The sequence below is a fragment of the Pteropus medius genome, unplaced genomic scaffold, assembly GCF_902729225.1.
Source record: "Pteropus medius unplaced genomic scaffold, Ma_sr-lr_union100, whole genome shotgun sequence".
NCBI classification, from domain to species: Eukaryota; Metazoa; Chordata; class Mammalia; order Chiroptera; family Pteropodidae; genus Pteropus; species Pteropus medius.
The window spans coordinates 35,969,291-36,041,379 of record NW_024340849.1 but is presented as its reverse complement, the minus strand read 5'-3'; the positions used below and the strand labels follow the sequence as shown (position 1 = coordinate 36,041,379).

At 34.1% G+C, this 72,089-nt stretch overlaps 2 protein-coding genes across 7 annotated transcripts in view; one reads left to right on the top strand and one right to left on the bottom strand.

Annotated features, from left to right (window-relative positions):
• Positions 1-28,268, bottom strand: part of SS18 (SS18 subunit of BAF chromatin remodeling complex) — a 68,428-nt gene extending 40,160 nt beyond the window's left edge. Inside the window, exons 1-3 of one of the 4 annotated variants that reach the window (XM_039844061.1) lie at positions 28,248-28,268; positions 25,004-25,080; positions 18,214-18,298 (exon numbers count right to left, since the gene is read on the bottom strand). In XM_039844061.1, the coding sequence (XP_039699995.1) occupies positions 18,214-18,298; positions 25,004-25,080 (162 nt within the window). In that variant the 5' untranslated portion in view covers positions 28,248-28,268. Of the gene's footprint in view, positions 1-18,213; positions 18,299-25,003; positions 25,081-27,649; positions 27,907-28,247 lie in introns of those variants that run through there. The other 3 variants (XM_039844053.1, XM_039844071.1, XM_039844063.1) reach the window with 3 other exon arrangements.
• A 10,260-nt stretch (positions 28,269-38,528) lies between these two features.
• Positions 38,529-71,698, top strand: PSMA8 (proteasome 20S subunit alpha 8). Of its 3 annotated transcripts, XM_039844028.1 has the most exons (8): positions 38,540-38,641; positions 46,112-46,238; positions 49,807-49,816; positions 51,493-51,625; positions 54,540-54,662; positions 68,939-69,058; positions 69,175-69,237; positions 71,302-71,455. In XM_039844028.1, exons 1-8 carry the CDS (start codon positions 38,540-38,542, stop codon positions 71,392-71,394), a joined length of 771 nt encoding a protein of 256 aa, XP_039699962.1. In that variant the 3' UTR covers positions 71,395-71,455. The 3 variants fall into 3 exon arrangements, with proteins under 3 accessions (XP_039699972.1, XP_039699962.1, XP_039699952.1); XM_039844038.1 differs by lacking the exon at positions 49,807-49,816 and having other exon boundaries at positions 38,529-38,641; positions 46,112-46,124; positions 51,501-51,625; positions 71,302-71,698; XM_039844018.1 differs by lacking the exon at positions 49,807-49,816 and having other exon boundaries at positions 51,501-51,625.
• Positions 71,699-72,089: the final 391 nt, after the last annotated feature.

The following is a 72,089-nucleotide window of genomic DNA, read 5'->3' as shown; positions in this document are numbered from 1 at the left end:
GAATTGTATGTATAAAAGGTTAAAAAGTATAAAGACATATATACATGGTGAAAAGGTCAACACATATCTAACTTGAGTTACAAAAGTACAGAAAATTAAACATATGTAATATTTGAAGAATACTGATAAAGAATTTTCCAAAGCTAACGAAAGACATGACTCTACCAAATGTCTTAAGTTCTACAAAATTCAGCATATGAAAAAAAAACATACCTAGACACATCAGAGTCAAAGTCCTAAAAACCACAGTCAAAGAGAAAATCTTAAAAGACACCAGTGAAAATTAACGCATTAACTTCAGGGTAATGGCAATAAGATTAATCACTAATTTTTTTTTATCAGAAATAATGGTAACAATACAATAAAATGACATTTAAAAAATGCTAAGACATAGATTTTGGATATGTGGTGGCATGAGAGCCATCCCCAGATCTCTATCCCCTTGAAACAACCATAAGCTGAACATCTAAACCTCAAGAAAAAATACCCAACTGCACACCAGCACGTCTGAGCATGGGATCTGTGCATATGAGCTACCACAAGTTAGAACCCTGGGTGTCGGCGGGTGGACTGAGAGAAATAAAGAATCTGCCTCTTGCAACAGCTGGAGCTCCCTGTAGAAGGGGGAGGGGAGAAGGTGCAGAGACTTCCCTGAATAGCCCTTCCTGGGAGAGTTGTGAATTCCACACAGCTGGCAGCAGGGCCCAGTCATCAGGGCAGAAAGCAGAGAAGCAGGACAAGACGGCAGGGAAACAACAGTTGATTTTTACCTACTGCAGTTGCAAAGCTGTGGCTGAGCCGTACCTCCCAACCCCAACCTAGAGGGCCCCTCCCCACATACATTCCAAGACCAATCACCACTGAGCCCCAGGGAAATCTGAGCAAATGCTACCGAAATTGTTGCTAACAAGGACTGAAACTGAGGGTAGCAAGCATAATTAAATATCTATCAGAAAATAAAAAGGTGTTATAAGGCTTTGTATAAAGCAGGGATCCAAGAGGCTTAGAAGCCACCTACTAGAAACCAAAAGAAAAGCGACTTCTTTGCAGCAGGCTAAAGAAAGACCTTTATATAATAATAAATTTTTCTTTCTGGGGGGGTGGGGAGGGGGGGAAGCAGAATACAATTCCATTAATGCCCAGGCAGAGAAATAGTCCATTAAACGCCATGAACAACCAAGGTGACGAGGCATCTCAGAAATAAAGAGAAAACTCTCCAGAAAATAAGCTTACAGACATAGAAATATGCAACTTAAATGAAAGAGAATTCAGGATGGTACTCCTGAAAAAACTCAGTGAATTCCAAAATGAGTCATATCAACAATTTCAGGAATTGAAAAAACTAGATGAGCAGAACAAGGAGATTGAAACCCTCAAAAAGAACCAAATAGACCTTCTTGAGATTAAAAAACAACAACAACAACAACACTGTAAAAATGAAATAGCAAGCTTGGGAAATAGAGTTGACCAAACGAGGGAAAGGATCAGTGATATTGAAGACAGAAATCTAGAAATAAATCAGAAGAAAAAAGAGAGAAACTAAAAAATGAAAAATAAGGAAAGAGAAATTCAAGAATTAGCGGATACCGTCAGGAGAGGAAACAAGAATAATGCGCATTATCGAAGTCGAGGAAAAGGAGCAGGGACTAGAAACCATTTTCAGACAAACAGTTGATGAAAATTTCCCAAATCTAAGGATTGAACTGGAGCTTGGAATTCAAGAAGTCAACAGAACACCCAATTATCTCAACCCAAAAAGGCCTTCACTAAGACACACTGAATTAAAATTATCAAAAGTCAGCAACAAAGACAGAATTATCAGAGCAGCCAGGGAGAAGAAAACGGTAACTTATAAAGGAAAACCCATTAGATTATCCTTGGACTTCTCAGCGCAAACCTTACAAGCCAGAAAGGAATGGAATCAAATATTTAAATTATTAAGTGAAAGGAACTATCAGCCTAGAATAATGTATCCAGCTAAAGCTCTCCTTTAGAGATGAAGGAGAAATTAAAATCTTTACAGACATATAAAAATTGAGGGAATTCTCCAGAATGAGGCCTGCACTACAGAAAATACTGAAAGGGTTCACCTAAAACAAAATGACCAAAAAAAATTCATAATTAGGAGTATAGTGACAATCAGGCAAATAGAAGCAGAGGAATGCAACACTTACTAAGAACACGACATTATAAGCTTAAATAATAAGAGAATTGCTATAGCAAGAAAGTAATGAACGTTTAGCAAACATAGGGACAAATTGAGATAACAATAACTGAAAAGAGGAGAATTCAAAGATCCAAATTCGCAAAAGGGAATGGAGATAAGGCACGCGTAGAAGAAAATGGATGAACAACCAAATGCTTCATCTGAAAAAACTAGAAAAGGAAGAACACATGAAGCCTAAAGTCAGCAGAAGGGAAGAAATAATCAAAATTAGAGCAGAAATAAATGAAATTGAAAACAAACAAACAAAAACAATAGAAAAATTAAATGCGACAAAGAGCTGGTTCTTTGAGAAGGTTAATAAAATTGACAAACTCTTGGCTAGACTCACTAAAGAAAAAAGAGAAAAGACACAAATAAAATCAAGGATGAAAGAGGGGAAATTACAACTGACACCGCAGAAATACAAAGGATCATGCAAGAATACTATGAAAAAGTATATAACAACAAATTTAATAACCTAGAAGAAATGGACCAGTACTTAGAAAACTACAATCTTCCTATACTGAATCAAGAAGATCTGGAAAATCTAGACTGATCAGCAGTATGGAAATTGAAACAATCGTCAAAAACCTAACAAAAAGTAAAAGTACAGGACCAGATGGCTTCACCAGTGAATTCTACCAAACATTCAAAGAAGATTGAATACCTATTCTCTCAAACTCTTCCAAAAATCAAAGAGGAGGCAACACTTCCCAACTCATTTTATGAGGCCCATATTACTCTGATACCGAAACCTGGAAAGGATAACACAAAAAAAAGAAAACTATAGACCAATATCTCTCATGAACACAGATGCAAAAATCCTAAATAAGATACTAGCGAACTGAATACAGCAACATAGTAAAAAGATTATACACCACGATCAAATGGGCTTCATCCTAGGGGCACAGAGATGGTCTGACATATGCAAATCAATGAATGTGATATACCACATAAACAAATTAAAAAATAAGAATCATATGATCATATCAATAGATGCAGAAAAAGCCTTCAACAAGATCCAGCATCCATTTATGGTCAAAACACTTAACAAAATCGGTATGGAATGAAAGAAAGTACCTTAACATAATAAAGGCCATTTATGACAAACCCTCAGCCAAATTATACTTAATGGTGAAAAACTAAAAACCTTCCCTCTAAGATCAGGAACAAGAGAAGGCTGTCCACTATCACCACTCTTATTCAATGTAACACTGGAGGTCCTAGCAAGTGCAGTCTGGCAAGAGAAATATATTAAAGGCATCCAAAAAGGAAACGAAGAAGTCAAACTGTCACTATTTGCGGATGACATGATTCTCTATATAGAAAACCATAAAGGCTCCACAAGAACATTACTAGAAACAATAAGCAAATACAGTAAAGTTTCTGGTTACAAAATCAATGTTCAAAAATCCATAGCATTCCTATACTCTAATAACGAAGTGTCAGAAAAAGAAATAGAAAAAATAATTCCTTTAGCAATTGCAACAAAAAGAATAAAATACCTAGGAATAAAATACCTAGGAACTCATACAACTCAATAACAACAAGAAACAAACAATCCAATCAAAATATGGGCAGAGGACCTGAACAGACACTTCTCCCTAGAGAATATACAAATGGTCAATAAATATTTGAAAGATGCTCAACATCGCTAGCTATTAGGGAAATGCAAATCAAAACCACAATGAGATACCATTTCACACCTGTTAGAATAGCTATAATCAAAAGGACAAGTAATAACAAATTTTGGAGGACATGCAGGGAAAAAGGAACTCTGACACTGCTGGTGAGACTGCCAATTGGTACAGCCACTATCGAAAGCGGTATGGAGGTTCCTCAAAAAACGAAGAATTGATCTACCATATGATCCAGTAATCCTTCTACTGGGTATTTACCCCAAAGTCTTGAAAACGCATATCCATAAAGATATTTGCACACCGATGTTCATAGCAGCATTATTCATAGTGGCCAGGACATGGAAGCAACCAAAGATCCTACGATAGATGATTGGCTGAAGAAGCTGTGGTACATGTATACAATGGAATATTACTCAGCCATAAGAAGTGATAAAATACTGCCATTTGCAACAATATGGATGGACTGCGAGATAATCATGCTAAGCGAAATAAGCCAGACAGAAAAAGTTGAAAATCATATGATATCACTAATATGTGGGATATAAACCTAAAAGCAACAAATGAACAGGACAAACAAACAGAGACTCATGGACATGGACTATAGACTAGTGGAAAGGGTCGGGGAGGAGGGGGAAGGCAGACAGGGTAAAGGGGGTTGAATATAACAAAGTAGGGGAAGGGTGAAGTGAGTAAAGGGGATCAAATATATGGTAGCCAAAAGAAACTGGACTTTGGGTGGTAAAGACACAATAGAATATACGGATGTCAAATTATAATGTACATCTGAAAATTATACAATTACATTAACCAATGTTACCATAATAAACTTAATTAAAAAAAAAAAAAGACCAAGTCACCCCAAAAAACTGAAAAAATAAATAAAAATAAAAATGCTAAGACAAAAAAAATAAAAACAACCAACCTGGAGTTCTATACTGAGAAAATATTCCCCAGATGAGCATGAAAAAATAGTTTCAGATGAAAAAAAGCTGAGAGAACTTATTACAAGTAAAGGGAATCCATCGAGCTAAAGAAAATTGACCACAGTTAAAGCACAGAACTAGAGGATTTAATAGAAAGGAATGGAATGGTAAATATGTAGATAAATATAAATTAGTACTGATATTTAAATAACAGTAACAATGACTTATATGATTTAAACATACATAGAAGTATAAAATATATAAGACGACTAACACAAAAGACAGGATAAATAGTTAAATTATTATAAGTTTCTTGCATTTTTCAGCAAGTGTTAAATTTGACCACTTCTACCACCGCTCCTGTGCCACCATTTTGTAACAAGCCACCACCACCAATACATCTCTCATGCTGATTACTATAATAGCTTCATAACTGATTCTCTGCTTGGATCCATGCACATCTATAGTAAATTTTCCACACAGTAACTAATCAGATAAGCTTGTTAAAATATATTGATCACTCTTCTGCTCAAAATCTTCCAAGAGCTTCCAATTTCAGAATAAAAACAAAAGCTCTTACAATAGCCTACAAGATCTGTCCATACAACTTCTGGACCTCATTCTGTTCCAGCCACAATCACTTTCATGTTGCACCTTAAACAAGCCGGCATGGCTATACTTCGGCACCTTCCCACCGCTTGTTTCCTCTGCCTCAAACACACTACAACTCGTCTTTGTTCAAATGTCACCTATCAATGAGATCGGCCCTGACCACTCTACTTTATGTTATAAATTCCATCCCCCACTTCCAACATTCTTAATACACCTTTTCCTGCTCTATTTTTTCTTTTTCCATAGCTCTTATCTTCTAATAAGCTATATGATTTAATTATTTATTATGCCTGCCTTGCTTGCTAGAATATAAAACCCAAGAGAGCAGGAATATTTGTCTGTTTTGTTCAGTGATGTTTCAAAATGTACTTAACTATTGCCTGTCACATATTAGGCACTTAATATTTAGTAAATAAATAAATGAACTCTCAAATTTAAATGATTTACTGTAAAATTAAAAATAATTCTGACAATAAAGTTATCTTCAATGCTTCTTTAAAATATAAAAATAACACTGTAAAATATAATTTTTAGTTTAATAATCCTTCATCTGTTTAACTGTGGTTAGTATAACTGTCATTAACACAGTTCTTCACAAGGAGGAACTAAAATGACCCACAGAAATATTTAGAAATAAGTTATTAGTAAAAATAGGAGAGAAATATACACACTACCAATGGCTGATAGAGATAACCTCTAGAAATTCAAATAAAAGACCCCTGATTGGTCAACCAAGAATAGCAATAGCTCCAAAAGCCCCATCAGTATTATATATTTGCATTCCCAGTCCTAAGTCAGTCTCTCAAAAGTGAGTTCTATACATATCCGAAACAGTTTAGGAAGATCATCTTGATTTCTCACTTATAACCATAAATTTCTGGATGGTTGCCTTGAATTTATGCAGGCTTTCGAACTTACCAACAGATTTCCTCAATTTAATAATCTCATCATTGTCATGTCTTCTAGTCCCCCAAAATGATAGCTAATACAGAATTCAGTCCTATTATAAAACCTGACAAGATGAAATTTCATAACTAATACTTCACACTTATTTTCGCAGCATGATCATTCTCCAAGTTTCCCAGGGGATCAGGCCTCAGAATGACTCTCCTACTAATAATACTCTCCCCAGTTTTAGTAATAGGATCTCATTAAATTCAATCTTTCTCTTTTACAAAACAGCAAACACTTCCACTATAATAAATCCAACAGACTACTTCAGCTCTGAAAAACTAAGTCTACCTGACCCTGATGATGTTAATCACAGTCTCTCCAGATCCACGTTAATCTTAAAAAACTAAAAGTAAATGCCTTCCGCCCAGACCAAGAAAATTCTCCGAAATGTACTCCCAAAACAAACAAACAAGTCCACTTCTTAAACACAGGGAGACAGAAGAACTCAAAGTCTTTCTTAATATTGTAGTAACACCACGCATTAAGATCAGGAATGTATAATGGTTAACCTTGAATTTATCATCTTATTTTTTACATCTGTACCAACGTGGCTAAATTGCAAAAGTAACATGTAATCATAAAAGAAAGAAAATATTTAGGAGCCATCAATGTACAAGTGGAACCTGAAGTCAAAAGTACAAAAAAACAGGCATATGGATGAAATCTCCCAGGAAGAATGTATATAGTAAAAAGATGGTCAAGAGCAGAACATCATTTGATGGGCATGTTAAAGATAAGGAGTGAATCAGCTAGGAAAAAGAAAATTATCACAGAAGTCAAAGAATAAAAGCTTCAAAGGAGAAAATATTTGACATAATCATATTCACCAAGCTGACATTATGTTTACCAAACATTTAAAACTTAAAAATTCTTAAAATGATGCCAATATTTGAGAAAAGTCCTTTTCATACTTCTAAATAAGAATGTAAACCCTTTCATTTAAAAAAAAATTGTAATAAAAAAGGTACAGAATAGTGTATGGCAAGGTTCTACTTGCACAGAAAAGGGGAAACTGTACTTATGTTGGGTTTTATTGGCATAAAAAGCAGAATATAGAGAAGGCAATAGGCTTTGTATGACTTTTTGTAGCTTTTGATGTTCTAACCATATCCAAGTATTACCTATGCTAAAAATTAAGTTAAAATGTATAAATGAAATATATTCTGCTAACCTTTAAATGTTCCACAGTGCTAAGCATATGTTCCTTCACTTCACTTAGATCACATCTGTAAACAGTTGATTCTATAATACCAAATTTTAGTCATTGAAGTACCTTAACATATGCTTTGCCAGCACAGTCACTGAACCTGAAGATAAAATTATCATTTTTACTGAAGCTTGTATACTGCAAAGCTAATCAAGTACTGCTCAAATGTTACTCAGCACATCGCGTATGGCATCACCAAAAAAATACAATTTAGAAAATGAAAAATACATAAAAACTACTTACTATAAACAATTTTTATCAATAGTCAAGACTTATCCTTTGTATACATCTGCTGAACAAAAATTATCTTTAATAAATTTAAAATTCAAGAAGTAAATCTAGTTAAATTAGGGATTTTTAAAAAAATTATTCTTACAATGAACTAAGTGAAAGAAAATAAGCAATTCTAGTCAGCTTTAAGTCTTCTTTTTAAATTGAGATATACAATACATTCAATCTCAGTGAATGGCATCACTATCAGTCAAATCTCCAAACTCTTTCTTTCCCTTACTCTTCATATGTGTTCAGTAATTGAATCCTGCTAGTCTTGCTTCAAATACTCCGGAATTTGATTTCTCTTTTCATTTATACTTTCTAATTGTGTACTACTTTCATCTTCATCGTCCTCAATATTTACAGAGCACCTCCTACATGCTAGACACTGTAAACTGTTTTATTTAATCCTCATAACATAATATTACCTTTCTCATACTGTAAAAATAGTTCATGGTACACAATATTTTCCTGAAGTTTTGCATATTCTCGGAACATTACTAGATAATTCATTTAAAAAAGCACAGAAATATAAGATCCTCAGTACCTAGCTGCACATTAGAATCACCTGAGAAGCTTTTAAAATGTGCAGCCAACGTAAAAAACCACTAGATATGTAATTATCCAGGTTCTTTCCAGCTCTAAAATTTTTAATTCTGTAGAAATATGTCCAGACTGTAAACCTTAAAATAAACTATTACAATAAAAGACTATTTCCTCCCCAAGTTTTTCCCCCCAAAATTAAATTAATGAATAAAAACTTTTCATGATTTAAATTGTTCTCTCATAATTCTTTCCTAAACCATTGGTGCATACCACTTCATATGTTAAAACTTAACAGAGAACAAAAATAAATGAACAATAACTGATATTAGGCTAAAACAGAATTGCAATTTCTTCAATGTTTGAGAAGACTTGCATAGTCCTCTCTTTGTACTAATAATTGTTCCTCGCTCATGATGAAAATAATTATGTCAATAGTTTGTTGTTTCAGAAAGTAAATATCAACTACAAGAAGCAATATTCAAATGATGCCTCCAAGGTTTACCAAGGAAAATAGCACCCTACAGATATATACTAAGGGAGCAATTCACGTTTTGAATTATATCAGCTTTTTATAAATATTCAGTCTCCTTTCACGTCACCTTTGCTGTCCGACGACATGCATATATGTATGCCTGCCTATTGAATACATTCTCTCACATTTCTAATTTACTGCTTCTCAGCTATGGGAATTAAAATTAAATAAATGTTACAATATGTACAAGTTTAAGAATAGTTTCTGTTACGAACTTAAAGAGGCATACCTCATTTTGTTGCACGTCAATTTACTGGGCTTCTCAGATATTGCATGTTTTACAAGACTCTCCAACAAGACTGAGCTGCTGAAGGCTCAGATGACGGTTAGCATTCTTTAGCAATAAAGTATTTTTTAATTAAGGTATGTACATTGTTTTTTAGACATATTGCTATTGCACACTTAGACTACAGTATAGTGTAAACATAACTTTTATAGACATTGGAAAACCAAAAGTATTTGTGTGACTTGCTTTTTTGCAATATTTGCTTGATTGTGATATTCGCTTGATTGCAATATTCCCTTTATTGCGGTAGTCTGCAATTAAACCCACATTATCTCCCAGGTATGCCTGTAATGCTTCTGTAATAATACACAGGGCCCAAACTAAGAAGTAAAATGTCTATGTATTAGTGTAATGGCTTTATAAGTTATTTTTCTCCCTATATGTCTTTTTCCATTTATTCCTGCTTTTGAATTCTTAACTTTCTTTCAAATAAGAGAAGATTCCTAGATCTAGCCTAGTTCCAAACACATGAAATACTACTATAGATATATAAATCTTTTTTAAGGATGTGAGAAAAAACTGAACACTAAACCTACATATAATTATGAGCACATTGCCAATTCCCACAACCGGTTAAATAAAGGGAAAAACTCCACTCTGGAAAACTTTAGTAAAATCATCCTAAAACATAGTTCTTTTTTCAGGGTCAAAATTTCTCAAACTACAGTTAGTAACTAGTATATTCTCCCTTTTGTGATTGATTGTATTCATTACATATTGTTAATCTAGTTTTATCAAATTCATCTTACTTCCTGTTTTACCTCCAATCCAATTGTTTTCTTTCTAGTTGATTTTTCCCACCTCTAACCCTTTTCTTTTTTGGTTCCTCTTACTATGAGAATATATTTCTATTCTTTCTAAAACTCCTCATTTGTTAACTCAGCTTCCCAAGCAACTTCACCCTCAAAATACCCATTTTTTAAAGGACATACATTTTTAAATTAAATATTAAGAGGCAAAAATTCTATTTCAAAATAAACAGATGTCAATATTTATATTCATTAGTAAAACATGATGTAAAATGGTGACTCAATGGTAAATGAGTGAAATAATGGTAAATTTGTAATGAAATGAGTCTCTCTCCTTTGTGATGGTTCTTAACCGGGTGATGGTAAAATAATACAATACATTTTCTCAATATAAATTATATAGTAATTTTTAGTGTCTCATTTGATCTATAGGGAAAAATATAAATTCTATAATAAACATACAAAAAATTCAGTAAGGTTTGTAACTTAAGAACAGGTGAGAATTGAATAGTAAATTCTGAATTTCTATGGTAAGCTCAATTTTACCACATTGGCATCTCTAGAATTACCACCTTCCTTAGAAAGGGCAAGAGAGATTAGTAACTAAATCTCAAGATACATGATCTAACCAAACATTTTTATGTCCTTTATAAAAGCTAAAGAGATTACGGAACATATTTGAGTAAGACATTTCTACATTTTATGGAGACATATTTCAAATCAAGACAAACTGACAAAATCCACAGTCTGCATAGTATCATAAATTAGAGAATTTCAATTGGCTGGGCAGAAGAGATGCAGAAGGGATGGAGAATCTCCTGAACACATTTTATAAACTACACCCCTTTCCCAACCACTCACGAGAATCTGATAAGAATCTCTAGAGAGAAATGTCCCCCTCTCTACATTTAATGTTCTGATTTGAGAATCCCTGACTAATGAGGTATTGTTACTAATGAGAACATGTTGAGAATATGTCATATCTTGCAGGTGTGCTAGAACAGAAAAAAAGGTTAAGAATCACTGAGTTACAGGTCACCATAGTGATATAAACTAAATTCTTAACCTGCCACTTAAACCTATAGCTTATTCCCCAAATTATAAGCAAACTCACTCATTTAATGTTTTTAACTTAACATGTAGGTACAGAAATAATCCTAAACAAGATTTTAAAAAATGATAAGGCATTCATTTCCAAAACAACACAATAAAACAAATCAAGACACTAGAGCATTCGTAAATTTTAGATTCAAGTTCTGTAAAGGCTAGCCAAGTTCCACCCTGATACACAAACTGAAAAGCAAATGAGTCAAGGCTTTTATTTCTATTCCATCCTAGGAGCCACACCACTTGATAGCATAATGAACAAACTGCTTTCAGTAAGGCCTGGGTTCAAATCCCATGCTACCACTTACCAACTACAAGCCCTTAGGCACACTAACCTGAGACTTGCTTTCCTCAAACACAAAAAGGAAGTAATATCTTAAAGGGTCATAAGTATAAAATAAAGTATTGAATGGACCCAATGAATAGCAGTCATTCTGTGTATGTTCTCTCTCCAAAGAAAGTCATATTTGAGAAGCCATAAAAGTAATATTCTATGGACAGCAAAACAGAATACTTAAAAGAATCCTAATTCTTAATACTTAAATTCTAATACTTAAAAGAATCACCTAGGATATTAGCAAAGTAGGACAAACAACCTTCCACTGAGGACAAGAAAAAAAGCTGGACGAAATATTTTTAAAATGTTTGAAGATATGAATGAGCAGACAAAGTAGTTAAAATTAAAATTATCAGGCCAAGATCCAGGAGAAGAAAAAAATCTGAAGAGATAGGCCCAAACGTGGCTGTGAGAATGTTAGCCAATCTGGAAAACCAGTAGAGAATTTCCCAAAACTGATCAAAGATATCAATCCACAAATTTCAGAAATCACAACAAGCATCAAGCAGGATAAAAAATAAATAAAAAAATAAAAAATCCAAACCTACAGATATCATAGTGAAACTGCAGATATCACAGTGAAACTTCACCTCTTTTTTAAAGCAGTCAAAGAAAATAGGTTACCTTCAAAATAGTAACACTCACACTGACAACTAAATTTTCAATATATAAATGCCAGAAAAACAACAGAATGATGAATTTAATGTGTTGACATACCAACCTAGAATCTGTCCCTGGCAAAAACATCCTTTAAGAATGATGGTGAGATAAAGGTATTTTCAAATCTCAAAAAAGAAAAAAAAGACCGAAAAAGAAAAACACAACAAATAAACCTAAAAGTACTTGTCACCGGCAAACCAGTGCCAAAAGGAAATATTAAAATATGTTCTTCAAAGAGGGAAAAAAAATGATCTCATAACAAAGGTTATAATGAAGGGAAAAATTAAAAAAATCAGAACGAGTAACAATGATGATAACTCTAATGAATACTAACTTAAAAAGGACAGTTGTGAGTCAACATCTAGAGATTTAAAATGTGTGACAACAACAGATACGTTATTGAGGAAATGAACGGAAATAAGTATCTGAAGATCCTTGAATTGTCTGGTGATGCATTTTGCAAACTGCACAGTAACCACCGAGAGAATAATAAGTATATAATTATAAGTATTTCTAAACTTGCAAAGAAAAAAATAAAAAGCAATTATAAAGACAAAAATAGAAAAAAGGAACATATAACATATGAGACAAAGTGCACTGTATGACAGTAAATTTAAACTCAGTGATTCATTATAAATGGATTTAACGTTCCAATTAAAAGATCAAGTTTGCTAGACTGCATTTTTTAAAAATCTACATGCTGTTCATAAGACTCATATCTCTAACACATGGAAATGAAAAGGTGGATATACCATACAAACACTAAAGAAAGCTGATTACACTAATATAAGTAGACATAGGGAAAAAAACATTATTAAAGATAAAAAGGGATTGTTTTATAATGACAAAAGTTACAAAAAACCAGAAAGCCATAACGTTTCTAAATATATGTGCATCTACTAACATGCCTCAAAATGTAGTAAGCAAAAACCTGAAAAAGTTACAAGGAAAAAGAGTCAATCCACAATTATACTAGGATGCTTTAAACATATATCTCTCAGTAACTGACAGGACAAACAAGACATCAGAAAGGTTGAAAAAAATATCAAACAAGATTAACACACTTGACCTAATAAACATATACAGGAGTCTGTACTCAGAAGCTAACTAATATACATTCTTTTTAAGTATACATGGAACATTTGTAAAGATTACCATATACTGTACCATAAAACAAATCTCAAAGAATTCCAAAGAAATGAAATCATGCAAAATGTTATCTAATGACATTGCAATTAAGAAAAAGAAAATGATACTTTCTACGTTTAGAAACAAAGAAATATATTTATCAACCCACGTATAAAGAAATAGCAATGGAAATTAGAAAATATTCAAAACTGAAAAAATATGAATATTCTACATACCTGAACTATGATTAAAGGGAAATGTCTACCCTTAAATGCATATATCAGTATGGAAGGATGATGTAGGCTTTCACCTCAAAACTCAGAAAAAGAACAGCAAAATACACCAAAAGAAAGTAAAAGGAAATAGTAACAAGATCAGAAATTAATCATAACCAAAAACATACAAAAGAGCAATGGTTCATAAAATGTGGTTCTCAAGACTCTTTTAAAGGGTCCAAAAGCTCAAAAATATTTCCATAACAATACTAAGATGATGTATGCCCTTTATGCTTTGTTGATTTTATAATGGTGGTGCAAAAGCAAAAAAGTAGATAACTGCTGGAACCTTAGCATGAGTCAAGGCACCAAACTCTACTATAAATTATATTATTGACTGCCACAGACTAGTAGTTAAAAAAAAGTCATTTCACTTAAGAATGTTTGTTGAAGCACTAAAATAAATTGTTGATTAAGTGCTCCATGTAAGTTAAATATTGTTTTACAAAATGAAAAAATTATAAGCATATGTTGCATATCAAAGTAAGATAAAACGCACACTGTGATTGAGTCGCTCGCTGAGCTAGGCACTGTTTTCATGGAATGCCCTTTTTACTTAAAAGAACGGTTGCTAGATAAACTATACTTACCCAGGTTTAGATATTTGGCAGACATTTTCTTAAAAATGAACACAGCGTGGAAAACAACTAACAGCATTTGATCATTTGTCAATGATCAAATTCAACTTTTCAAGCAAGAATTGAGAACTTGGAAAACTTACATCTACTGCCTTAAGTTTCACAGTATCCCAAAACTTAAAAGACTTTACTGATGAGACTGGTGGTGATTTCAACAAATGTGGTTTTGGGTATCATATAATGAAATATGTCAATATTTGGCAGATGTGCATAACTCAGTAAACTTATATTTTCTGAATGACCAAAACTTGATGTTACAAAAGTATGTATGAGTAAAAGACCCATCCGAAATGCAAGACAGACCAATGAACTTTATGTACCAGAGTAAGAAACATGTAATATGGTTTCAGATTTCCTACTGAAACTCACCTTTAAAAAAACACACTTGTTGAGATCCGCTGAACTATCAAGATTATCAAAAACAACCTGAAAAGGCTATTAAAACATTCTTCCCTTTCCCAACTTCATACCTATGTGACTGGATTTTACTCTACTTCAACTAAAATATATTATGCTGGATTGAATTCAGAAGTAGATATGAGAATACAGCTGTTTCCTATTAAGTAACACATTTAAAGGAAATTTGCAAAATTATTAATGTTATTTATATCCCACTAAATTTGTTCTAAAAGTTATATTTTTCTTTTAAAGAATGTTATTTATATTAACACGCAATGGGTTTATTATCGTTCATTTTAAATGAATAAATACCTTAAAATTTTTCTCAATTTTTAAATTAAAACGTTTAATTTAAAAACTAAGAAATTTACAAATAAATCAAATACATAGCCCATATAAAGCTATTTGGAGTCCTCAATAATTGTTAAGTGTAATGGGATTCTAAGAACAAAACTTTGAGAAATGCTGCAACTGAGAAAAAACAAAACCAAAAACTGATTCTTTGAAGACTTTTAAAAAATATGACAAACATGCAGAAAGAGTGAACAAAAAAAAAATTTTTAAAGAGAAGCACAAACTATGTTAAAAAGAGAAAAGTGTATCACCACAAATCCGGAAGACATTAGAAAAATAAGATTTCATGAACTTTATGCCAATAAATTTGAAAATTTAGATAAAATGCTAAAAAGCAAAATTTACCAAAATAGACAACTCATAAAACACAGAAATATATAAACTGTCACATAACTACTAAAGAAATTAAGTAAAAGCGTTCTCACAAAGGAAAATCCAGATCCAGATTGGCTTTTCGAAAGAATTATATCAATCATTTAAGAAAGAGCAGCTCTATTATGCAAATTCTTCCAGATAAAAAGTAGCAAAATTTCCAGCTCATTTTATGAAGCTAGCATAACCTCAAAATAAAAACCAGACACAGGCATTATAAGAAAGAAAAATTAAAGGTTAATTACTCATGAACAGAATAAAAATCTTAATCAAAATTTTAACAAACTGGTAAGTTTTTTTAAAAGATCATGACAAAAAAAATTTTAAAAAGGACCATGACCAAATAGGTCATGAAAAAGTAGGTTAATCATAAGAATGCAAGATTGATTGAGCATTAAAAAGTAAACTAATATAATTCACCACATTAACAGATTAAAAAAGAAAAATATGATCATGTCATTAGATGCCATAAAAGTATTTAATAAAATTTAACATCCATTCAAGATATAAACTCTTACTTAACACAAAAGAAACACAAGGGAACTTCCTTAATCTGATAAAAGATTACCTACAAAAAAACTACAGCAAACATCATACTTAATGGTCAAATAGTGAAAGCTTTCCCTTTGTGATCAGGAACAAGATAAGGATGTCCTCTATCACCACTTCTATTCAGGAATGTACTGGAGGTCCTAGCCAGAGAAGTAAGGCAAGAGAAAGAAATAAAAAGTGTAAGGATTGGCAAGAAAGAAACAAAACCTATTATCCACAAATGATATGTTCGTGAACACAGAAAACTGAAAGTATCTACAGAAAAAATTGTCAGAAATAAGAGCTGTGAAATAAGACTGTGAAATGCAAAATCAATTACATTTCCATATAAACAGCAATCACAGTTAGAAAACTTAAAAAAAACAAAGACTTCATTTAAAATTTCCTCAAAAAGTAAGAAGTACCTAGCAGTAAGTCCAATGAAAGATGCGCAAATCCTCTGCAGAGAAAATAAAATTTCACTGATGGATATTAAAGGACTAAATAAATTGAAATATAGGCAATGAACATAATTTGGAAGACTCAATATTATAAAAATGTCAATTCTCCCCAAATTGATAGAGTCAGGTAATCTCAATGAAAATTGTAGTAAGATTATGTTGGACATGTTGAAATTTAAGTGTATATGGAGAAGCAAAGCACCAATAGCCAAGATATTCTGGAAAAAAAAAAAAAAGGAATAAAGTTTTCTAATTTGCATCAAGATTATTTTATGACAACTGTGACAAGGCAGTGGAATTGATAAAAACAGACCAATGGAACAGAATAGAGAGATAAGACACAGACTCACACATATATGGACACCTGATATAGGATGTAAATGGCATGACAAAGTAAACATATTTTTGTTTTGTTTTTCCTATAGATAAAGTTGGGACAGAGAACTATCTATATGGAAATAAATGAAAGTGAACCTATGCCTCACGCTATTCACAAAAATAAATTCTACCTAGATGGTAACCAAGTTCATGGCAATAATCACATAAAGAATTATTTCAAATTAAAAACAAAATTTATTGATTATATATCTTTAGTGGGATATATCTTGAGGACAAGCATCTTATTAGTAGTAAACTTGGTATTGTTATATTGAAATTACTTTTTATACACAGTAGTATAGCAAATAAACAACTATAATAATGTCATTAAAGTACCAAGATTTTTAGAGTAAGACAGAAGAGATACTAATACATAAAATCAAAGCTATGTGAAAAACCTTTCCTGAAGGAAATATCACTAATCCAATATTTTATTGCTTTTTCTAAAAAATGCGTTTACTATTTCTGTCCACTGAAAATACCTAAGAAACAATGAAAACCCAGTAATAATGAATGCCCCAAACATCCAAATTATGGTCTCTAAATATCAGTTCTCACTGAAAAAGGACCGCTTGGAAAAATAGCTGGGGCAGAATCATTCTGAGGCAGAAAATATAATCGACCTGATATCTCCCCCAAATCCTGAAAGCAAGAAGCTATACAAGAATACTAGAATCATATCAGAAGGACACAGGAGCCAAATGAAGAGGCTCCCACTGACCAAAGATGAGATAATTCGTGTAGCAAAGAATAACCTCAATGGATTTAAACACATCAAAAATATAAAAATCTGTAAGTTTAGATTTTCCATTACTAAAAATGGAACAACCAAACATGTTCCTCCTGATGTGATTCAATAGGCAATACATAGCAACACCAATTAAATACTTTTATAAAACTAAATCTAACTCTAATCAAGTCTCTCCATCTAATTATCAGTTTAGAGGAAGTAAGAGATGAGATGGATAATCATGTTAAAGGACCATGAGGATACAATTAGCCAAACCCAGAATGTGAGAAATTCTGCAAAATATATGACCAAGTTTTTTCAACAAATAAATGGAGACTAGAAAAGATAAACTGATAAAGATTTAAAAAGAATCAAGATACATATCAACCAATGCAACATGTGGACCCTATTTGGCAAACATTCACTAAAACATTGGGGTTTTTTTAGATAATCAGTGAAAATTAGAAACAGCCAAGGTATTATAAGACATTAAGAAATTTTGGTTAAATTTGTTCCATGGGATAATGGTCTTTATCTGATAAAGATATATATTGAAGTATTTTTCTTTAAACTTATAAAATGTCTAGGATTTGTTTTGAACTACTACAGATTTATTCATAAATTATTTGTGTAATTACAGATTAAAATAAATAAATAGGTAGATTGAATGGGTATGTGGGTGAATGGATGAATGGATATAATTTCCTCAAGAAAGGAAAAAAATTCTAGATGAACTAATTCAAATTAAATATGAAAGCAAAACATTTAGATCATATAAGTGAACGAATACCTTCATGTTCTCAGAGGCGGTCAGGTTTTACTAAACAAATCTCAAAAATCACTAAACAAAAATGTATTACACCATATATAACTCTATAAAGATTGTCTACTTCACACTATTTTAAAAGTACTTACTGCTGGTAAAAGAGACTGCATATTTTGATTAGAGTCTGCTATTGTAGCAAGATAGACCAAGTTTGTATGCAACATCTGCTGATACCTATTAAAAAAAAACAAAGAACATTAAAAAATAATTTTCTTCCTGTTTAAATATGAATAGTATTCTAATCATTTCTCAAGTTTAATAAGATTTGTTACCTGAATATCAACAGCACTTCATTTTTTCCTAATTCTTCGCAAAATAATTCCAAATAATACATTCAAAGATAAACTCCGAGGTATGACCATGTGCTAGATATTGTTATAGTTAGGTTTATATACTTATATATTTCCTTTAATCCTCAAACCAACACTATTAGGTAAAACTTCTTGTTTTCTCCATTTTACAGATGAGGAAGCGGGTTTAGATAGGTTAGTAACTTGTACAGGATTACACAGCTTCATAAATGGAGTAACCGAGATATGTGCTGGTTCCCATATAGTACATATGCTTTTTAAAAAGAGTCTAGAATGAAGGAATTCAATGCAACCGATATGCTTATTACCTCCTCTCTGCCATTTTCATATTGCCAAAAACCTCAAACCCACGAACAGTCAACTTGCTCTGCTAAAATGTCAGAAAGGAGGTGGGAATCATTTTTTTCCTTCAAACTCTTGCAGTAGTGACCAACAATTTAAGCCTACTGTGCTTATACCTCTTGTCTATTAGGACTCAGCATATAGAGAGACGACAAATAGGTGTCTCCAATTACAACAAGAACAATAAACTATACATGTAAGTATGTCTATATATATACATGTATGTGTATGCATATATGCACACACACATATATATGTATACACATGCTAACACACAGAGATTCAGGAAATAATAGGATACCAACACCATGAAGGATTAACTTCAAAAAATAAAGCAGATTCTCATTATTGCAGTGAAGTGGTTAAACATGTTTATAGTGATCTTGCTTATGAATTAGTTTTGCTAAACCTCTCTTCATAATTTTAAAAATTAGCTAAGACAATACCAGATTAAAATTAGTAGTGGTCAAATTACTAGTGTATGTAAACCCTCAACACTTAAATCTTACATCAAACTGTTAGGCTATTTTAGAATTTCATTTACTAAGAAATATTAAATATAAATTAATAAAAATAAATCAAAAGAACTTTATTCAGCTAAATAAAGTCATCTAATATACATCCCAGATGAAGTAATTTTCTAAAACAAACACCATAAAAGGAACCCTAGTAAATTCTTTGCTGCATTGTTTTTCCTATTAGAAAAAGCTGGTTTTACTACTCTTTCTTTTTTTTTTTAAGGCACGGCAACCCTTGGTTGACCTCATAGATTGCAAGGACCTTGTCAGCTTACAATCTCTTATTTTTTATTTTTTACACCTACAGCACCAAGTACTAACCGGGCCAGACTCTGTTTAGCTTCTGAGATCAGACAGGATTGGACTTGTTATCTTTTCTTATCAGATAGAAACCTTAAAGTTTCCTCACTAATAAGCTTATGTTCTTTTGATTATGTTTTCCAGATTTTTTCAGGTATAACTGTTATACAAAGAACCATACATATTTACTGTGTACAATTTAATGAGTTTGGACATATATAAACACCCATGATAGCATTAGCACAAAGTAATAGACATCCAGCACTTTCCAGTTTCTGTTTTCTTTTGTTGTTGTTTTTTTAAAAAAAGTCTATGATCTTAATGCTCCTCCTCACATATCTACTATGTTGTTACTCAATCAGACTTGACATATTGTTTGTTACAGTGATCCTTTTATAAACAAGGACTAAGAATTATTATATTGTACTGAATTATACATAATGGTGTTGAAATTCTTCAAATAGCACTAACAGGAACCAGTAGCTAAAACTATTTCATTATTTCTATACAACAGCAGTCCCCAACCTTTGTGGCACCAGGGACAAACGCTCCTATGAGAATCTAATGCCTGATGATCTGAGGTGGAGCTGAGGCGGTGATGCTAGTAGCCCTGGGGAGCGGCTGCAGATACAGATGCAGCTTTGCTAGTTTGCCTGTCACTCACCTTCTGCTGTGCGGCCAGGTTCCTAACAGGCCATGGACCAGTACCAATCCACAGCCCAAGGATTCCTGCTATAGAGGTAGTGGAGAGAATTTAAGATACAGGGTTCTACGATCTTGCTGTTTTTTAAAACCAATCAGCCATTTTAACAAAAACATATAACCCATTTCAAAGTCTTCTAAGTTTTCCTTCTCTTCTTAGTATTAGTACGGTCGTACTATTCTATACTCAGATATAAGATTTGCCGACCACCCTATCAAAAATAAAAATACCAAACCTAATTAAGAGACTATGGCTTACTCATGACCCTTTAAGAAAAATTTTTAGTTATGCCAATTAATATTTAATAAGCCAATGTTAAAATATTATTAAATCTAATCTGCCCCACTCTTAAGGCCTAATTTGTAAAATAATGGGAGTCAGAGTGATGTCAAAGCCCTTTGCAGTTCTAAACATCTACAAATACAGCATTTTTTTGAGTACTTTAATTTTAAGCCATCTCCCCAAACATCTTAACTTTTTAAGTTTGAAACAATTTCAAACTTAGTTTCAAGAATATAAAAAAATGCCCAAATCTTTCTTCCACACTCCCCAATCATTAGCATTTTACCACATTTGTCTTATTCCATCATAAACACATATACTAACATACACATCCATGCAAGCACACACTTTTCTCCAAAATCATCTGAGTCGGTTACAGACATAATACCCCATTACTACTAATACTTCAATGTCAATATCCCCAAAATAAGGACATTCCCCTATATACCACCTGTACAACCATCAAAATGAAAAAATTAATATTGATATAGTATTACCACCTAGACCACAGAACCCATTCAAATTTCTCCAATTGTTCCAATAACCTCAAATCTCTTTACCTAATGTAAGGTAGTCAGTAAAAATAATCATTTTTAACTAGCCTTTTCTAACGTCAGTGGTTTTTATTTTGTGTAAAACGAAGTTATTTTTACAGCACAAGCTTATTCAAGGCTCAAAGATGAATATTCATGAAAATACTATATACCCATATTTTTATAAGTTTGTGTATATTGTATATGTCACCTAAAAATAAATAAGCAAATATTCTAGAAAAATCTGGCTTTAGCTGAGATTACTGAATTGATAATGAAAAGTAGATTCTTCTACAAATATTAAAGAAACATCTTCCTGAGAAACCTGTTTATTGTATAAATAGTATTACATTTGTCAATGAAAGTTAACTTTACTAATGTATTGATTTCTAAAATAGTCTACATTAATAAAATAAAATCAAGTCTATAAGCTAAGAGCAGATATAAAACAAATTCAACATTTTATGTTTGATGATTCCAAAACATCCATCATTATTAACCTATTAAATGAGAGGTAGTTCACTTCCCAAAGATTCCATTAAGAGCCACTATATCAACTACATTGAGTAATGTAAAATAACCACTATTAAATTTATTGATATAAATTAAAAAATGAATCCAGTCAGATTTCATTAAAAAAAAACTTTACCTAAAAGCTATAATGATTGTATTTATAAGACAAGAATACAATTTATAGAATAAAAGCTATCTCTTAACTAGGGATTTAAAACTATACTGCTTTATATTATGATGAATACAAACTTTTTGCTTGAGAACTGTTGAAAGCACACTCTGAAACAGTTGCATTCAACTTCAAATACAAAAAATAAAGGCTGATTTAAGCAAACATATAGATTTAGAAAATGCTCAAACCAAGAACCACAAAAGAGCATACATTTCCACATACATGTTACAATTTAAAGGGAAGTACATGTGAACTCCACAACTGATTCACTGACTTATATGAGTGTAATATATGAGGGTGTACATGCAGATAAGAACATAGAAAACAATATATACAAAGATGTCACCAGTGAAAAATGTTTGGATGGCGAGATTATAGTGTTCATTATCTCATTTTTACGTGTCTGTTTTCAAATTTTCTATATTCATATTCTGCTTCATAAAAAGAAACTAATTTTCAATTAAAAAAAGTTTCAGGCAAAGTGATCTCATCTTAAGGAATTAATTAAAATTGAACTATTAATTCTCAGATGGCTGTCATTTACTGACATTTCTCTTTATTTTCCTTTTACTTCTATGACATGAAAGAAAAACATTTATTAAGGCTGAGAGGAAAAATTGTCTCTTCAGTCACAAACTAATCCTGACAACTTGAGAAAAGAAAGAATAACTAAAGAATTCTAAGAATGAAGTGAAATCTATCAGAAAGCGCAGAATTTAAGATTCTATCTGAATCAATTTAAGCCCCATTTGTACCAAATATGTGAGAGAATGAAATCTATTTTAATATGCAGAAAATGGGGGAAATGATCATACATAGAAAAAAGTCTGAGAATATAAAGAATAAAACAGTATAAACTTCCGTTGACTCAAGTTGGAAAAGTTGCTTGTAGATCTGTGTATTTCCTACCTGTGCCAGGTACTGCTGGGTCCCTAATGAGCCAGTCCTATGCCACAAAACCACCTGGTTCTATCTAGGGGTTTAAAAGCTACAGGTGAAAATAATTTTAATCAGAACCTCTAAACTTTTACCATCATATAGGTGACTTGAGATAGTGATCTCTTTACCACTGATGAGTCTCTTTGGTCAAACTAACGAAGTTTTTTACAGTTAATTTAAACACTTAATTTTTTAAAAGAATATTTTCAAATATAAAGACTAAGATTCATCGAAGAAACAATATACATAAAAAAATGAAAATGGTCATATAAAATGAAAAATGTGCTATATGAAAATAAAATATCCTAGCACTCAGATCTGAGTTTCTAAATATCATTCTCCAAAAAAACAAAAAGAAAGAATGAACCAGGGCTTGAAGAAACAAGAGATTCCAAAATGAGGCAGGAAAAAGTGTAAGCCTAGAATGTTTTGTGGTGCAAGAAAATAAGAAAAGTCTCAAAAAATAATGGAGACATTACCAAAAAGCCAGCTTTAGGGGCTCCCAGTGGCCAACATCAGAGACAATTTGAGAAAGAAAATAACAGAGTAACAAATTATAACCTAGAGAATATAATAAGATCCCCTAAGTCCATTCAGATATAAATAAATGAATGAATAAATGGGGGCAAAGAATAGAAAATTTCTTTCCTATAGTAGGACTGCAAATAAATGTAGAAGGAATGGTGGATTTAGTTACCACTTGGCAACCACCATAGCAATAACTGTTTCAGTCAAGAACCATTTGGTGGATGCTAAAATCATATGTGAAGGTATAAGAAACAGCAAATGTGTATCTCGAGGCATCTCTCCAATAAGATACATAAGAATTATAAAGAAAAAAATAGTAACTTTACAGTAGAGAAATTGGCATGCACCATGTTAACTAAGTGACTGAAGTTATCAAATACTGGACAAATAGTGGGACAAATCATACGGCTACTTGATGATGCACTGAGAAAGACACAACATCACATCTGCAATACTTCTGCCAAAAGTGCATAATGGAAATCTAATTGAGGGGAAACACTAGTCAAGTACAAAATGAGAGACATTCCACAAAATAACCGCTCTGTACTCTTCAACAATGTCAACATCATGAAAGATAACAGAAAAAATGAAGATCAGTTCGAGATTAAATATACTCAACACACGACAACTAAATGCAATACCTGATATACTTGAGAACAGAGCAGTGAGATTAAAAGCAATTAAAAGACAGATGTGCCCCAAAATGATGGTGAGAATAAAATATTCTAAAACAGTGCTGTCCAAACAGTAACCACTAGACACAGTGAAATAAGACTAGTCCAAAACGATGTTATTATTAGAATAAGAGGCACGATGGATTTCAAAGACTTAGTATGAAACAAAAGAATGTAAACTATCTCATTAATATTTTATATCGATTACGTATTAAAGTGATATTACTTTGGAAATAAGTTAAAATATATTATTAAAATTAATTTCTCCTGTTTCTTTTTATTTGTTTAATGTATCTACTAGCAAATGTAAAACTATGTATGTGGCTCACAATATATTTCTACAGAATGATGCTGTCCTGATACAATATTCAACTTGTTCCACTCCATCAGATTCCACTAAGGGATCCTGTTTTCTTCAGACATATCATTTCAAATTAATAATTCTCTATTAGATATGAGCTTTGTTTTCTCAATCACATATATGGATGTAACTAAATTTCCTACGTATGTGAAGATCTAACTTTTCCGCAAATCAGACTATACAGAATTCAAAGTCATTATTTTATAATGCAGGATAGGAAGTATAAGGAAAAATTAATACACACTCCATCCCAGAGAATAAATTTTTCTTTTATAAAAATCAAGAAGTCATACAATAAAGTGCACACTAATGTACATAGTAGCATTATTCCTAATAGCAAAGAAGTGAAAACAACCCAAATGTCCATCACTGATGGATAAAGTGTGGCGTAGCTACAGAATGGAAGATTATTAGCAGTAAAAACAAAGTACTACTGATACATGCTTCAACATAGATAAATCTTGAAAATATGCAAAGTAAAAGAAGTCAGTCAAAAAAGACCACATTTTCTTTTGGGGATAATGAAAATGTTCTGAAATTGAAGTGATGGTAGTACAACTCTATGAATATCCCAAAATCCTTGAATTATACACTTTAAAATGGGTGAATTGTATAGTAGTGAATTATATCTAAATAAAGCTGTTATTAAAAAGTAAAAAGTTAACCGACACAAAAAATAAAAATAAATTAATATCAATCTTACTGAGAACACTCTGTGGTTTTTCCTTTATTCTGATAGTCCATTATACACTGAATAAGATGGTTATTTTCATCCAACATCTGAAATAAAATTAGAAAAGTTTATTATAAACCTAGTGTAACAAGTAAAATTTTTAAAAATCCTGCAGATTTCTAGAAACGTTTATACAGAAACTGAATCCACCGTCTTTTAAATCTTATTTTACACCTCTGGAATAATGTCATGTTTAATTAATTATTTTTAATAACTATTCCAATTATTCTCCGAGTTATTACCTATAGTCCTGAAGGAAAAATTTGGAGTTTCTTTTGTATTCAAACACTTGATTATCCCTGCTATATGTAATAGAAGCTTTAGTCTGTTAAGACCAAAAGTTGAATCTAAGTTGGTTGTGTATCATTCTAATGCTAATAGTAAAGAAAAATTGTCCTTATCCAGAATGAAGTAAATACATGAAAAACTTCAGCTCAAGAGGCTTGAGGAAACAGCTGGCTAGTTTTCAAGTTTTATACAGTATGGTTTTGTGATTCTTCAAGTACTGAATGCCAAATACAATAACTTCTATGTATGTATAATATTTATTGCAGACTTTATGAGTTTACCTTATAATTAACTTATTCCAAAAGTTTAAAAACAAAAACATCTATTTATCACATATCATCTGATAACAATTTAAAGCAATTCACCTAGGAAAAGTGGCATTGAGGAAAGAGTACTGATGTAGCAATTAAAAGGCCAGTTACTTTTAGTGCCAGCTTTGCTACCCTATGCAAACCACTTTAAGATTTCAGGGGCTCAGATTTATCTGTAAGATCAAGCCGCAGAAGTAGTTGTTCCTCCTGGTCCTGCCCCACCCTTCCAGGATTTAATGAAAGCATGAAGCAGAATACCATAATCATCCTATCTTAGTAATTTAGTTAGGTACCTTTATGTAAACATCAAGACAATAATAAAAGCCAGTTTTTGGACAGACAGTGTGAGTGGTGAACAAGCCTTAGTTTCTGAGTGCAACAGTTTTTCTAATTTGATGTGATTGCATATGAATCATAATCTTCACTTGCTGAAAAAAAGATTAACATGCACTTCCAGAAAGAGCAGTTATTTTTTAACTACTGGATGCCCAAAAATTTGTCCTTAAAATGCATTAGTCCGATGTAACGATTTCACAACACATCTTCTCAGTAGATTCCTCAGCCTAACAAACTTCATCGTTAGAATATCTGTCTCATATCTAAAATCAATCCCTCCCACTGTAGAATGAGGCGCTTAATTTGGAATCCATTTTCCCTTCTCATCTGAGGATGAAAGCTAATTGTTCAGCATCTCCTGAATTAATCACCCATGAGAAATATCTTGAGAGGCATGAAAAACCTTATAGAAAAAAAAAAACTCAGGATTTTTCTACAGCCAAAAAATAAAAAGTGAATCCCACACCCACTCCTCCACCTCCACCACAAATATGTTTTGCGGGTGTGTAGCTGGAGCAGTTTGTCAGGCTGCAGACTTAGCCCTATGCACTATATGAAAACACTGCATACTCAGGCACTGCCAGGCCGGTTTGTTCATAAAATAAGGCAAGTTAAGCAAATGTCAAATGCCACACTACAAAGAACCTGACGGTAAACAGAAGCTGGTTAACGTAATCTATTGGGCATTCAATAGTGCCCATGAGTAAGTACTTACAGTTGACTTCAATTTTCATCCCTGCTCCAGCGCATAAAACAAAACCGAAATATTTAAGGTAAACCGCGAAATTTAGCAAGTAACTTTTGAAAGTCTGAGTAAAATTCAGAATGCTGCATTCCTCGTAGGCAGCAAGGTGTGGAGGACAATAAAGAAGCTTTGTACTAACTGGTAGTAACAGCAAGGAGAGACATCATTGCCCTCTAAAAGGGACGCACTTTCCGTGTATTTATCACGACTTCTGCAATTAGTCACAATTATCAGACTGTCTCTACCACTATACTGTAAGCTCCACAAAGGCAGGGACCATAGCTCACCATTGTAGCCTCAGTCTGGACGCAGAGCTCAATGAATAATTACTGCAGAAGTAAATGGGTATGGGGTGAATCCGGGATGGAGAAGGGGACTCCAAGGGTAACCCCAAAATCCACAGGACTCTCGCTCTCTTGCCCTTCTGATTCTACTAAGGCCCCCTGCAGCGTTCCCCAAGTTCTCCTGCGAGCTCCTCAACTCTGCCGGAGTTTGCAGCGCAGCGGAAGGCGGCGAACCTGAGATCGGGTCTGCACCAAGCAGCCACAGCGCGCTGGGCGGGGCGACACCAAAGTAACTCCGGAGCGACGCGCGGGGCCGCGGAGGGCGCCGGCTCCGACAAACAGCCCTTCCTCGCGCTGTCGCCACCACCGGGCGCACGCGCCCCGCCGCCCCATCCCTAGAGAAATCCAGCGGCGGTTACTTGAGCTTTTGTGCCTAAAGGAAAAAGCCCCAACGCGCGAAGGACTTGATGAGGGAACTAGTTCGCCGTCTTCCGCCACCCACTCAGGCACAGCCCGCGGCTCAGGTCCCCACACACCACCGCCTCCCAGCAGGCCCGCCTCCGCCCCTGGCCCGACCGACTCTCGGCCCGGCCCCAAGGGTCTCTCCCGAAGGCGAAATGGGCCTGGCATCCCTGTCTCCGCGAGGTTTCACCTTCTGAATCGCGGCGGGAGTGATCTCCCCCTTGCCTCGCTGCCTCGGGGCCGCGAACGCCACAGACATGTTGCCGCCGTCACCACTATCAGCAAGTCCGGAGCGCTCCGGGTGAACAGCAAACTGGGGGAAAGACGCCGGCCTCTCGGGCTGAACCACCTCGGGAAAGCAGGGAGGGGGGATGCTCCAAGGCCGAACAAACAGCGGACCAGCCTGGCCTAAAGAAGGAACTCTGGCCCTACTCGTCCTCTTTTGGCATGTTATTTGAAAATCAGAGCCCCCGTGGAATTCCCTGTTCTAGGTCGACCTCTCGTCCCTCAGCCTCTCCTTTCTTGGCCCTACCCCCGTCCCTTTGTGCTAATGGTAAGGCCGCGCCCAGTCCTCCCTCCGCTTCAGCGATTCAGGAAATGGTCCCGCCGCCGCGGGAGAGGGAGAGGCTGGGGCAGCCCCTGTCACAGGAAATGCGAGAGGCCCGAGCCGGCCCGCCCCTTTCACGCGGGTGCAACTTGTGTCCCTCCCCGGCGCGCTAAGCGTCCCTTCAACTGCGTTTTGGAGCTCTGCTCTTGACCTAGGTCAGTTTATCCAACTTTATCCTTACCTCTTCTGAGAACTAGCCGCCCTGTGTCGTCCGCGCACACTAGAGAGGGGAGGAGGAAGGTCGGGACCTGGGAATCCGTGCAAAGCCCTAGAGCATCTACCGAGATGAGGCAGAGGTGGAAGGACTAGGTGAGCGTGGATTCGCTGGTTTAAATGGCTCGGCTACGCCCCAAATGCGCACTTCTGAGTCCATAGTTTCGCACGCACACCCAGTCGTCCCTAACAATTGGAAAGTGAGCCTAACCCAAAATCGGGAAACGAAGTCTGTGTTCAGTACTCAGGGGCAGTTGGCCAACTTGGCTAGAGAGCCAGATAAGAGGAGTTCGCCTCTTGGAACAAATCCGTAGTAGAAATGTGTGGTCAATTTAGTCTGACTTGGATCTTTGCAATTAAGTTTTGAAATAGGGCACCCACACTCTTTGCTTTTCCAGTTACATACTTAGAGCCTTGTAAATTAGGCCCAAGCTGCCAGGCTCGAAATCAATGTGAGGAAAAAAAAGAATCAAAGCTCTCAAATTATGTAAAGAACATGGCATGGGCAAACGTGGGTAATGTGTCGATGCTGTGTTTTAAAAATTATCTTGTAAATTTAGATTTTCATATAATAAAGGAAAAATGTATATAAAATGTCACCCAACATTAATAGGCTCAAAATCAATCCCTCAGTTTATTTATAAATAAACTGGAAAAAAATTTAAAAATGCATATTGTAAAATTTTTTGTTTCAAATAAATGTTCTTCATGAAAAGGTCATTAGTTTCATTCATTCCGCACATCAGGATGCATTCTATGTTCTAGGCTTCATGCTAGGCACCTATATACAACTCTGAACAAGCTGGACATTGGACATGCTCTCAAGGAACATATTCTGATAGGGCTGACAGATTAGAACCAAGTAAACAAATATATATATATAAAGTTCTAAAAAAGACTAGCAAACAAGGGACTGAGTGACAGGGGCACTCAAATGAGTTAGGATGGGAAGTTTTTTGTTATATTTAAATAGAGACCTAATGAAAAAAATCAAGCCATACTAAGAATAAAAGGAAGAGAATTTATACTCCTAATAGTAGTTATTCTTATGAATTATTGTCTTTCACTAAGCCTTGAAAGAGAACTCTAGTATAATTAGATTTAATGTAATCGCATCAAATTGGAAAAACTATTGCACTCAGAAACTAAGTCTTGTCCACCACTCGCATTGTCTGTCCAACACCTGGCTTTTGTCATTGTCTTGATGTTTACGTAAAGGTACCTTAGTAGTTAAGAACGATATTTCAGTAGGAAAAATGAAAAACAGTCCTACTGCCCCAGTTCTATCTGCTTGGCAGACTGCAATGAACTCTTAAAGAGCAACATGAACCAGTAGGAACAGTTGCCTGAATTTCTATAGCCCAATAAAAAAATATTTTTTTAAATGCCAAGGGGCCTTCTATTCCAAGGAGGTACCCAGGAAGTACCTTTTTTGTTTAAATTACAGCTCCCTAAAATAGAAAAGGAAATCAACTAAAAATAGATAACAGGTCAGCCCAAGGTGTTTGTTTATTCCTTCAGAGTAGCAGAGTAGGGCCTAGGGTACTGATGGGCTTCAGGCATGGATAACCAGTCTTTTCTGTCATACCATGTTTGCCATAAAAATACCATTATTTTCTATGTGACCATCACATGAAATTGTTTGGGAAGCACTAGAGTAAAGGTCCAGCCAAAAAGACAAATCATCTCCCTAAGAAAAGACACTTTAAAGGGACCCTACTTTACTCTCAAGCCTCCTTGGTAAATACAGCTTAACTAAGAACAGAGATCCAGGAATAATGGAGTCAAGCAATCTAATAGATGCAGAGTTCAAAATACTGCTTATAAAGATGCTCAATGAACTTAGGGGAACTGTAGATGAACTCAGTGAGAACTTTAACAAAGAGATTAAAAGCATAAAAATGGAAACAGAAATTATAAAAGGGAACCAGTCAGAAATGAAGGACACATTATTAGAGGAACTCAACAGAGTAGAAGATTGAACCACTGATATAAAGGATGGGGATGCCAAGGACACCCAATCAGAATGGCAAGAATAAAGAAGCCAAGACTATAATAACAATTTAAGAAGCCTATGGGACAAAATTAAATGTAAAAACATTCAGGTCATAGGGGTACCTGAAGAGGAACAAGAAGTTGTAGAGCTATTTGAAGAAATGATGATGGAATACTTCCCTAACCTGGTGAAGGAAATACAACCCCAGGAAGCTCAGAGAGTCCCGGGAAAGATGAACCCAAAGAGGCCCACATCAAGACACATCATAATAAAAATGCAAAAAGTTAAAGACAAAGAGAGAATCTTAAAAGCAGCAAGAGAAAAGCAGTTAGTTAACCATAAGGCAGTACCCATTAGACTGACAGCTGATTTCTCAAAAGAAACTATGCAGAACAGAAGAATTTGACACAAAATATTCAACATGATGAAAACTCAGGATTTATAACCAAGAATACTTTATCCTGCAAAGCTATTGTTTAGAGTTGGTGGACAGATATAGAGCTTCCTAGACAAAAAGGAGCTAAAGGAATTTATCACCACCAAGCCAGGAAATGTTGGAGGGATTTCTTTAAAAATAAAAATCATATATCAAAAAAAAAGGAATAAAGAATGGTAATAACTACATTCCTATCAACAAGTACCTAAAATGGAAAAGAATTAAGTGCTCCAACCAAAAGATAGGGTGGCTGAATAGATAAGAAAATAAGATCCCTAAATATGTTTCCTATGAGACACCCACTTCAGATTAAAAGACACACAGAGGCTAAGAGGAAGGGGATGGGAAAAGATATTGCCTTGATGGACCTAGAGAGTATTGCACTGAATGAAGTTAGTCAGATAGAAAAAGACAACTATCATATGATTTCACATACATGTGGAACCTAAGAACAAAACAAACAACAACGATGACAAAAACAAACAAACTCAGATACAGAGAATATTTTGAGGACTACTAAATGAGAGTGAGTTTGCGGGGGACAGTGAAAAAGGGCAAAGAAATTAAAAAGTATAAATGGATAGTTACAAAATAGACGTGGAGATATAAAGTGTAGCATAAGGAAAATAGTTAATGTTGTAATATGTAGGGGGAAGAGGGATACTAGATTTAGTGGGGTGATCATTTTGTGAGATCTCTAATCATTATGCTGTACAACTGAAACTAATACTGTATGCCAACTGGAATTGAAAAAACTCATTGAATTGTACAATGTGAATATGAGAAACTGTCTATTATATTTCAATAAAGCTGCGGGGGAGGGGAAGCCACATTGAGAAACCACTCTATGCTCACTAAAACAGCTAAATTAAAAAGAGTAACATCATTAAGTTTTGATGGAGAGTTATAGTGGAACAACTGGGACATTCACACATTGCTAGCAGAAGTACAAAATAATACAACCACTCTAGAAAACAACTAACTTATTATAAAGTTAAACATATACTTATCATATGACCCAGCAGTTGTACTCTTGGTTATTATCCCTTTACCCAAAGAAATGAAGATATATAATCTACACAAAGACTTGTTCTTAAAGTTATGCTGCTTCATAAAATAAGAATGAAAGCAGTCCTTCTAGTTTTGTGATGACTTTATGTAAGATTGATGTTATTTCTTTCTTAAATGTTTCATAGGGTCACAAGTGATACTAACCCTGGGCCAAGTGTTTCTGCTTTGATAAAGAGATCGTATGTATGTATGTATGTATGTATGTATGTATGTACGTACGTACATATATATGTAATTTAATTATCTTCTACTTCCCTACTTCTCTCTTCAACTAGGTTTAATCTGTTAACAACAGATTTAATCCATTTACTTAGTTCTCAATCTCAATAAACAGTTTTCATTTCTACAATTTCCAGTGTTTTATTGATAGTTCTAGTCCCTGCTGAAAATCTTGATATTGTCTTTGATCCCTTGAATATATCTTGTTTTGAAAATCTGCAGTTGATAACTCCATTGTCTAAATTTTATATTAGTCTGTTTCCCAATGACTATTGTTTCCTTTGTTCTTTATTCACACCATTTATTTTGTGTGCATAGTTCATTTTAACTGAGCATAGGATATTGCACATGAAAAACTGCAACAATTACCTGAGGTTCTGCATGGTATTTTCTTCCTCTACAGGGGATTCGCTTTTGTTCTGGCAAGCAGCTAATCATCTAGACACACTAGCAATGCTTTATCCCAGTACCTCCAACTTTTTGGCCTTAGAAACACTTTAACCTCTTACAAATAATCGAAGACCTCAAAAAGTTTTTGCTTATGTGGGTTATATCTATCAATATTTACCACGTTAGAAATTAAAACATTTTACTAATTAATGCTTTGAAAACATTAAATTCATTATATATTGATGCATTTCATATATATCTATTAAAAACCTACACTTTCCAAATTTTAAAATAATTACAAGAACGAGATTTAATGTCTGGCTTAATAGAATACAGCTAGATTCTCATATCTGCTGCTACATTCAAACTGTTGCAATGTGTTATTTTGTTTGAAACAGGAAAAAAACTCACAAAGGTATGTATTGGAAAACAGAGTAGTGTTTCTATAGCCTTTTAAGATCACTTTATATCAATCATTCAGTGATTTCAATCATTGGCTCCTCTTTGATACTCGACCAATACTCAAAAAGTGGTAGTTTCTTGAAGTTAGTTGAAACTTGTAATCTAAAATATCAATGAACATTTAGTACTTTGTTACATTAAAATCCATTGGTTTACGTAGCAATTTGAATGTCTCTTTTGAATAATTAACATCGTTAATTAACATACTACTCAAAGCAATCTATAGATTCAATGCAATCCTTATCAAAATACCAATGGCATTTTTCACAGAACTAGAACAAATAATCCTAAAATTTATATGGAACCATAAAAGACTCCAAATAGCTTAGTAATCTTGAGAAAGAAGAACAAAGTTGGAGGTATCACACTACCTGATATCAAACTCTACTACAAGGCTATAGTAATCAAAACAGCACAGTACTGGCATAAAAACTGATACATTGATCAATGGAACAAAATAGAGAGCCCAGAAATAAATCCATATTTATATGGTCATTTAATCTATGACAAAGGAGGCAAGAATATACAATGGTTAAGACAGTCAATTCGATAATTGGTATTGGAAAAACTGGACAGAAAAAATAAAAATGGACCACCTTCTTACATTGTATATAAGAATAAACTCAAAATGGATTAAAGACTTAAATGTAAGACCTGAAACCATAAAACTCCTAGAAGAACACATAGGCAGTAAACTCTCTGACACTGCTCTTAGTAATATTTTTTCTGATACCTCTCCTCATGCAAGGGAAACAAAAGAAAAAATATACAAATGAGACTATATCAAACTATAAGGTTTTGCACAGCAAAGGAAACCATCGAAACAAAAAGACAACCTACTGAATGAGAGAAAATATTTGCCAATGGTACATCCGATAAGGGGTTAATATCCAAAATTTATAAAGAAATCATACAAGTTAACACCAAAACAAACAAACAAACAAACAAACAAACAAACAAACAAACAAAATCCAATTAACAAATGGGCAGAGGACCTAAATAGGCATTTCTCTAAAGAGGACATACAGATGGCCAACAGACATATGAAAAGACTCTCAAAGTCACTAATAATCAGAGAAATGCGAATTAAAACCACAATGAAATATCACTTCATATATTTCAGAATGGCTATCACCAATAAGTCAAAAAACAAGTGTTGGCGAGGATGTGGAGAAAAGGGAAGCCTCGTACACTGTTGGTGGGATTCTAAACTGGTACGGCCACTATGGAAAAGTTTGGAGAGTCCTCAAAAAATTAAAAATAGAACTATCTTTTCACTAGCAATTCCACTTCTGGGTATTTATTCAAAGAAAACCAAAACACCAATTAGAAAAGATATATGCACCCCTATGTTCACCGCAGCACTATTTACAGTAGACAAGATGTGGAAGCAACGTAACTGCCCATCAACAGATGACTAGATAAAGAAGTTGTGGTATACATATACAGTAGAATATTACTCAGCCATAAAAAAATTGAAATCTTACCATTTGCAACAACATGGACGGACCTAGAGGGTATTATGCTAAGTGAAATAAGTCAGACAGAGAAAGACAAATACCATATGATCTCACTTATATGTGGGTTCTAAAGTACAAAATAAATAGACAAACAAAACAGAAACAAATTCATAGATACAGAGAACAAACTGATGGTTGTGGGTCTAGGTAAAAAGGTGAAGGGATTAAGAAGTACAAATTGGTAGTTACAAAAAATAGTCATGGGGATGTGAAATACAACATAGGGAATTTAGTCAATAATACTGTTATAACTATGTATAGTGCCTGGTGGTTACTAGACTAATTGGGGGGATCACTTCATAAATCATATAAATGTCTAACCACCATGCTGCACACCTGTAACTAATAAAAATAATATTGAATGTCAACTGATTGAAAAAATAAAATAATAAAGAATGTCTCTTTTACTTATGCATGATCGTGTATCATGCATCGGTCACTGGAAAATACTGGTTCACTGAGTTATGCATCTTCCAAATGTAGTACTATATAAAAGATCACATTTTAATATCAACACCAATCTCATTAGTAAAGTCTTCAATTATGGAGAAGAATCGAGTTCATGGTGATGGATACAAGTCTTTCAAAATTCTATTTTTCACTTAAAAGCTTGAATTTTATCTTTGGAAAACATACTGTCTGTTGCTTTTCTAACAAACAGGCTAATTTTATTCATTTTTAAGAAATGTCTACCCAAATAATTAACTCTATATAACCACTATGTGTCATTCATTCTTTCAAGTATAAATGGTGTTCCACAACAAAGGGGGCTGGTTCAGTTAGCAACTAAAACATCTATAAAAGTGCTTTTTTCCAAGCTAACCATCTTTCTTTGAAGGCACCAGATGCGCCTTATGGGTACTTCCCATTTTATCATTCTGAATATTAGGATAGGTACTCAAGAGTCAAGATTTAATAAAATCAATAATTTATTGTTTATTCAATGACATTTTAAAATGAAATTGGCATTTTTTTTTCCATCATTGCTCAATGTGGTAAAGAATATAATGTGTACTAGTACCGTTTGGTACTAGTGCCTTGATTCACGCTAAGGTTCCAGTAGTTTTACCTGCTTCTTTTGCACTGTCAATGTAAATATCTATACAATGAAAGGGCAACTACTGTTTTAGCTTTATCACTATAGTTTTGACATTGTGAATCCCTTGAATGGTTTTTGGATACCTCCAAAGATCTGTGGATCACAGTTTGAGAAACACTGCTTTATTCCAATTATGAATTAAGAGGATTCAAAACATTGTGCTAGCCCCTGTGAGAACAGGGTTCTGCACAATGTTACTGTTACTTCTGGGTTGTGGTCTACTGGGTCCAAAACAAAAGCCTAGGTGTTTCCCATGCCCCCCATACCTTGATAGGCTTTGAACTCCATTCTTTGTCTATCAAAAGTCTGTTTCACTTTTCAATGAGGCATTGGGACTAGGCATTAAATACCTCAAGGGAAAAATTGCTAGGCTTACCCCTGTGGGTTTTCCTTCCATTCTGAATCTTGATACCACAAATCCTTGTACCTTCTTAGCTATCTGGACTAAGCATATATATTTTAAAAATATATTTTGTCCAGTATTTTTAGTGGTTCTCAATAGGAGATTTGGTTCGAACCATCAAGACTGCCATTTCTGGAAGCCTCTAGACCTTAAACTGTTTCTTGATGTTGCTTTTATTAGGTAGGTATAAATACAAGCTATGCTTGCTGTAAAAATCTTAAAACAATACATATGTACATATAAAATTTAAAACTTTAACTTCTCATCATTTTCTTTCCAATCCTTGGCCTCCTACAAAGAAAACCACTTTTGTCAACTTGGTGTATGTCCTTCTACTCTTTTCTCTATATATTTGTACACTTAAACATTTTAAAAATATATAAATGGGCTCATGCTCTTTTCACTCTTACAAATTTCTCTCATAGAATAATTCTAACTTTTTAGTTAACTCAGTGATTAATAACAATAGTTAACATTTTCAAGCGCTTATTTTTCAAGTGTTGGGCACTGCCCTAGAGGCAGTAATACATTTGTTCTTCACAACAACCTGTGAATTAGGTATTATTAACCTCATTTTACAGGTCAGGGAACTAAGCTTTAGTGAAATGAAGTATACTTACTCAAAGCCATACTGTTAAATTGTATTGTCAATGTGAATCTTGAATGTGTTAATCCTTGTCAATATTATATTTCTGAAGTATATGTTATAATACATCATAACACTTTCAAAATGCCTTTCAATCAAAGCTAAACTCATATTTTATACCAATGTCCATTTCATGGTTTTGATATTGTACTATAGCTATATGATGTAACAAATGGGGTATACTGAGTGAAGAGTACAAGGGACCACTCTGTACTGTCACTGTAACTTCCTATGTATCTACATTTTAAAATAAAAAGTCACAAAAGATTTACATACTGTATGATACCATTTACATAAAATTTTGTATTGAGATATAATTGACAAATAACATATACATTGCAAAATGATCACCACAATAAGTCTGGTTAACATCCATCACCACACATAGTTACAAAATTTTTTTCTTGCAGTGAGAACTTTTAAGATTACAAAAAATTTTGAAATAACAAAATTTTAGAGATGGAGAGCAGATTAGTAGTTTCCAGGGGTATGGGAGACATTGGTGTGACTCTAAGTGGGCAACACAAAAGATCTTTCTGGTCATGGGGCAGTCTGTATCTTGACTGTGGCAGTGGTTATGCCAATCTATACATGATAAATTGCATAGAACTGCACATAAAACTATTAAAATTTGAATAAGCTTTGTGAAATGTATCAATGTCATTTTGTGGTTTTGTTACTGTACTATAGTTAGTAAGATATTAGCATTGGAGGAAATTAGGTGAAGAGTACAGGGAACTTCTCTGTGCTATTTTTGGAATTTCCTATGATCTATAATTATTTCAAAACAAAAAAAATTATGCTTAACAAGAACACAATACATCTTAAATAAGTTTCTTGCAAATGTTGGTTTATCATAATATTGTACAGTAACCAAAGTGAATTATTTTGATTAGGAATCCTTGTTTTTTTCAGTAGAACCAAGTTTTTCAAGAGTTTCTAACATTAAAAAAGATGGAGGTATATATGAAGTGCTTTCAGCAGTCATCTAAAATCCTGATTTAAGTAATAGAGGGAATCGAATTTTTCTCTTTTGTAAATAATTACTCCTTTTTCTTTTTTGGTTAAATTGGTTTCATCAAGTTTAAGGTCCTCTCCAATGGAAAACAACATATATTAAACAATACATGGAAAGTAATGATAATAAACTTACCTGGCTATTACTACTCGCTAGGCACCATTTTAAGTTATTTATGCCTATAAACATATCTAAACCTCAGAACAACACTTTGCTACTAATTTTTAAATATTCCCATTTTACCAATAAGAACAAAGAGACAAGAGCTGTTTCACAGGTAGTAATGCTGTACCTGGTCAGCTTTCCACTACAGTTAAATTTGCATTTATTTTTTAAAGTAGCATACTTTGGGCTTTTAAAACATTCCTTTGATTTCAATCGTATTATCTTAATTCCTGTCATTAGCATTAGTTTGATGGAGTCTTTGCTCTATTTAAAGAACTATTTGCTCATTTTCTGTATTTTTATAACAAGGCAGAAAACACCCTATTTTGTAAATTACAATGTCTTTCCTTGAGTTGAAATGACATAAGGTAATGGAAGAGAGAAGGAAATGTAGAATTTGAAGCCAAAGGAAGAGGTTAAAATTTAGTTTACCACAGGTTTGGGGGTGGGAGGCAGGAATCTGCTCTTTGAAGTTCTCTTCGTTAAACCCTACTCTTTGACGTATTTTTATAACCGTAATAATCTGACACCACCACTGGGGCAACACTGCAGTGAGAAACTGGAAAATATGCCCCCAGCACTAAGTGTAGCGGAGAAATTCTGCCAACCTGCACTCACAGGTAGGTGGGCACGAAGACTTAGTAGAAGTTGGAGCCGCAGGCTCGAGGACTTCCGGGCAGCTCGTGGGAGAAGGTGCGCGGGCACACTTCCGGGTGGCCTCCCGAGGGTTCCGATCAAGTGCTTCCGGGTAGCACGTGGCCACGGGAGCGGCTCCTAGGTCGGCCTCTGCTGTGGTAGCATTCGACGAGAGTGGGAATCAAGGCAGCCCTGAGCGATGGCGTCTCGGTATGACCGCGCAATCACTGTTTTCTCCCCGGACGGACACCTCTTCCAAGTGGAATATGCCCAGGAAGCTGTGAAGAAAGGATCCACAGCGGTGAGCGGGCAACTTCATGACCACCGCCCCGCCTGGCCTCAGGCCTTCCTTACCCCACTGACCCAGTCTACTCGGTATAGGGGGACAGGAAGGAAAGTCACCCACTTGTGAAAATTGCTTCGTTCCTTTTATTGAGGGAAATAATGTTTCTGAAATTTGGGCTGGAAGTGGCGGAGTAAAAGTTGATAGGTTCCGTAGGTTTCTGTTGTGCAGCTGCCTTTTTTTAACGATAGCCACAGGCGCAAAATGTGGGTGCGTGCGTGCGTGTGTTTTATCAGTCTTGACTCTAGAAGAAATATTGATTGTTTCTGATATAAGGAAAGAAAAGATCTCTTTCAACCTCTAACAGCCTACCTGAATGCACGCGGTCCACTTTCTTAGAAATTCTCATAGGGATGGAAAAGTAAGTTTCTTCGGGTACAGAGCTGTTGTTTAATCATAATTATAATATAAAGTAAAAATTGATCATGCCTGTCCCTGACTAAGTCGATGTAAAGTTAAATCCTTGTTGGCGAGGAAACAGTTAAAACGGCTAACCCACTGATCATTTTCACCTGTTGAAAATAATTGTCCTGATATTTGCACCCAAATATTTGGCAGCCTTTTAGAGTCTCTAAGCCCCAAGCATCTGCACTGTTTTGCCACCTTTTTTTTTTTTTTTTTTTTTTTTAGTTTTTAAATAATACTGAAATTCTTTGAGAGATTATACCCTACTTTAAATTTACCTATGCACATTTCTGAAAAACTTTTACTCAAGGTAGCAGTAATACTCCTGCCAAGTTTTTAGTTATATTTAATAACAGTGGTTTATAAAAATGAAAAAGGACAAAAGTGCCCTGGTGACCAAAGATCAATTATCCCAAACCTTCCAAGTCCTAGGCTTCGAAATCAGAAAGATCCTATTTTTTAGGTCTCAAATTTCATGAACATGTGCATTTTGGAAATTGAGACACTAGTTATGAGAATACAGAGTGCATTTCCAAGTGTAACAGTGTCTGTATTTTCTCTCACTTTCCATACCAACTTAGTTATGGAAGGAAATAATTCACTTTTATTATAAATCTATCAAATGAAAAGTGGTAAAAGAAAACACTGAAAGAAACATCATTTTTTAAAGTATTTTTCTATTTAATGGGGCCCACTAGTTTTGCTTCTGTTTTGTAAGTAATTTTTTTTTAGAATTGTAAATTTAAGAAAAGCCTGATGTAGCTTAAACCAAAAGGGTACTATTTTGATAAAAACAAAAAGTTATATAATCCCCAGCATGGCGTGAAGCATATGGTTAGAAAATAATGCCCAAGTTTTAGAGCCTAAAATAAAAGGAGTAATGGGAGTAGACGGGGGTATAATAAGAAGCCACATTGGCTCATTTAAAATGTTTTAAGAATGCTATAGAACTGATTGATAGTTCCTTTGTAATGAGCTGTAAAAGGGTAAGGATATAAAAATACCTATACCGGGCATTTTTAAAGATACATTGGAAGGATGAGACAGTTCTGTCTTAGGATTCTGAAATTATAATTTGCACTTTTGTGTGGAGTTATTCATTGTTTCCTTGTGCTATGAACTTTTATATAGAGTAGAGTTTATAATGGCACTCGTTTATTAAAATATGTCAAAGAATTAAAATATTCTTTCTATAAATGATATTTGATATGAGTTATAAATAAGCCAAGGTTAACCAGTTTTTACCAGTATGTGAATATGATATTATTTAGTAATACAAAAAGTTTTATGGGCCACAATTAGAGGCCTTGGATTTTACCTCCTTCTTGATGATTATCTTACAGCATGAGGTGAGGCAGTGACCTGTTTTCTTTTTGCCTTAGTTCCCTTTTCTACAAATGAAAAATATCTTTGAATAACATTTTGGAGCAGTATTATCTTTATTCTTGTGGAAAAAATGAATCCTTCATGATGTTCTCAAGAAAAAGATGTATTATCATTCCTCATTCTGTCCTTTCCCTGACCCTAAACTGTTATTAGCTCCATATTTCCTATGTTATCAGATCTCAAACTCCACAGTCTGGCCATCAATGTCTTCTATAATCCTTATCCATCTTCTTTAATTAAGGGAGCAGCTTCATGGTTTCACTAATATATGCTTCTGCCCTTGTAGGTGGGAAGAAAAGAAAATACCTTTCTTTCTGCCATTCTCCATCTTTACTTATCTTCTAAGATCTGCACACATTTCTCCTTCATGAAGCCATCTCTGTTCCACTTTAGTCATAGATATTTCTCTTCATCTGAATTTATAATCTGTAACAGAGCATTGTACAGTATTTACTATTTGCCCTCAAATTTCTTTAATTTCAGGTATATTTAATAGTGTTCTCACACCAACTAGATAGATCTTTGAGAATCTAGATGGTGTAATTTCTATTTCGACTACATGATATACAATGGAGGGGTTAGGAAGGAAGTGAACTAACATTTAAGGAATACTTATTTTATACCAATATTTTATGTACATTATCTAATGTTAAGAATAGTATTTAATCCCCTTTTATGTCTGTTGAATCTACAATTCAGAGCTTTCATAACTTGCTGAAGGTACCCAGCTAGAAAATGATGGTGCTTATAGTCACATTTAATTTTTTCTAATTCCAAAGCCTCTGCTCTCTTCATTGTATCATTCAGTTTATTCAATAAATATTCACGTATTAATTAGCTATCATTATCATAAATGTAGAACTCAGGTATGTATCATGTAAGGCAATTGACTTCTCTAAGCTTCAATTCCTTTAACAGTAAGATAGACATTAAAATAGCACATGCTTCATAGAGTTCATGCGACAATTGAATGAAGTAATAATACATGTTAAGTATCTTGTACAGTGTCTGCTTCATGGCAAGTACTATTATTATTGGTAGCTATTATTATTTACTATCCCTTTGTTTTCTCTTTTTTCTTCAATGTGTCTGTGGTCTTCCAGCACATTCATTTATTATTTCAAGACATTTTTATTGAACACCTATATCTGCCAAAGGTGGTACTGGACCCTAGGGTTTCATAATGAGAAAAGAGACTCCATCCCTGTCCTCAAAGAACTTACTCTCTAGGAGTAACGTTAAATGATCAACAACAAAGCATAAATTAGTATTATAATGGTGAGAGTATGGAGCATTATGGGAACTCTAGGTGTTAGAGAGGTCTGCTTGAGGAAGTAATGTTTAAGTAGACACCTGAGAGATGAAAGATAACCAGGTAAAAAAAGTGGAAGGGAAAAGAAGGAAGAATATTTTAGACAAAGGAAATAGCATGTGGGGAGACCAAGCAGCAAAGGGCAACTATATTCAGAATTGCTGAAGCAATGGAAGAATTGGACAAGATGAAGCTAGAAATGGGCTAGATAATGGAATGCCTTTAAGAGAATTAGATGCCTTGAGAGTTTTGATGTGGTTATTGTCATTCTCTAGATTATTGGTGTTTTCTTTCTAGTAACAGACTGAATTTGTCCAATCACAGAGGTACTCACATGACCCAGGTAGAATCATAATTTTCTATCCTGGTCATAATGATGAATATGTGATTCAAATCTAGCCAATATAAATCAAGTCTTAGGGCTTTTCTAACTGGAGATAATGGTAGCTTTTTTCTCTGAGAGACTGTTAGAATGTGAGTCCAAGTTGCTGGTGGCCATCTATTTTTCTGTTTAAAGAAGTCCTCTGCATTAAGAGTAAATATTACAGTCCGTAGATCCTTCTGTCCCAAGTCCAGCTATGTGCTTAGTTTACCTAGTGATAAATGGTCCTTATTAATACAGATTTTAAGTAGAAGAGTGCCACATTCAGATTTTCCTTTTTTTCATATTTTTATTTTTCAAAGAGTCTCAGGTGACAGTGTGGTCAGTGAATTGGATGAAATCAAGATTGGAAGCAGAGAGATCACATAGGAGTCTATGGAAGTAGTCCAGATGAAAGATGCTAGTCATTTTTACTAAGGTTGGAGCAGAAATGAAAATAAGGCAGAATTCAGAGAAACTTTAGCAGTAGAGTTTATACAATCTGATGATTATTTGGATGGTGTTATGGAGACAGGGGAAGGAAAGAAGAAGGTATTGAAGAAGGAGAAATCAAAGATAATGCTTCCGTTTCTGGATTTCACCAACAGAGTGCCATTTTCTAGGGAATATGAAGCACTAAGTGTGAGGGGATGATACCTGAGATTGAGATGCTTATGGGAACTCTAGGAGGCACCCTCTATAATGGCCTCCAGTGATCCCCATCTTCTGGTGTTCATGCCCTTGTGTAAACCTTCCCCTGGATGTGGTCAGAACCTAGTTATTCACTTCTAAGAGATAGTATAGGCAAAAGTGATGGGATGTCACTTCAGAGATTAGGTTACAAAGAGATGGTGACTGAACATTTTGTTCCTTTGCTTTTCTAGTTTTGTTTTTAATTTAGGTGTGGATATTAAATTTTATCAAATGCCTTTGTAGCTTTTATCATTTAATTTTTACTATGGAATTGTTTTACTTGGGACTATTTAAGTTTCAAGCATCAGAAATACAGCTCACAATAATTTAAGCAAAAAAGCGAATCTACTGAATCAAGTACCCAAAGGGAGCAAGGGTAAACCTTGCTTTCAGGCTCAATTCAGTGGCTGCTAGGATCTTAAATGATGTCAGCAGAACTGATGCGTCTCTCTGTGTGTATCTCTCTCTCCCTTCCTCTCCGTCTGCATCCCTTCCTCTTTCGACTTGTTACTTTCACTCTCAGACAAGACCTCTCTAAGTGGTGACTCCTAAATAGCCCTAGGCTCCACACTCCAAGCTCTTTGTATGACAGAAAGAACTATCCTGTTTTCCAAATATTTCCAGTAAAACTTTAAGGATTTACAATTTAGATAGACTGGTTTACATTACAGCCCCACCTAAAGATTCAGTATTTCTCCAAGAACAATTGAAGTACTGTTATTATCAGAAGGCCAAGAATAACAGTTCTCTACTATCCACTATGACATTTATATTAAAATATTTGCTTTTATTGATATTTCTAAAATTCCTGGAATAAACTACACTCATTTGTAATATATTGCTATTTTCCTATAATTCTGGATTCTATTTGTAAATATCTTGTTTTGAATTTTTAGCATCAGCTTTGCTAAGTGAAAATCCTTGGCATTTTTCTTTATTTAGAAAGTGTTGTATTTGTCAGATTTTAACATTGTTACATAGCTCTCCTAAAAAGAGGAACATTTCCATTTTGATCTATACCATAGAATAATTGAAATAGCATAGGAATTACCCATAACAGAAGATTAGAAAGAATTCATTCATGAAACTTCTGATACTTGTTTTTGAGGAATAGTTCTTTTCTGAAATTATCTCATGTTTGTTAGTAAGACTGAGTTTCTTTTCTTAAGTCAGTATGGGCAGTTTTTAATTACTCTAGTTTGTCATCCTTTTCAGTCAGGTTTTTGAATTTCTTAATTTAGGGTTCTAATTTTTAAATTCCATTTTCTCACTTGATTATATATATATGTATATATATATATATTTTTTTACTCTTTCTGCCTTTTAGCTATGCTAACTGAGGCATCTTTTAAAAATATTTCTTTTAAAAACTATCTTTTGGTATTATCATTTTTTTTTTGTTTTCTCCTGAATCATTAATTTCTGGTTTATCTTTATTTCTTTCCTTAAACTTAGCTTAAATATTTTTATTCCATTATGGATTTCTTGAATGAACTTTTAATTTTTTATTTCATTTTATAACATGAGATTATGAATTTTCTTCTGAGCATAATTTTGTCCACATACGAAAGATTTTGATATTAGAATTTTCATTATAAACATTTTCTAGATTGTATGTGTTGGCAGTTTTGTTTTGTTTTTTGAAAAGAAAAAAATTATATATACGAAATGCTTTGAATTTGGGCCATCCACATAGGTAATGGGGTGGTAGATGAACTAAGAGGAAAATGGGTAGCCCACGGCAGCTGTAGGTGATGGGAGCAGGGATCGAGGTGGGGGTTGTTTTGGGGGTGCGACCCCCCAGGGCTTTCACAGCCAACATATTCAGCTTGCATTTCCTCGCCTCTGGCTGAGGCCAGTCATATAAATCTGCACCTCTCCCCCAACTCCCTCCTTTTCTTCTTTCCTCCTTCCAGGCCCCACCATCTCAGGGATGGGATGTGCCTGTTGCCTGTAACATAACCCTCCAAAAGTCAGCTCTGCACACAACTCCCTGGCTACAGTGGTGCCTGTGTGCAGAGGCACTCTAATGAACCAGCCTGTTGGCAGTTTTAATTTCTTTATTAAGTCAAAATTTGTTTAGGTGAGAGCTATAAAAAAATTATTTTGTTGTCTTGTGATCAATGAATTTGATTTATTTCAATTTGGGGAAAATATTGAATTTTTCTTTGAGTCTTAATATACGTTAATTGTTATAATGTCCCATGATTTAATAAGAAGGCATGTTCCCTGTTGGGTATGAAATTCAACATGTGCCTATTAGGTGAGGGTGGGTTGTGGAGGGAGGGTTTGCTGGTTTTAGATAGGATGGTTAGGGAAGGCCTCTTGAATAAACTGACAGACTTGAATGAAGTGAGGGAACAATTAGAGCAAAAGCCTTAATAAATTGTTTCTGTTTTATTTAATTGAAAAATATAAACTCATGTCTAGTTCTATATTTAATCTGTTCTATAGTTTTACTTCCAGAATGCTAATTCAGAACACACCTTTTTGCATAGTTATTCTGCATAAAACAGTAGTAATATCACATTTGGCCACAAGGCAATCACAAACAAATACCAATATCAAAATATTTAGATTACCATTGTAATACAGAATTTAAGTTCTCATAAATTATTCTTGAACCCCTGAGAATGTGGCATGTTTCTCCAGAAGTCCCTGTTTGGGAACTACTACCCTTGTACATTATTCTTCAGATTTTTTTTCCATTTCCTTACCAAGGGAAGTGCTAGAGGGAAGAACAGTAGTGATTCTTTTTGCTATATTTCTGTTTGATTTGAGACTATGACCTAGGGTGAGGGCCTTTGGTCTTTCTCTTGGCTGCTTATGACCCCAATTCCTGTTCTTCCAAATTATGAGATACATGAGAGAGATTTCAGAATGTTATCTGCTTAACTTTCTGTGCTATTTCTTCTTCCACCAGTACTAGTACTGCCCATTCTATAAGGAATCTACATGGATTCCCAGCATCTTCTTTCATTTTGGTTTAAATGGTTCTATATTTAGATTGCAAATCTTCAGGTGTATTGTACGAGATTTGAACACTCATGTAGTTTCAACATTTAATTTCTACCTATATTTCTTTTTTGCTTTGAGTTTGGGGAATGGACTTAAACTAAGACTGGATCTATGCAATGGTTTCCTTAAAAGTCTACTTTTTCACTTTCATTGAATGTTTAAGGAAAAGCCTTTTCCTATAAGTCATGTGTTAGAATAATTTGATTTAATGTTAACACTGACAACTAATTATGTTTTTTAAATGACTTGACAGGTTGGAATTCGAGGTACTGATATAGTTGTACTCGGGGTAGAAAAAAAATCTGTTGCCAAGCTTCAAGATGAAAGAACTGTGAGGAAAATTTGTGCTCTTGATGACCATGTCTGCATGGCTTTTGCAGGTACTTATTGACCTACAATAATGATACAGAGTATCTTGGTGTAGTAGGGTAACACCTTTGGCCTCTCTACAGCTGTTGTGCTGTATTTATACAACATATGGAGTTATACTACATTTCTTATTAACTGCAAAAATATACCTTATCTTTTCTGGAAAATCATAACTCTGTAAACCAGGATTTCTGATAATTAGCTTTGATAAAACATAAATCTTAGAAGGTATATGTTATATTACCTTAATTATAACTTTAAGTAGTTGTTTTCTTTTTAAACTTTATTTTTATATAATTTTAGATACTGGGAAATTACAAGAAAATAGAGTAGTCTCCTTTACCCATTACCCAGTTTTCCCCAATGGTAACATCTTCAAAAACCGGTAAACACTGTTACAAGCTACAGAGTTTATTCAGATTTCACCAATTTTACATGCACTCATTTGTGCATGTGTGCGTGTGTAGTTTTATTAGACTTACCACACGTTTAGATTCCTGTAGCCATCAACATAATCAAGATACACAACTCTTACATTACCACTATCCATGCTATTCCTCCTCCACAACTCTAACCTCTGGCAACCACTAAACTGTTCTCTCCTCCATCTCTATAATTTTGTCATTTTGAGACTACTATATGAATAGAATCGTATGGTATATAACCGATTCATATTGGCTTTTTTTTTTCATTCAGCATAGTACCCTTGCAATTCATCCAAGTTACTGCATATATCAATAACCTGTTGCTTTTTATTGCTAAATAGTATGCCATGGTACAGTGTCCTTCAACTGCTGAAAGGCATTTGGATGATTTCCAGTTTTTCCTATTATAAATAAAGTTGGCGTGAACTTTCATGTACAGGTTTTTATGTGAATATAGGTTTTTATTCTGGGGTAAATGCTCAAGAGTATAATTGCTGGGTCAGATGATAATGCATGCTTTGTTATATAAAAAACTGCCAAATTGTTTTCCAAAGCAGCTGTATTCTTTTACATTCCTACTAGCAGTATATGAATGATCATTTTCTCTGCATCCTCAGTAGCATTTGATGTTGTTACTATTTTCTATTTTAGACATCTGTATAGGTGTATAGTGATATCTTATTGTGGGTTTAACTTGTATTTGCCTTATGGCTAGTGACGTTGAACATAATTTCATGTGCTTGTTTGCATCTGTATAGCAAACAAGACATGTTTCTTGCGTTGTTGTGTTTTGTTTCGTTCATTTACTAATCAGAATTTTATATTGAAGTTAAAAAACCTTACTGACCAAAAAATAATGTTTATCTTACTGTCTTAAAAAAGGAATTATCGTGCCACAAAACAAGTTTTAATAAAGTTTAAAAGGTTAAAATCTTACAAAGTATCATTTCCAGTCAAAATGGAATAAAATTAGAAATCAACAGCAGAAGGAAAATTGAAAATCAATAAATATGTGGAAATTAAACAATACTCTTAGTAAATCCATGGGTCAAATAAAAAAATCATGAGAAATTAGAGCATATCTGGAGACAAATGAAAATGAAAACACAACATGCACAGTGTATGGGATACACCAAAAACCATGATAAGAGAAAAATATATAGCTATAAATGCTTATATTTAAAAAGATTTCATTTCAACAACTTAACTTTTCTTCTTAGGAATTAGAAAAAGAAGAACAAACTAAACCCAAAACTGGCAGAAAGAAGGAGCTAATAAAGATTAGAGCAGAGATATATAAAATAGAGAAGAGAAAAACAGTAGAGAAAAATCAACAAATCCAAGAATTGATTCTTTGAAAAGATCAACAAAATTGATAAACCTTTAGTCAGATGGACGGAGAATGAAAGAAGGCTTGACTAAAATCAGAAATGACAAGGGGTATGCTACTAATGATGTTAACAGAAATAAAAAGGATATAAGAGAGTGCTATGAACAGTCATACACCAACAAATGAGTTAGCCCAGAAGAAATTGAGAAATTCCTTGAAGAGTACAAATTATTTGAAGTTATTCAAAAAGAAATAGAAAATCTCAACATATGTATCATAAATAAGGAATAAACCATTAATCAAACACCTCTCAACAAGGAAAAGTTCAGGACTAGATGTTTTCACTGGTGAATTCTACCAAACATTTAAAGAAGAGTTAATCATCCTTCTGAAACTCTTCCAAAAAATCTAAAAAGAAGGAATACTTTCAAACTTAATCCATGAGGCCAACATTACCCTGATACCAAAACCAGACAGAGATACTACAAGAAAACTACAGTTCAATATTCCTTATAAATATTGATATAAAAATCCTCAACAAAATACTAGCAAACCATATTCTAGCATATTAAAGGGATTATACACTATAACTAAGAGGGATTTATTCCTGGAGTGCAAGGATAGTTCAACAAATGAAAATCACGGTACTATAATACAACGAAGGGGAAAACTACATGATCATCTCAATTGATGTAAAAAAAGAATTTGAAAAACTTTAACAGCCTATGAAGATGAAAAAAAAATTCAACAGACTAGGAGTAGAAGAAAATAACCTCAACATAATAAAGGACATATATGAAAAACCCATAGTGCACATCGTACTTAATGGTGAAAGACTGAAAACTTTTTCTCTGAAGATCAGGAATAAGTCAAGAAAGTTCACTTTGAAGACATTATGCTAAGTGAAATAGTCACAGTAGGACAATTACTATGTGATTCCACTTATATGAGATACCTAGAGTAGTCAGATTCATAAAGACACAAAGTAGAATGGCAGTTACAAGGGGAGTTGGAGGTAGAGGGAATGAGAAGCTTTTGTTTCATACATTGAAGTTTCAGTCTGGAAAGATAAAAAGTCCTAGAGATAGATGGTGATGATTGCCTAGCAGTGCAAATATACTTAATTCCACTGACCTATACATAAAAATGGTTAAAATGGTAAATTTTATTTGATATATTTTTTACTACAATAAAAATTTTTTTTAAAAGGAATGATGTTAATATAAATGATGGAATGCTGTAATTTCTGGTACATATACCTTTCTGACTTTAATATAAAGATAATTTTTAAATGTATATAACTTTTGGCAGAGTAAAATAAGTATTTACTAATATTCTCCTTACATGTTAATTGATTTTTGAAAATGGAAAATACCTAAATGTCTATTATTAGGGAATTGGTATAATGAGTCATGGTACATCCATGCAATTGCTTAAAAATACAAGTTCTGGAATCATACCAACTGGATTCTATGACAGACTCAGTATCCACTACACCTGTGACTGTGGGCAAGGTACTTAATGCTCTTTGCCTCAGTTTAGTCATCTGTAACATGAGGTTAATGATAGTATCCACCTTATTGATTTATTACAAGGATTAAGTGAGTTAATACATAAGAAGCGTTTAAAGCGTCTGGCATATGTGAGTATTTAAAAAATATAACTGTTACCACTACTCTTACTACTTCATTATCATCACCACCATCATTATCATCATCATTATTATTTAGTGGCAGGTAAAAAAGGAGGTAGTAAGATCTGTATGTGTTGACATGTATCCATAATATATATTAAAAATAGATTGCTAAAGAATATAAATAACAGTTTTGTTTATATATTATGGAATTATATGGTACCTCTTATTCCCTCTGTTGGAATATTTTATAATGGGCACATATCAGAAATACAGTTTCATTTTGAAAAAAAATCACATTTTGTTGTTGTTGTTATAGTGTGCTTTTAATGTTAGGAAAACAGCCCTTAGGAAAAAAAAATCAAAGAATTTTAAAAAGACAGTTTTTCATGTAGCATGTGGAATTCCACTTAATAGTAGAAATTTTACATTATGATAGTATCTGCAAGGTAAAATTGTGGCATAAAGTTGAAAGCACTAGATGACACACTCATTCTGTATAATTGCTTATTTATAAACAAAGTGAAATTGAAAATTTCATTTCTCTTTAAATAGAATTTGTCCTCTTTTTCCTAGCCATTTAGTATTGATTAGTGTAATTGCTACATTGGTTAAAAACAGATAAATACACAGAACTATGTTACTCATATGACTTGGCAAATTTATCACTAATTTTCTTTCTTTGAATGACATATTACTACTTTCTGAGTGTGATGTTTTTATGTTTCCATCATTTTGGGGTCATATTTACATTGTAAAGGGAAAATACTCTCCTATCTGATCATATTTAGAGTGAAGCTTTTAATTCATAAGATAGGCCAAATCAATGTCCTCCCATTTCTTTCTCTCAGGTAACATTTGCAGAGAAGAGAAATCTGTTTCTCCTCCTTTAACTATCTGATTGTAATTTACACACTACCCATGAGTGTTAGGTTGGTTCTTAACAGTGGCATATTCTGACAATTGTTTTGTTGTTGACTACAATTAACCATCTTCGGGGACTGGAAATTCTTCCAGGTGTGTAGAAACCTGATATAAAATTAGGTGGAAGGGGAACAAGAGTATGTGACTGCAAAAGACTAATGGTTATATGAGAAATGGCTGTTTCAGAGATTTTGTGAATGAACTTTTTGGGCAATGTTGCATTAAGAGAGTGGGGAAAGAAACAAAATGTCCGTGAAGTCTTTGATAGAAATGTTTGCAATCATTGCATCTGTTTAAGTTTTTTGTCAATTTTTTAAAAATAGAAACATTTATTTCCTTATAGAAGTTTTGGGAATTAATTACAGGATGTTTGGTATGACAAAAGTAAGACTGACAAAAGTTTTCTTTTTCTGTTTTAACATTCTTGATTCCCTAACCTGTAATCTTAGAGAAAATGCTGAGAAGTGATGTCATAGTTACATTGAATGAAATTTGATTTTCTTTTCATAAAACGAAATCCAGCTTCATCGTTTAGGTAATAGTATATTAGTTTTTGAATCAAGATAGGCCATCAACCTTTGAACAGTCTGCCATTGATATCCTCCCCAAAAAAGTTTTAAAAAATATGGCTACAGAGACTTTTTAAAAATATTTAAATCACAATAACCAGCCCAGCTACTGTGAATTAAACCACTTTAATCTTTGGGAAATAGTTTAACATTAATATTAACTATTATTCTTTAAAGCCATTTTTTTAAAAAATAAATAAGAATGCATCAAATTAAGTCCTGAAGGAAATAAATCAGAATGTCAGATGAGTGACACTCTATTTTACCAATTCTTTATAATGGACATATATTGAGAAAAACAAAGGACATTATAAGAAAGGTTTTATAGCTAAAAACCTTTGACAAGGAAAAAAGTTGTTTTTTTTTTTGTAATGTATCAATGACTTTTATAGGACTGACTGCTGATGCCAGGGTAGTGATAAACAGAGCCCGTGTGGAGTGCCAGAGTCATAAGCTTACAGTCGAGGACCCAGTCACTGTAGAATATATAACTCGCTTCATAGCAACCTTAAAGCAGGTAAGCCAGTATTCCAACAGATTTCTTCAGGTTTTTTCCTTTATTGCTATGGATCCAATCATGGAAATACTATAGTCACTTCAATCATTTAGTCTATTAAATATACTAAATTCTTTATTCTTTTTCACATTTATTTCATACTCACACTCTTAACCTCCAGTAAAATGGATTGACTTCATCACTAGGAATCTCAAATCAGTATCAATTCTAAGAATTATATTACAATTTGAAAGAGCAATAAATCTAATCATTAAAGGGGATTTCTTTACTTCTGGAGATAATGAGAACCATTTTTTAGAGTTTATACCCATGATTCTTTCACCTAGAAACCAAACCAATTGATTAGGTTTAGATGTGACTTCTGAATCCATGAGTAGATACATGGTTTGACATTTAGTATAATCATAATGTATACAGTATTTTTTTATTTATTACTATTCTATGTTTCTTATATATGTCAACATAGTCTTTATACTTATTCTTACTAATTATATAGGCATACCTCATTTTATTGCACTTCGCTTTATTGCGCTTCACAGATGTGTTTATTACAAATTGAAAGCAAGACCCTATACCAGCAAAAAGATTATGACTCACTTCAATGTGACACTCTTTATTGTAGTGGTCTGGAACCCAACCTGCAATATCTCCGAGGTATGCCTGTAATACTGTTTCTAGTGCTATCTGGTAATTATTTAGGTTGCTCTCAGTTTCTTTCGTTTTTCTCATATTCATTCTCTCTCCCTCCTCGCCCTGCCCCCACCAGTCTAGTGTGTGTGTGTCTGTCTGTCTGTATGTCTCTCTCTCTCTTTCTCTCTCAATTTGCTACTTCGATAACATTATTCTTTGTCCCGGCTTTTTTCTTTTTTGAATTATCTTGTTACATTAATTTTCAGTATGGAATTGTTAGATTAGAGATTGTAATTGGTTTTAAGACTCTTGTTATATGTAGCTAAATTACTTTCTGCAAAGATTGAACCAATTTTTATTGTGCAAACAACAATGTATAAATGTATCCCTAAAGGATCATCAGCATTGGGTTTTTTATTTTTCTTTTATTTTGCAGATAAGTATAACATAGTGCTGTATAGTTGTTTTAATTTGTATTTTATAATTAGTAGTGAAGTTTATTTTCTTCTACATGTTGGTTTGTTATTTTCATTTCTCCTAGCATAAACTATTTTTCCTTTCAATAGGCGTCCCAGTGGTTAAGAATGTGCCCCCAGGAGCCAGAATTTTGGGGTTTTAATCCTGGCCTTGCTATTTCTTAGTGCTTTGGGCAAACTATTTAGCCTGTTTTACCTCTATTTTCTTATTTCTAAAATAAGCATTACAGTCATACCTACTTTGTTGAGTTGGATTAAATGATTTAATACATTTAAAACATTTAGAATTCTTTCTGACATGGATTTTACCATTTGTCCATGTAGAGATTTTTTTTATAGACTGTCTATTCTAGATATTAAAGTTTTAAATTACATACTTATAAAAAATTGCTCCATTTAAAAAATTTAATTCATGTTGCAGAAAAGTCCAACATTTTTATATTGTTCTCCTTTTTTTTTTAGTTGATTTTCTCAGAGGTTATAAAGGTATCCCACCCAAAACAAGGTGTAATACATTGTGTATACAAGGTTCTCAATTGTGGTTTTCAGGTTTTCTTTTAGAAATATAAAGGTTATGCATAGAACATTTATAGAAATATACATTTTAAATCTGTAACAATAAAATTGCCACTGGGGAGGGTCCTGGGATCTGGGACAAAAAGAGATGTTTTAGGTGTATGTTTGGGACTTCTAAATTATTTTAACCCTGTGCATATATTACTTTTTCATTAAAAAAATGGTAGATTAAGCAAATAAAGTAAAAGAGTCTCTCTTCTAAGGTATGTTTACAAAGCACCTACTTATTCTTTGGTGCAATCTAGGAACATTATGATATACAGAGAAATTAAGATATAAACTCTATTTTTAAGAGTTTATTTATGTTCGCGTAGCCCAGTTACTTGCATTCATAATTTAAAGAGGTTTATAAAAATACATATATGATAAAATGTGAAAATAAAAAAATAAATATGATACATAGACAAGTCTAGGAAGGAAGCTAATGTAAAGCTGTTTCAAGCCACAAAGTTATTTACAGTTCCTAAAGCTGCCTGTAAATGTGGTATTGAGTTTTCTGTCAGTTTTGCCTCTTTGCACAGCTTGTAGGGGTACCAATCTCAGAATTAGTGTGAATGTCACTCCCTGGAGCACAAATCCAGGAAGTTCCTGGCACTGAAATAAAAAGAAATACAATTGGTTTTCAGTGTCCTGTTGTCTATGAGGAAAAAGCATGCTTTTTCTTTAAGAGAAACAAAGGTTTCCTTGTTCTGGAACTGAAAGAAATGTCTTTGTTGGGTTTTATGTAGCAATAACTTAGTATATAGTGAACAGAATATACTTGATAATAATAATATCAAGTAAGAATACTTGATGATAATAGTAACAATTAAGGTGTCTCCCAAAGTAAACCAAGGAGTGTTTCCAGAGTACAGCTCGTTGAAGTTAGCTTTTCTGGGAACCAAAGTGGTGTGACACACATGGTTCTGCTATATTAAAAAGATCGCAATCTAGTTATATTACCAAAATGTACATAAAGCAGCAAGAAAACAATTTTAAGACCAAAACAAGCAAACTTATGATTTTATTTTGTAGACTGTACATTAATTTCTTAAAAATTTTATCATGGACTTGAGGTTAGTCCAGAAATCAGGAAGAGGATCTTTAAGATATATAGAATAAGAATCAATGAAGAAGATCATTTTGGCAAGAATACTTTATTTGCTATTAGAATTTGTTATTTGATATGTAATAGTATTATCCTTTTTATGGCCTTATACAGAAAGTAGTTATGAAAATATTTTATTTTTCAGAAATACACTCAGAGCAATGGACGAAGACCTTTTGGTATTTCTGCCTTAATTGTAGGCTTCGATGATGATGGTATCCCAAGATTATATCAGACCGATCCCTCTGGTACTTACCATGCTTGGAAGGTGAGTCATCAATTTTTTAACATAATAAAAGAAATTGAATAAATGTATTTACTGTTAATGCTTTATCGCTTTCAAAGACATGACAAAAATTATGTTACATTAAAATATTGATGGTTGGTAGAAACTTTCTGTCACCATTTAGCTAGTCAGCAATTATGATGATTTTTGATGAATAGAGAAACACTTTGATTTATTAATCAGAGGGTACTTTCCGTATGTTTGAAAAGATGGGACAATCCTAAGTATATAAATGGCCAAATAAGAGAAATATCCAGTTCCTATTCATCATTCATTCTTCCAAATTGATACTGCATCATATAGGTGCTTACTTTGAGTAGATGTAGTCTTTCTGCTTTTAATAAAGAATTAAATGAGCTTTTAAACCCCATACTGAAATCTTCAATGCATCCTCTATTCTAGAAGAGTCAGAGCACCCCAAACTATGAAGTTACTCTCAGCGTGTCAGTACATTGCGATTATCTCCATATAATTCCCGGAATATAGTGTGTTTTTGGATAAGTCGTTATTTTTGTTTCAGTACCCAGCTATGAACTTTGTTTAATGGTGCACTCAAATCTAATACAAAAGTCTAAGGCCTAGGGAAACTGTAGTTTCCAAAAGTGAATTTTTGTATATTCTCATATATAAGAATACGACTGTACCACAGAATCTAAGTGATTTTGACTTTATTAAAAGTTTAAATACTTAGGCTTTGAAATAAGTTTATGAAGAGTTTATTTTGCTATTACTAAGAGCCAAATAAATTAATTGAGAAATATTGACTTGATCTTTATGGTAACTAAAGGATTTGATTTGAGCTGACCATACTCATTAGATTCTGTTTTAGAAACCAATTAACCAAGCCAGTAAAACAGTGGATTATATTCTTACCAAAGAGAAGTGAGTACTTGTGTTAGCTGCACATCTTCTTTTAAACTACCTAAACAATCTAATTGGTAATCAGAAGCTATGAATTTCCCTGCTGCAGTTACCAGACTTTTTCTACCAGTTAGAAATCTTTTACATGTGCTAGATTTCTTATGCCTCCAAATCTGTGCCCTAAATAAAACACACTATTACACTTTGTCTAAATATTTTGAAGTCTGCCATCTTCTGTTTGCATTTATCATTACATCATTATCCTTCATTTAAATTTCGTAACATCACAATTTCCAAGTTTACATAATTTTCCGTTTTAATTTAGTTGCTCTCTGGGGTCACACAGAGAAGGATTTTTTATTTCTAAGTCAATTAGTTATGATGAAAATTATGGAATTTTTAAATTGTTGGGAATTTTATTTATCATCTAGGTCTAAAACTGCTCTGCTGTGGTGTTTTTGAAGGCCATGTGGTAGAGGTGGGGAAGATGTGAATAGTGTGCCTGCATGCACACATACACCCTATTATCATTATTTTACTAATATTACATATTGCACTTTCTTGTAAGATTTTGGTTGAAAGAAGTATTTATAAAGCTTTTAGTTTTTTTTTTCACTTTTAAAAAATTAAGTTTATTGGGGTAACGTTGGTTAATACAATTACGTAATTTTCAGGTGTACATTGTAATTTGACATCTGAATATTCTATTGTGTGTTTACCACCCAAAGTCCAGTTTCCTTCAGCTACCATATATTTGACCCCCTTTACCCCGTCTACCTCCCTCCTCCCCCTCCACCCCCTATCCTCTGGTGACCTCTAGTCTATAGTCCATGTCCATGAGTCTCTGTTGGTCCTGTTCATTTGTTGCTTTTAGGTTTATATCCCACATATAAGTGATATCACATGATTTTCAACTTTTTCTGTATGGCTTATTTCCCTTAGCATGATTATCTCAGGGTCCATCCATGTAGTATTTCACCTCTTCTTATGGCTCAGTAATATTCCATTGTATGTATGTACCACAACTTCTTTAGCCAGTCATCTATTGTAGGACACTTCAGTTGCTTCCCTGTCTTGGTCACTATGAATAATGTTGCTATGAACATCGGTGTGTAAATATCTTTTTGGATTTTTAAGTCTTAAGAGTAAATACCCAGTAGAGGGATTGCTGGATCATGTGGTAGATCAATTCTTAGTTATTTTAAGGAAACTTCATACTGTTTCCCATAGTGGCTGTACCAATTTGCAGTCCCACCAGCAGTGTACGAGGGTTCCTTTTCCTCCACATCTCCTCCAACATTTGTTATTACTTGTCCTGTTGATTATAGCTATTCTAACAAATGTGAGATGGTATCTCATTGTGGTTTTGTTTTGCATTTCTCTAATAGCTAGTGATGTTGAGCATCTTTTCAAATATTTGTTGTCCATTTGTATGTCCTCTAGGGAGAAGTGTCTGTTCAGGTCCTCTGCCCATGTTTTGATTGGATTGTTTTTTTGTTGTTATTAAGTTGTATGAGTTCTTCATAGATTTTGGATATTAGGCCTTTACTGGAGGCGTTGCTTGCAAATAGAGGTTCCCATTTGGATGGTTGTCTCTTTACCTTGTTGACAATTTCTTTTGCTGATCTGAAGCTTTCTAATTTGATATAGTTCCATTCATTTATTTTAGCTTTTACTTCCCTGGCTTTTGAGGTCAAATTCATAAAATCTTCTTTAAGTCTAAGGTCCTTGAGTTTAGTTCCTATGTTTTCTTCTATGCATTTTATTGTTTCAGGTCTTATATTCAGGTTATAATGCTTTTTTAAAATCACATTTAGAAAGAGTTTCATTTAGAAACTTATATATATGGTCAGACTTAAGAGTTAAGTGATTTTTTTTTAATGTTCATATCACTAGTTAATAGCAAAACTGGAATTAGAACTCAGAATATTCTGTCTATTAGTCCTTTGTTCTTTCCAGAACAGCATGTTCCCTTAGGCCAAAGGATTCTCTATATGTGTTATATAAATTCTGATATCCAGTCTTGAAAGGTAGAATGAAATCTGGTTTTATTTCTGTTTGGAGGGAACTATAGCACTTTAGCCATGAGATAAAGTTTTGCTTTTCCTTTTTTGTTTGTTTGTTTCTATGTTTTGTTTTTAACTCTGACCTACTATGTCAAGTTGCCTGATAAAATGGTACAGTGGGTTATTGAGGACACAGCTATAGACTAGTGTGGTGACAATACTTTGCAGTGCTAGGTTATAGTCTTAAAAGATGTGACATGGGAAGTAGGAATAGGAAGTTAAAAATATAAGCAGTGGCCACATTACCTGTTATAGAAATGATAATAGAAATAGTTGATACTAGCACTTTGGTTTGTTAGGGTTCTTTAGCTGTCACATAACACAAACTTTTTTTTTTTTGACATTAGCGATCCTGCTTTAATATATTATAGAGTCTTCCATTAACTTTTTTCTCTTCACATAGGAATACTAAAGGAGATCTCCAGAAAATTCTTTGAGTTCTAGACATCTCTTCCCTGGTCCTACTGATAACAGTAACTTTATTTCTCTTGATAATCAGAATAATTACACCATCTTTACAGTAACCCTTTTTTTACCTACTGCTTCAAGGATATGAGTAGTTCAAAATGGCCAAGTGGCAGTCTCAGCTTCTAGTTCAGTAAAATTGTTGTTCTATACCCTGGTAGAATATTGCCTTTTCTCCCTCCACTCCCCCGCCTTGGGAACTAGGACCTTTAAATTATACACTTAGTAGTGACAAGCAAAAATTTTATTAGTGGGCCATTATGGGTATTGAGACATCTATCCCTTGATTCCTAGATTTCTGACTATGAGAGAAATTAGTTACTGCTTTCTCTTTCAGGGCATATACAGGATCTTGTAGAACAGAAACCTAGCTCAGGTGCTATACATGAGTCTTCAGTAGGCTATTCCATATTTCTATTTCAGGGTGATAGTGAACATGATAAGACCAGTGAATCCCATGGGCATAAGCCTTCTCTCAGTTCCTTACAATCAGTTCCTTGGTCACTCGAAATGTTTTGTAGGATACCATCTGTCAGCAAGCTCACAGATGGTGGACTTACAGAAGCACTTGGTATAGGAAAGAGAAACTCACATTCACAGTAAGAGTATCTTCTAGTGAAGGCATACTGCTGCCCCTTCCATGATAGAGAGTCCAATGAATTCAGTCAGCCTTGCAGGTTGCCACATGTTCCAGTAGTATCTAGATCAGTTGTGGTGAGAGGATACCCTTTCTGAAAAATTTTTTCTGTACACATTTTCACATTGCAGAAAATATTTTTTACTTGGAGTAACAAGTTCTGGGGTTTCACATATTACATTAACTAAAAATTCTCCTGCTATAAACACCTAGAATGCAAGAATGATCATTAAGATTCTTTTAATGTATAGCTGAACTCATAAGAAAGACAGAAAATCTTAAAGGGCTAGAAATGAAGAAGGAACTGAGTACCAGAGCAGTAAGCTTGGGAGTTGATGATATCTCTGCACTAAGGTATATTATAGTGCAGGATTCCCAAAGGTAATTTACCATCACAAGTTATAAAATAAAATATATAAACAATCCATCATTTAACAAATATCAGTCTATAAATATTGAATTCCTATTACATAGCAAATACTGTTCTAGGTTCTGGGAATAGAGAGGTGAACTCAATAGACAAAAATACATGTAGATGGTGTATATAAAACATAAGTCCTGTAGGATGGAGGGAAAGAACAAGGTTAGGAGGATAAAGAGTGACTGGTAAGTAAGATGGTCAGGGAAAGCACCTTTGAAATGGTGACATTTGAACAGAGGCCTCAAGAAAATGAAAGAGCATGCTTAGTAGTTATTTCTATGGTATTCCAAACAAAGGAAACAATAAGAGCGAAATCTCAAGGCAACAGTATGTTCCATGCTTATGAAATATCAAGGAGGCTATTAGAGCTAGAGCTCTGTGCAGGAGCATATGACTATGCTATAGCAAGTCAAGAAAGATAGTAACAGAGGTGGGGTCTGAATGCCATAGATAGGACTTGGGTTATTAAATAGAATGATGTAGAAACTCATTTGAGGTTTTTGCATACTGGAATAAATTACTCTGATTTATGTTTTTAAAGTATCTCTCTTGCTGCTGTATTGAGAATAGATTGTAGGGTAGGATAGGAGGCAAACAAGTTAGGAGGCTGTGTCTAATAATAATTCAGGCAAGACCTGATTTAGATCAGAGGAATTGGACCAGTGAAAGGTGGAGAAGGATCCAGCATAATCTGTAAAGGAGAAGAACCGAGGGAACAATGTCCTGGATCCCAAATGAGAACAGTATTTCAGGAAGAGTTGATCAACTGAGTCAGTGCCACTGATGAGTCAAGAAAGAAGAGGACTATGAGATGATTGGATCTGGCAGAATGCAGGTCATTTGGTGAATTTGACAAGCAGCTTGAATGGAGTGAGCCTGATTGAGTGGATTTAAGAGTTTGGGGATGAAACATCAATAATCATCAAGGGATGCTAGAACCATCAGGTAAAAGATGGCTGGGGAAAAGGATATTTACATGGTCCCATATTTTACTTATTAATCACAAAGGTATTAGTGGAGAGATCCTGGTGGACACAATCATAACCATCAAACTTAGCTTAACTTATAATGGGATAAATTGACATTATGTGCCTCCTGATGTGATGTAATGGGAAAGAAATGACATCACCTTTTTAGAATTTTTGCCTTTGGATTTAACCTTAATCTCTTCAAGAGGGAATTATCAGATAAATTCAGGTTATGGAACATTCTACATTTTAAAAATGTTCATTGAAAGACAAAATAAAGGCAGGGAGACTTTTCCAGTTTAAAGGAGACTAAAGGGACAAATGCAATCCGTGATCTTTGATTAGATCCTGGATGGGGGAAAAACAGTCACAAAAGACATTTTAGGGACAACCAGAGGTATTTAATACAGAGTGTATAATAGTATTGTATAATAGTATTATATGATACTATTTTGATGATAAAGAGGAAAGTGATAATAAAGTGTATTGTATCAGTCTTAAATTTCTTGAGTGTGGTAATTACAATATTATATAAGAAAACATCTTTATTTTAAGGGGATAGGTGTTGAAGTATTTCAGGATGAAATTTTATGATATCTTCAACTTCACCATAAAAAGCCATGCACATGTGTGTGTAAGTAAATGGAGAGAGGTAATACATATCTCAAAATGTTAACAAAATAATGTTAACGGATTCATGAATCTAGGTAAAAAAGGTTGCAGTTAATTGTTTATTGTACTGTCAATTTTTCCTAGGTTTTAAAATGTTCAAAATAGAAGACTGAAGAAAAGAATAGGAAGGAAGTGAAAATAGTTTCTTTAAGAAGTTTAGCTACAGAGGGGAGCAGAGACATGGAACAGTAACTGGAGGAGAATTTGGGTTCAAGAAAGGTTTTGTTTGTTTTTGTTTTTTTGTTTTTTGAAATTGGCAGTGCTATATATGATTCATTCATTCAACAATGGTATTAAGCTCTAAATATGTGCTAGGTACTCTTCTAGACACTAAGAATAGCAGTGACTAAAACAAAGTCTACTCTCAGAACTTACATTCTGGAGATGACAGAAAGACAAGTAAATACACGTTAGATTGTGATAGTAACACATGCCACTCAAGGTGTGGATCAGGAACTAGCAGCATTAGCATCACCGGAGCTTACTACAGATGCAGAATATCAGGTCCCACTAGACCTTCTGAATCAGAATCTCTTTTAATAAGATCCCCATATAATTTTTGCATACATTAAAATGTTGGAGGTACGACTCTAGAGAAATACAAAATCAGCTAAGGGAGTGGTGAGGGGAGTATAGGAGAGGAGGTGTAATTTTATAGAGGGTAGTCAGGAAGAAGAGTGTTTAAGCAGAAACCTGAAAGATGTGAGAGGAGCAAAGTGTGAACATGTCTGGGGAAGAGCATTCCAGACAGAACTGCAGGTACAAATACTCTGAAGTGCGGCTTCTTGGTGTGTTTTAGGGGTGGCCCGGGATGGAAGAAGCAGAGTGAGTGAGGGGGGCAGTGGTAGGACATGAGATTAGAGGGGAGCAGAAAGAGGGAATCATCCGGGCCTTTCTTTTACTCCATTGTAAGATTGTGAATTTTACTCTGAGCAAGATCGGAAGTCATTGGAAATTTTGTTAGCAAAACAGAGTCATGAAGTAACTTTTTTTAAAGGATCTTTCTGGCTGCTATGTGAAAATGTATGGAGAGGACAAAGACTGATGCAGGGAGACCAGTAAAGAATATAAAAATCCAGGTGATTTGAGCCAGGTGGTAGTAATAGAAATGGTGAGAATTGGTTAGATTTTGGTTTTATTTTGCAGGATAAGGAATGGTGTGAGGCTTTGCTTAATGTAATTAAGGTGTGAAAAAGATGAGTAAGAGTGACTGAAATGTTTTGGAATTTTTATAAATTTATGAAAATGATACAGTGAAGAGGGAAATTTTGATAATATAGAGGAAAGTAGAAACATTTATAAGAGCAAAGACCTTAAATAGGTACAGGTGTGTAGAACCCATTCTTAAAGTACTTAGGTAGAAGCATGGAGAGTTTTAAGTTTTATCTTTAAAAGAAATAATTATTTTTAATGGAACATTTCAAACATATTCTTAACACAAAACGTAAATACATGCTTGTATTCACCGTTTAAATAGATGTTGATATTTTACCATATTTGCTTCAGATCACTTATTTGCGTTTTTTGTTTTGGGGGTTTAATTAGTTTCAACTATACAGTACATTGGTTAGACATCTATATAGTTCATAAAATGATCCCAATTGCTCCTTTCCACCCATGACCCTCCATCTAGCCAATGTATTAATACTAACTGCATTCCCTATGCCATGCTCCCCATCCCCATGACCATCCCTCAGCTACTAATTTGTACCTCTTTAACCCTTCACCCCATTCTCTCAGCCACCCCAAACCCCCCTCACCTCTGTCCATCACCAAATTGTCCATTATATTTGTGAGTCTGTTTTTGATTAGTTTGTTCTTTTTATTCCTTAGATTCTGCATATAAGTGAAATCATATAGTGTTTATCTTTCTCTGTCTAACTTAAATACTTTCTAGGTCCATCAAAGCAATATCTTTTTCCATCCCCTTTTAGTCTGTGTGTCTTTTAATCTGAAGTGAGTCTTTTGTAAGCAGCGTATGTAAAGGTTTTGTTATCCTTTCAGCCACGCTATCTTTTGGTTGGAGAACTTAATTTTTTTCCATTCAAGGTACTTATTGATAGGAATGTAGTTGTTACCATTCTTTATTCCTGTTTTTGATACATCTTTTTTCTTAAAGAAGTCCCTCCAACATTTCCTATAATACTGGTTTGGTGTTGATAAATTCCTTTAGCTTATTTTTGTCTGGGAAGCTCTTTATCTGTCCTTCAACTCTAAATGATGGCTTTGCTGGATAAAGTATTCTTGGTTGTAGATCCTGAGTCTTCATCATGTCAAATATTTTTTGCCAAGCCCTTCTGTCCTGCATAGTTTCTTTTGAGAAATCAGCTGCCGGTCTTATACGTGTTCCCTTATAAGTAACTATCTGTTTTTCTCTTGCTACTTTTAATATTCTTTCTTTGTATTTAAACTTTGTATTTTAATTATGATGTATCTTGGTGTAGTCCTCTTTAGATCGCTGGTTTTGGGGATTCTCTGAGCTTCCTGGGGTTGTGTGTCCATTTCCTTCACCAGGTTAGGGAAGTTTTCCATCATTAGTTCTTCAAACAGCTCTTCAACATCTTGATTTTCTTCAGTTATGCCAATCAGACAGATATTTGGACCCTTAATAGTGTCCCATATGCTCCTTAAATTATTTTTATAGTCTTAGCATCTTATCTCTTGCCATTCTGATTGTGTGTCCTTGGCTTTTCCATCCTCTAGATAGGGCATTTGATCCTTTTCTTTATTCACTCTGTTTATTCCTTTGTTTATTCCATTTAATATACTTCTCATCTCAGATAATGTGTTCTTCATTTCAGACTGGTTCCCTTTTATAATTTCCATTTCCATTTTAATGTTTTTTTTTATCTCTTTGTTAAAGTTCTCACTAAATTTATCTACCCTTCCCGAAAGTTCATTGAGCATCTTTATAACCAGTGTTTTGAACTCTGCATCTGTTGGATTACTTGACTCCATTATATCTGGATCTCTGTTCTATTCTCTCATATGATTTTTGCTTCTTTGTCTTCCCATTTTGGCTGCCTTTCTGTGTCTGTTTCTATGTACTAAGCAAAGCTCCTAAGTTTCCCAGTCTTATTAATGTGGATTTGTGAAGTAAGTTTCCAGTGGTACAGTCCTGAGAGAGGTTCAGCTGCAGGCCAAATTTAGCCCAAGCCTCTACCCCTCCGGGGTCACTTATTAAGATTCAGCAAGCAGTCCACAGATGCTGTGCTTATAGTTGCCTCAAAAGGCCACACCAGAAACCAAGGCCAGCTGCCTCCATTGTGAGTCTAGGCGCTGCTCAGCAAGGAGCACCTGAATCACTGAGGATATACCTGGATATGTTTGAGTGAGGGCGCTAGTTGGGGGAGGTGGGGTTTCAGGGAATCCTCTGGGCGGAGCGACCTCTGTTATCCAGTTTGATGACATCATGGCTATGGCGGCGCTGTGTCCACTCACTGGGAGTGGGGAGGGCTCAACAGGGAGCAGTGGATATCACCAGCACTTCTGTACAGAGCGAGTCTCGCTTGGCGATGTCTCTCTGTAAGTCCCTGATGCTCCCTGCACACAGCCCAATCAGCACTGGTGCTCAGAGCAAGCAGGTCCATCACTGCGAAAATCCGCCCATGGACATGGCCACTTTAAGAGGCATCTGTAGCTGCCTGCTGCCGCAACCTCCATCTCACTCAGCCACTCAGGACCAGGCAGCCCCGTGTCCTCGCCCCGTCCTACCTTCTGCCTTTGCAGGGTGATTTCTTGGACTTCTCCCTACTTGTATGGCTTGTTCATCTAGATCCCAAGCAATTTTTTCTTACTGCTGCTCCTTGTTTCCGTCACAACTTTGATTTGGTTGCCAGAGGGATGATTTGGTTGCCATTTTTTAGCCCTTCTCCAGATATCTTTAAGTGAAATATTACAGATTAATGAAAGTAATATTTAAAACATCTATGTAACCACTAGCTTGAATGTAATTGAAGCTTTTGTGTATCCTTCTAATCTCATTTCCCTCCTACTACATCTCCTTCTACCTGCTCCAGGGAACCTAAATTTGATGTTTATCTTTCCTATGCACAACTTTACACTTTTACTGCACATGGAAGTATCCATAAATAATGAGAACTATTTTGCATATTTTAAATTTTCATATAATTAGTATCATATTATGCATATCATTCTACAACCTACAATTTTCTTTGTTCAGTTTGACATTAGTAGAGAGGTAAGGGTAATGATGAAACCATGCTGCTGGATTATGTCCTCGAGCACAGGAGGGAGCTGCTTCAGACTAGGTATAGAGGGGACATTTCTAAGAAAGTGATGCTTAAATTAAAACTAAGTGAAAAGAAGCCAGCCAAGTGACTTTGTTGGGACAGGACTTCTTCTCAGATGACTTTGTTGACCTGCCAGATTTGGAACTCATTATTTTAATTTAAAAAGCTGCAATGTTATAAACTTCCAAGTAGGTCTATGTGGAATCCATACTGTATAGGAATTTCTTAGCTGTATAAGCTTACAGAATGTAGCCGAATAGAATATGTAGTATAAAGCTGGAGATCTCAAAGTGTAGTCTTCAGACCCCTGGTCCATGAGGTACTGTGTGAACATTTGCACTAATAGTGTAAGACCAATGGTGAATAAAACTGCTGGAGCAATGGTGAATAAAACTGCACTCAACTTTATTAGCACTCATCATATTCTTTACCATCATGCATTTGCAATAAATTAATAAATTCAACTTTCATATAAGTTGTCTTTGATGAAACAGTACAAATTATTGATTTTATTAAATCTCAACTTTTATCACAAGAAAAAAATTTGTAACTGTGGTGATGAATGTTAACTAGACTTTTACCATGGCTATAATTTCACAAAATATCACAATATACAGATATCGAATCATGCTGTATGCCTGAAATTAATATAATGTTATGGTCAATAACATCTCAATTAAAAATTATTACAACCCTCCATTCTTGAGTATTCATCTTTGAATATTCTGTGTTATGAAATGGAAGTATGCTATATGAAAGCACATCTACTGTAGGTACAGTTATTGTTTTGAAGAAAACAGTTACATGACTGTTTGAATTGCAAGCTGAACTAGCCCATTTTTTCATGGAACTTTATTTTTACTTGATAGAACAATGGACAGAATAACTATGGTTATTTAGACTTGGAAATTTGGAAGGACATCTCAAAAATGAGTGATCTAAGCCTTTTACCTGAAGGAAACAACTGACAGTATTTGTTGCCAATGATAAAATTCAAACTTTATAGCAAAAATTAAAATTTTGGAAAATATATATTTGCCACAATGAGCTCGACAGGTTCTCAGTACTGAAAGACTTCTCTGATATTTGTAGTGAAGTTAATGAGCATAATTATTTGCTGTTTTAGAAATCAAATGGGTTAACATTCAGAAGACCTGCATAATTCAGTGAAACAGTATTTTTCAGATGACCAAAGCTTGATATTACAAAACTAACAGTGTTAATGCTTTTAGAGGCATATTTTACTCTTGTCAGTAATGCTTTATAACAAGAACAAAATTAATACGTTGTATGCTTCAGAGCAATGTTAATCAAAGTGTATTTCTTTTTATATTAATAGGTGTAAGGTAAACAAGCACTCTAATTTTAGGAGATGTTGAAAGAAATTTAATATGTTTTTATTAAGTATTGAATCTTCTAAAAAGCATTGTAAATCTCCTAGAAGCAGTTAAAGAAGTAGCCTTCAAGACTACTTGAATTTAGAACCCTTTCTCCATTTTAGTATTCTTTGGGAAATACTACCATAGAGACATGGAACCTCAGGACCAAAGACTTTTGAAGGCTGTATAACCATTTTTAGGAAGTATATTAGGAAGTGCTTTTGGGGTCAGCATTTGTTGAAGTGAAGGGAACAGGATTAGGTAGAGGGAAAAGTTGGACTGCAATGCAGTCTCAATAAAGGCCTCATCAGCCTGTGGGAAGCTCAGGATCTAGGGTGGTTGCTCAGAATTGTTCCAAGTTGAGGTGAGAAGACTGGATATTATTAGCTCTTCATCATCAGTGATCGGATGTGGGACACCCCTGGAAGAGGGCATGACCTTAGGTGAAGCAGCTCTTGTTAACGAAGCCACCTCTCAAAGAAAGTTAAGATCTGAGGGCTCTCTACGGGCTGTAGGAATAAAGCTTCCATTTCTGAAAGGGGTTGGGGCAGTGTGTCACAGGATCTACTCAGAGATATATCCGTGAGATTCTGTTTTTGGCACCTAACAACAGAGATGTGATGATTCTTAACATTTAAGGATTTATTTTTCTCACATATTGAGAAGCTTGAAGGTAAGCAGTTGCTGATGTTTGTCTCTTTTATTAGTCTTTTTCAATGCTCTCAAAGTGGCTACTAGACCTCCAGCCAACATATCTGAAATCCAGACAGCAAAGATTCCAAGAAGTTCCACCCCATTATTTCCACTTGTATATTTCTTTTCATAATAGAGGCTGTGAAGTGACATTTTTCAGCAGGCATATAGCCTAGAGTTCTGTCACAAAGGAAGAATGGATATTGGGATTGGCAGTTAGTATTCTTGGCTAAAGAAAATCAGCATTGATCTAGACAGGCAGGAAGGAAAAACATTGAAAAATCATCAGAATCTGTTGAAATGGACTGGGGTGGATGATGGATTTGGAGGGAGGGTAGGGAAATGAGTGTGGTGAGAAGCAGCTCGATTTTAGGAAACCAGTCAGTTAGGTAAGAGTTAAAGAATTTTGACATCAGCAATTGGAAGAAGTGGATAGGAAAGTCACCAGGAATTTACAAGGTGACCTTTAAAGTCTCAGTAAGATTTTTTGGATAAACCACACCTTATCTCTGTGCAGCAACCAGTTAGTTATCCCCCCAAACTAGAAGCTAATAAACTCCAAAGTCATGCTAGTCTGAAGGCTTTACCTTTGATCTTAGTGAAATTTCAAGGCCACAAAATCTAATTTAAAATTTCACAGCTATTTATTTTAATCTCCTGAAATATAAAGGCATAGAAAAAGTTCTTGGAAGTAACAGAACAAAGTACTCTCACGTAGTACAAAAGATTTGCTCACTTCCTAAACATCTCCTTTGAGATCTCTTTCCTACAACCATAATACTGACCAGTTGGAACAGAGACATTCCCCATTTAATGCCAGGATACTTCAGTGAGAGGATGACCCTTTCTGCTGGTTCTTTTCTAGGATCATCATAGCAAAGGGGCACATGGATACATAGTGTATAGGGTTCAAAGCTTGGATTACCGATTCAGTCTACTTGGTTGGAAAGCTCAGCTCTTCTATTTATCCCCTATGTGATCTTGAGCAAGATTACTTAAGCCAGTGGTTCACAAATAGGGGTGATTTTGTCCCCCTAAGGGACATTTGGCAATATCTAGAGACATGTTTGGTTGTTATAGCTGGGTTAGGGGATACTACAGACATCTGGTGAATGTTTTTGGAATAGTTAGATGAGATAATCCATGTAAAATGCCTAACGCAAGTGCCTGGCACATAAGTGATCTGTTAATGTACATTACTATTGTCATCACTAGTACTAGTCTGGATTTTAGACTGAATTAGAAAGAACATGCCATATACTACCTATATTCATGCAGCCAATGAAGTCTGTTTGCCTTTTTCTTTCATTTGATGAAAAATTATAAAGAAAGTAGAAAAATGGGGTCTGGAACAGAAGAAGCCCTTCTTGCTTATAGAATCAAAGAAGATAATGAATTAATAACTAGTATACTTTATTCTGAGTTCTAAGAAAATGATGTACAGTCCTATTTATGTAAGCATCTTTCCTCTTCATATTGTTCTTTTTTTTCTCTTCTTTTTCTACCATATTGCAAATTACACCTCCTTTCCTCTCCTCATCTTTCAGAGTTTCAACTCTTTCAGTCTCTTCTGGCTGTCAAGAACTTGGGAGCTATTAAAGCAATAGAAAGCATTGGTCAGGATAAAGCATTGGTATATTTGAAAATAAGTCATGCCATCACTACAGATTATTCATATAGTAACTAAATGAGCTGCTGAAATTTTTGCTAACTTTTTGAACCTACAACTTTCATTTAGTAATTATGCTAAGAAATAGTAAACTGTAAACCTTTAAACTTCACTTAGAAACCATAAATTCCTTTATGTTGCAGTGATATTAATAGTTATCTTCTATTTTTCAAGGCAAATGCAATAGGTCGAAGCGCTAAAACTGTCCGAGAATTTCTAGAAAAGAATTACACAGAAGATGCTATAGCAAATGACAGTGAAGCTATCAAATTAGCAATAAGAGCTTTGCTTGAAGTAAGTGATCTAATAAAGCATATTCTGAAAAGCATGGTGTTTTTTTTTTTCCTCAGTTGCTTATTAAGACACAAAATTTCCTGAAGTAATTTTAGTATTGCACTTGTTCTCATTAGGTTGTCCAGTCTGGTGGAAAAAACATTGAACTTGCTATAATAAGAAGAAACCAACCTTTGAAGGTAAGTCATCAACCAAATAGGAAAAAATAATGTGTAGCATAAAGTATTTTGACAAAAGTTAAAATGTCACCTTTGAATCTTCATTATAAGCTGTAAACATCCCTTAGCAACTGTAACAACTTCTGTTTTATTTTGTTTCTGTAGGCTAATAGTCACTAATTTGTATGTGCTTGAGGCAAGTAGTTACTTATACCTAGCCCTTGGTGAACACCTAGAGGTGCTGAGATCTGTATTCAGACCTACTCCATGTAGTATGTGTTCTTAGAAGTAGGAACCACCACTGAGTCAGTTCTTCATGGGTTCAGTATAGTCAATTCCCTATGGAGATTCATTCCTGGCTCCGCAAAGAAAGCAGTTACTCTTGTAGTATTTTTTAGATCTTCTGAAATCTAGATGATGCCATTCAACTGCCATTTATATAATTGTGGGCCCTCCAGGCTTCTAACATGTTATCCTTCATTATGTCAAAAAACCTCCACCCATTCTTGACTGCCTAGTGGTTTTTATCTGTTTTCTCAACTTTTCACTTAAAAGTGCCTTGAGCCCATGCTAAGACTTAAATTTTAATACCAAGTGTGATAACCTTACCATATTTCTTTGTGGTAAATCTAACCCTATTATTTTTATACCTTTTGTCAGCCATTATGGGTTAAAACTGCTGGACAACAAAATAGATTGTTTAGAACAATGTGATAAATTGTTTTGAATATTATGATAGAGGACTCATTGGCTAAAGAACATTTGAAAGGCGATCGTTTATTAGGTAGACCTTTACAGTGTAGTTTGCCAACTAGCTCTCTTCAGCTGAATGTACAAAAGCACTCAAAGCATGGGAAACTACATAAAAAGTATGCTAGGAAGGATTATTTTACATATACCTTTTCTTTTGTTTTAAGAAAAGTATTTCAAGGAAAAGTAGTGCTGAAATCAGTGCTGTGTGGAACAGTGGGGTTTTTGTTTTTTGTTTTGGAGGGGGTTTGTTACTATTGTCATTTTGATACCACATTCCCATATTTAATTATTAACCAATGGATGCAGACATGAGCATAGGACATCAGCAGAGTTTCAGTGAATACGAGAAATAGGGACAGGGTAGTGGGTCTTCCCATATATTACCTCACATAAATAACCAGGATGCTGAGCACAGAGTGTGGAGATTGGAACTGGGCTGGGTTGTTACCCCTGCTGCCAAGGGCCCAGGGACAGATGTATCAATACCACAGGGACACAGAACCACTGAGGACAGAATCAGCTCTCCAGCCCCATCTCTCTCTCTCTCTCTCTCTCTCTCTCTCTCCTCTCTCTCCCTCTATATATCTCTCTCCTCACACACACACACACACCAACAACTTGGACAACTGTTTTTCCTTATGATTAGTAGGATGTTATGTTTCCAGGCAGCAAAGTTATCCCATCCTTTTACATATTTCAGAATAGGCTGTGTGGTGAATAAAACACATGCTTTGGAATTGGATAGACCTGGATTTAAGTTCTGGCAGATCCATTTGTTTAACAGTATGATCTTGAATAATTTGCTCCCATTTTTGAGTCAAAATAAAATTGATTTAAATAAAATAACTCCTTTTGCTTTGTACTTAGTGAGGAGTTATAGAGAAAGCAGTGTAAATCATCTTTTCCCAAACTTTTTTGGCTAGTCTGTGAGCTGATAAAATAGTCAAACCCTATCTGAAGATCACACAGTGGGGTTAAGATAGGAGGAGTTCAGAAATGAGTTACTTGCTCATGAACTGAATGACTGGCATTAAAATGTTTTCAGAGTTATATCCTTATGTAGGATATGTAATGTAACATCACATTTTGCCCTGCTTTCTTTTTTAGCACAATGATGGTAGAAATGGCATGGAGTTCTGTTTTTGTCCATAATAGTTTAACTATGTTGCTTTTGAATCTTTTGAAACATTTTATTATATATTTGAAGTTATAAAATATAAAGTTATAAATAGAAAATAGGAATTTATAAGATATAATAGTTCTTTAATATTGTAAATATTTAGAAATTATTGGTATAATTGCAACTTGTTTTTTAAAATTTTTTCTTTTCAGATGTTTAGTGCCAAAGAAATTGAATTACAAGTAAGTGCAATAGAAAAAGAAAAGGAAGAAGCAGAGAAGAAAAAATCAAAGAAGACTGCCTAATTCTTAGTATGAAAACTGGGAGCTTTTAATGTTTTGTTGTACTCCTTAGAATTAAAGGAAATAAGTTGATTTGTAGCATTACTTTTATTAGTTATGTGCTGTTTTGAGAATGCCAGATTTATAGTTGTCTTCAATCTATTGCATGGACAAACATACATTAATATGAACATTTTTAAAAAAGATTTCAGTTATTGTTAAAAGCATTCATAATTCCATATAAACCTGAGACAATACTCTATAACTTGTTGCCCAGTATGTTACTTTTCTTCATATATGAAAATTTAATTAAGAAAAAACTTTAATTTTTTTTCCAAATGTTTATTTCCCCAGCTTAATTAAATTTTAAAAAATTTGGTGACATTTGAGTATTGACTGTCAGGTAGAGAGATACCGATTTGAAAATAAACAATATAATACTGAGTTGCATTTCTAAATGAATGATGAAAACATCCTTGTGTTAATTGTCAAAATTTTGTCAGTTCTCTTCATTTTTAAATATTATATTAGATTTATTTTACCTTTTTCATTTTATAAATTGCAGTATATCATTTTGTTTATGGAACAATATTAAAGGCCTTATCCAAATAGGCAGTTAAAATAAACTGTGGTAACAGCTTATAAGGTCATCTGAGCAGGGTATTGTATGAAAATAAGAGAAATGAATACATGTAATTCTGTTTTTATTTTTATTTTAT

Excerpts from the sequence above, each read along its gene's own strand:
- PSMA8 (XM_039844028.1), top strand. The coding sequence starts at position 38,540 with ATGGCGTCTCGGTATGACCGCGCAATCACTGTTTTCTCCCCGGACGGA. Across the intron at positions 38,642-46,111 it reads TGAAGAAAGGATCCACAGCG|GTTGGAATTCGAGGTACTGA; the intron begins GTGAGCGGGCAA and ends ATGACTTGACAG. Across the intron at positions 51,626-54,539 it reads TCATAGCAACCTTAAAGCAG|AAATACACTCAGAGCAATGG; the intron begins GTAAGCCAGTAT and ends TTTATTTTTCAG.